The 72,089-nt window shown below is 25.7% G+C and overlaps 1 protein-coding gene across 1 annotated transcript; it reads left to right on the top strand.

Annotated features, from left to right (window-relative positions):
- Positions 1–19,810: 19,810 nt before the first annotated feature.
- On the top strand, positions 19,811–62,285 carry LOC112593268 (piggyBac transposable element-derived protein 4-like). Its single transcript, XM_025337631.1, has 5 exons — positions 19,811–19,856; positions 60,976–61,026; positions 61,090–61,257; positions 61,465–61,548; positions 61,606–62,285. Exons 1-5 carry the CDS (start codon positions 19,811–19,813, stop codon positions 62,283–62,285), a joined length of 1,029 nt encoding a protein of 342 aa, XP_025193416.1.
- The last annotated feature ends 9,804 nt before the right edge of the window (positions 62,286–72,089 follow it).

Below are 72,089 nucleotides of genomic sequence, written 5' to 3'. Positions count from 1 at the left end.
GGCGAGAGTGTGTGTTTACACATATTATACGCATATATATATATATTATACATAATATCATGTGCACGCGTAATATACCTGCATTTATAAATAATATATATATATATATATATAAATAAGCGCGTCGTGTGCAAAAACAAACACACACTCGGCACTTCACGTTTCAGTTCTAATTGCGATTTCCAGTTGTGCGGCGAAAGTACAATGCCAACAACAGCGGTAATTATTATCGTAGTCATCGTCGTTATAGTCGTAACAGTCGTCGCTTTTCTAGAGGTTCACGAAGATTATAAAATTTTGCTGCGAATGCAAATATAGCGCGGAACGCGAGTGCTGCTTACGTCGAGATTTCGGCACTCGTATATTCGTAATCGGTCGTACACGCCAATTTACCGCCGTCCGTTGTCATTTGACAGCTATGAATATAATATCATATTGATAATATCATTTAAGGAATTCATTTTCCGGGGACACTCGATCCCTGTATAACCGTGGCGGAAAAAAGAAAGAAAAAACTTCCTCATACGATTTTCCCGTCTGTGTAGGTGTACACTGTACGTCGACGACCGCAGAATAAAGTAGTTCACCGTAATATTTTCACCGAGTGTCATATTTTTATTTGTAAAACGTTTGGGTTGTTTGTTTATACTTTTTGGAGTTTAAATTCAACGCGCGTGCAGCGTTTATTATTATTATTATTATTATTTAAAATGCGTTTAGTCAGAGTATAAAATTACGTGTCTTTGTATCTGATATCGATTTTAAAAAGTAATTCAAAAATTTCAAACGCTGTTTCGCATTAATAAGTTTGTCGGAAAAGTTCGTACTATTTTCTATTTACACCGAAAAAGTAAAAATAAATTGGTACCTACGTTCAACATGGCAGTAAACAGATCAGAATAACTAAAGAGTGTTAAATATTAGCATATATCTAGTTACGTGTTTTAAAAACATGAGTTATATTAAGTTTGTGGGCGTTCGTGTGCAAAGGTGGCTAAACCTCAAATGTCAGAAATGGCTTTAACATGTTCGATGTAGTGATATTTTATGGTTATTATCAAAATATAAATATTGTTCAAAAGTTCGGTATTATAAACGTATCGTTTTGAAAGTTATTGAATTATTTATTGCTTAATGGTAAAAAAAAAAAAATTAGATAAAATAAATTCTAAGTATAAATTGTGGGTAGATATATGAAATATAAAATTATAAACTTCCAGCATTATAAATAAAAAATAATCATTTTACAAATATGAAATTCATAATAATATAATACGTCATGGTCATTGTTAAAAATTAAAGAATATTATATCACATTTAAAACAACCGAATTTGAATACATAATATTATGTATTATTAAAAAAAAAAATTAAAAAACTGGAAAGACACTATGCTATGTAATATATGTCGGTGACCTTAGGGTCACTATAATGGATGTTGTGTTAAATTTCAATTCAATGTTAAATTATTGTAGAATGTTGAATTTTAAATGCTTATGCAATTAAATTTTGTTATGATTATACTACCTACAAATCTTAACTATGAAATTTGAACATGTATTATTGTTTAACTATAGTAATATAATTTGTATAACTTCGTGATTCTGACGATTTTTTTTTCTAAATTTGAACTTCGATTGCGGTTAAAAGAAATTAAGAATATATTATATTTTAAATATTTTAAATTACTGTTACATAAATTTATAAGCGATCTTATTATACATTTTAAGATTTTTACAAATGTATAAATGCATCATACATGAGTCATGAATATATGAATCAAAAATAACCAAATATCGTTTATTTAAAGATGTCCGTGAATTAATAATAATAATAATAGAATAAACAAATTAAAAAAAAATATATTTTAAATACGTTAATGTTATTTGATAAATAATAATAAATTATTAGTGTAGTTTAAGTTTGTATGTTTAAATAATAAAGTTTTTGCCTGAGAACCGAATTTAAGAGAATTACATTTTAATGAAAACGAGGAATAATGTATTTGGAAGTTTAAAAGTAATGCATTTTACCACAATCATAAATTTTAAACAATTTTTTAATTAATTTATAATTTAATGATTTATTTATGATTGATGTTTATTTTATTAAATATTCTAAATAATCTAGTTTTTGTACTTACATACCTTTTTAGTCAATTAATGTCTAAATTATTGTTGAAAGTATTGCAATAAACATAAGGACAGAAAACTTAAAAGTATTTTAAGTTTTATCAAGAGCTTTATTTGTATTTGACTAGTTATTACATTATAAGTTTAACGTAACTTACGCGTAAAATATATGTTCAAAATTTAAATAGTTATTAATTATTTATTTTCGTTTATGTTGATCGTAATTAATTACATATTTATATATCTTCTATCTGTATGTATCTAACTGGCTTTAAATGTCATTAAAATCTCGAAGGAAATAGTTATTACATTTTTGGTAGATAATATGTGACTTGAAACATAGCATTATGAACATATAATACAATTAAAACCATAATTTTATTAAATGAAAAACTTAAAAACTATTTTAAATGGCGGAACTTAATATATAATATTAATTAATAGTTAAATTTATATTTTATAAATATGCACGTCGTTAATAACTATAAAATAATCATACTAACATCCAATTTTTTTTTTTTTTTTTTTAATCACCCTTGGGTTATTCGTGTAGTTAACACATTTTTTAATTAGTTTTTCCATATCTTGCATTTTAATTTTCTCTGAAAATCCAGTTAATAATTTCTTTATTTAATGAAGTTATTAATCTGATTAATATTCAATTTAGCTACAATTTTCAACTCTCGATAAAGTGCCTACATACTCTGAGGTATATAAACCATAGACTTTCAATTTGACCTCAAGACTTAACAGCTTATAGTAATATATTCTTAATGCATTGTATGCAAATATATTATTAAAACGACATTTTTAGACGTTCTACTAAAATATATCGTTTGATGCATATTATTATTATTTGTACTACTATTTGTTAAGTTTTCAACATTGATTGTTGTTTGACTACTTTTAGTTAAAATCAAATACAAGTTTTAAGTTCATACATACTAAATCTAATGACTTTTTATAGTTTCTACAATATTTCCAGCTTATATTTATTTTTTACATAAAGTATAAACTTTATTTATAATAAATATAAATTTATTTTTACTGTTTTTATTTATTAATTGTTGTATTGAAGGCGGATTATCGAACATTGTATGTGCTTCTTTTTTTATGCACATCATTATGTAAAATTATGAGGTTCTCTGTGTATGTTACATACTGGTAATGGTTATTTGCTGATAAGATAAGAATAATAAGTGATATATGTGTACCCTATATTCACTCAGGTGGTTGTTACTTCCATTCGTCTTTTAAAGTCATATTTTATTATTTATTGAAACTATATTATAAATAATTATTAAACTATTATTGCATGTAATTATTTATACAATTGATTATTTTGTTTTTTTAATTAGTTTACTATTACATTTATTTAATCAATTATTTTATTTTTAATACGTTTAAAATATATTTATGATTACTTAGTTAATTAACTAACTATTTACTTTTTTTTAGTTAAGAAAAAAAATACTACAACTATTATGTTATTAATTTTATATTTTTGAACAACTACATTATATATATATATATATATAAAATATGATTATTTTTTTTTTGATTGAATTTTGTTCGAGAGGTCTGTTTTTATTCCTACTGTATAGATTATATCCCGTGGCTGTAAACAAACCAGATATTTTATTCATTCAAAAACTGAAGTACTTTGGTCCCCATTGGTGCCATTGAGGGGTAGCCAATTTAATTTAGGCCCCCCTAGACTTCTGTTTACACTGTAGGTATACCATCAAATGATCAAACAACTTTCGACTAAAATGAACTTGGGTCAACTTACTGCTGCGTGAATAGTGTACAGTGTACACTATATACAAACTTTAATTTTATAATGTAATTAGAGCTAGTTGTCTTCAAACGAATAATGCTCCCATATTATATTAATAATTGTATTATATAATACTCAATTTGTTTTCTAATAAGTAACTTTATGTATAAAATATAATGGAAAATAATAATAGTATATAATATTATTAAATATATTATAATATAATATATTGTGTTTTACTTACTATACAAAAGTTTTTATGGATTTCATTTACCTAATTGATTCAATTTTGAATTATGTTTTGTTTAATACTATTTAATATTAATGTTATATTAATAATAGTTCATACTTTTTTACATTTATTTTTCTATAACTCATGGTTTTCAAGTCTATTTTTTATTTGGTTGATATTTCTAAATATTATTTACATTTTACTGCTTTTACATTTTTTTTTTTTTAACTGGTGTAGATTCTACAATATTATAGCGTACCTTTACATATTGAACAACGTTCTCGCTTTCTGATACGATTCATCCTTATGCCATACTCTAATCCTCGCATTAATATTAACCCTTCATTAAAGTATTCATACAACACAATGACGCATATCTTAAGTTGTTTATAATTGATTGACGTTTAGAACTTACGGTGTAATCTTATTCCCATTTGCTAGCCATAATTTTCAACGATTATTCAGGTAAATTAATTATTTTTATTTTACATAATTAATTTATTAACGGGATTTTCTTCAATTTTCTTCAACTATTATAGATACTAAAAGAGTAGATAGTTATTACTTATTTTACATTACCATAATATTAGAATTTAAAATCGAGGTACTTATAATCTATATATATATAACATTTTTAATCTAGATTTGTTTAATTTTAATAACAATTATTATTACACATTGTGGTGTAATTTTTCTTCTGATTTCAAATGAGTGATATTTATTTATATTTTTCATTTAATTATTAGTAAATTATAATACCTGTATGTATAGGTATAAATAACTAATTAATTTTAATTAGTATAAAATACACTTTATTTTTTTTAATTCTACTCATTTTATTGGGAAGTGTTCAAAATGCTTCATTATGATTCGATAGAATAAACATTATTTTTCTTTGATAAACATCAATTTTGAATTAATTAATTTTCATTTATAATATAAAAATATATGAATAAATTAAATTATTACAGATATTTAGAAATAGCAAAAATGAATTAAAATATACACTACATTTATTACAGACACTAAGAACAAACCATAATAACAACAAGTGTTCTTCACACCAATAGAAAAAACGTAAGATCATCATATATAATATATACATATATTATGTACAATTATTAAAGCACTTTTATTATTATTTGTAGGTAACCTGCAGTCTACTTTTTGAGTATGTTTAATAAATCCAGTGGTATATCGTTCATCTAAAAGTAAATCCTGCACGTTAATACAAAATACTCGGACGAGGATGTTTTCTCTAATACTATTGAAAGATCTAGGCAATGAGCCAATGTTTTGATGCCAGGCTATGAGTGTGAAAAATAATTGCATAATATATATTTTGTTTTTGCTGAGTACTTACGTATGTTTTTAAACAAATCCCGGCCAATGCATTTCGATTCAATTGTTGGCATAAAATTGCATAATTGGTCCGATAACAAGTAAATATTCTACGAAAGCGACTTATTATTTAACTATTTTTACTTACACGAAATGTGTTGTTGACTTACACACCAAAAATAAAATTATTATTAAAAATTAAAATTCATTTATCATATTAGCATACATTTTTTGTTTCTTTGCTAAATATTTAAATATTATGGATGAATTAACCGAATTTAATTTAAAATATAATTAGTTTATTTTTGATAACATTCAATATTACAAAATACATAATTTTAAAATAGATAATGTATAAAACCTACCTATATATTATATACTAATAGCACTATAGTTTTCAGATAAAAAAAAAACAAAAATTAAAAATTGATATCTGATGCTGTATGAATATTACTGTTATATTTTCATATATTGTTAGAATTCATAATTTTTTCTAATTGACTTAATCAAATCAAAATATTTTGATAACTTTTCAGCTCAAAAAGTGTTAATAGTTTCTGAAAATATTATCATATTTTAAAAATGATAATAATGCGAGTATACACATTTTGTGAAAGTGTCAAGTATCTAGTTTTATAATATTTTAAGTACAACAAAATATTTTAAGTTATTTGAGGAGAAATAATAATTTTACGAGTGAATATTATACAAAGTAGGAAAAATTTTAAATTTAAATCGTCAGAAAAAATTAATTTAACTTTCAGTAGAATTACTTGCAAAAATTTTCAGATTTTAAGTACCTATATAAACAAAAGTTTTTATGAATTTCCATCTATAAAATAAATTGTACGTTTTTGAAATTCTAATATTCTGGTGAATATTTTAAGTATTTGTTTTTTGAGTAATACTAAAAAAAACAAAACTAATTGTGTCGAAAACTGGATTTGCGTAAGAATTTCTTTCTTAATTTGTATTTATTTTTTTCTGATTACAAAAAAAAATATTAGGAATTTTTAATTTTGACTTCTTTAAAGTACACGCTAGATATAATTTTGTATTTAAAATCACCTTAAAAGTTTAAAATCTATACATTTTATTAACTACTCATAATAAAAAATCACGCACACGCCTTTGTAGAATAAAATAAGTCGTAAACGTACGATTTTGATGTAACTGTATAATATTTTTATCACCAATTGTAGCTCTTAAGATAAATTATTATAAAATTTACCCAACGGAGTAATATGTAATGCAAGGGAACACAAAAATTTGTTTAGTTGCCGAAACGAATTAACAACAAAAACGTGAAACGAATAGTAGTTATACATATTATTATAATATTATTAATATTATCCATATCAGAACAATACAATGTCTCCAGATTGCGGTTTAGTTACGTCACAGAGACGTAATTTGTCTAAAAGTTGAGATTTTAAGATTTGAATTTTTTTTTTTTTATATCGATAACAACTATCAAATTGTATCAATATTTTATTCTATCGATATTATAATTTTAAATGTTTATACGCAAATAAGAATCTATTTCTTTAGCACATTCGTTTCGCTTTTAGTGACAACTGATGTAGTATAAATAGCAATAACATTCGATTTCAAAAAAATAAATCTACTACGACCAAACGTTACTCAGACTCGTGTCCATAGAAATAAACGAAAACTATCCGAATGGGAAACAGTTTATACATGTCGTAGTGTGTATTCGGTGTGTGTGCAAGGCGCGATTTGATTAAATATATTCCAAACGAAATACCACAACATAGTCCCGCGGTTCTCTGGTAGTGGCAGTGGAAGCGACCACCAAGCCACATTACGATAATGTATAATATATATATATATATATATGGGAACGTGTAACTGTTTGTCGTTAGTATTATACCTTTGGTATACCGTTGCTTTTCGGTTCTTTTTGAAAACTCTGTGGCCTAGGGTCGGCAAGCCCGCCGTCGTGATCGTTTATTCAAGCGAGGTCGGTTGCTGTGTACGTGGGACGAACCATATACGTTAAACTTTAGCGTACCTACCCGCAGCTACCTTCCTTTCAAACGAAATTTTTCCGTCCGCCTGTTGATTACTGTACAACACAATAATCTGTACAGTGTTACAGGACGTAGCTGTGGATCTAAGTCTCAGGAGCCAAATCAAACACTGGCACAAATATACTATTTAGGGACCTATAGACCGGTGCCGTAAATTTTTATATCGTATTGTTTGCAGGTTCACTCGCTGGCGGTATCGCCGTAGTCGTCATAAAACGAGTCTGATGTAAAGGCGCGACGGTTCTATATAATATTATAAAAGCCCTTTTATATTGCATTCTCCTCTCTCTCTCTCTCTCCTCTCTTCTTTAACCATCCCCGAACGCGTATAATATGCTTGTATGTATATATAATATATAAGTATAGAGAAGCATGCGGAAATACAACGCAACTGATGGAAAACAATTTTACATCAACCCGACTCGCTAAACCATAAATTTGATTGTTCGGCCCTCTTCGAATACACTGCTCCGTACGACATGCCTACGCCCTCCGCACCATCATTCCTACCGCGTCACAGGTAATTCGATTTCGGCTAGTATTATTGCTACGATACGAAAATAACGTCGTTATTCGCTCGCCATCGTAGACGTTAAATTTACGCGTAAGAAACAAATAATACTCCGTCGTGCTCACACCCACCCACGCGAATATAATATGTTGTAGATAGAAAGATACGTTATTATATACGGCCATATAGCGTGCACACATTTCGTTCGACTTCATCTTATTAGCCCACGACTACGCGTAAATGTGTTATAAATTTAGCAACATGGTATTTTTTTCTCTTTTAAATCATTTGTTCACGTTGAACGAATATCGGTCCCGTACTCGTATCTTCGTCCACGGCCGGCGTTGGCATTTTCGTGACCTATATTCAGCGAGGACGTCTTTTTGCTGCAAGTGGTGTACCTACTCGCCGTTGACGTCGAGAACTGTTCGCGGACCAAGTAGTATAACCGTTGACCTATTTCATATCACACACTGCAGTAATTTCTCTATATAAAAACAAGCACACATAAATACAATGATTTTCAACGGATCTCCGTTACAGGTGTTTAACCGTTAAGTATGACTTGAGATAAGAAACAAATTAACAATGGCTGGGCCATTTATCAAATGTTTCCAGATAATCTAACTTCTGACTTCTGTACAAAAAAAAAATATTGCGTAACCAACTGCAATACACTCCATTATAGAATCTCGGATTTCATATCGTAAGACTAGTTGTCTTGATACGTGCACACGGTAATTACTATGTATCATATTAACTAAGTTAATTACTTAAGTCCCAAAAAATGAGTATACCCTTAGATACATGTGTAAGTAAGCTATATTTGTTTTATTTTTAGTATTTAAAAATACTCTAAACCTAACCTATATTTGATGTTTTTAAAACTAATGCAATTTTTAAATATTTATGCGAAAAATTTGTTTTTAATTTTAAATTATTCAGTACAAAAGTTTTTAGTACATCACTGAGAAATATTAGCGTTTTAGAGTACTTATAACCTATACTTACTACCTATTACTACTAAACTGTGGGTAAAAAAAAAAAAATACTGACTTAATTATTTTTAGTTTATCAATTATTTTATATTTTAAAATGTTAATGAAGTATTTAATCGATAGATTCAAAAAGTTTATTAAGTTTCAACAGAAAAAATGCATATTTTTCATCACCTCATCGCGAAAATAGAGAATAATTAATTTACATACGCAAAATGTTTTTAATTTTGCACTTTAATTATTTACAAATTTTTTATTCAGAACTGTTCTTTTCACGAAACACTTTGTAACTTACATGATATCAATAAATCACAAAAGGTACTAAAAAAAAGTGGTTATTACAATAATGTTCGAGCCGTATATTTATTGAAACCATAATATATTATGCATTGCGCTTACCTTATTCGACAGATTCTAAAATCATAACTTAATCAATAAATGCATCTATATTTAACACTAGCAATTTTTCATGGTGACTTGTTTCTTTCATTTTCATCACATTTATCTGCCATTATGAACTCATTATAATCTAAAAACGTACTATTATTACAAATGAAAGAATAGTGTACGATAATGTTCTCAGGAGTTTATACATTAGACACGTGTTTTAATTAAAACTGTAAGAAAATGTTACTAAAACGTAAATGACATTTAAACGACATGTTTAAATAACTATCAATTGTATGTTTTTTCGTTTGCATTCGTTCGTATTTCAAAATGTAAAAGTAGCTTTAAATGAAGTTATTTATTTTTCTTAGAGCTTTATGTGTTTTTATAATAATTTACGGAATATTAGATTGAGGCAGAGTTTTAAAAATGTACGAATATATACACAATAAATATGTATATTTATTATTTTAAAAACGAATATATTCAGCTGCAATAGTATTTACTTTTTTTTTAAATCGATAGGACGTGGTTTTTAGTTTAAAAACTTAAATTACTTTTTTTTTTTAGTTAAATGAAACATTCAACCATAGCATTTATATTTGCACATATATACAATATATACATTACATAATATAATACATCTACGCTACATTTATTTAATGTAAAATTTCCTCTAACACTAAAAGATATGGTTTTTGGAACTTTAGGGGGAAAAAAAAACTTTAAACTGGAATATCCCTGCAGGTATATCACATAATGTTTTATGTGCGTTATACAAAATGATTCAAAATAAATCTTCTGTCAATATAATATACTTTATTCAATTAGGTACTTAAATATTTAGTAACGATTTTTTAGAAATAATTACTGATGATATGCTACAAAGATGCTGAAGTAAAGTTTCTAATAATTATTGTACATATTTTGAACGTTATTTTAAAGTGTTAATCTGATTCGATGAAAAAACATTTATTTATTTATTTATTTTTATGAGTGGAATAAAATTTGAATTTTATTAAAATATTAATAAAAAAGTTTATTCTATTGTGCTAGTTTAGTTAATATATTATTTTAGAATACATTTTAATATTGTGTATACACAATATTATGAAGTCTGATTTTCATAAAAAAATCAAATAATGTACATTATTTTATTTAAAAAAATATATTAATGTATACTTATAACTTTGATGGCAGCGAATATTTTTTATGTATATTATTTTTTATTTTTTCTAAAGAAAATTGATTTACAATGGATGTGAAGTAAAATTGTATTGAATACGTTAAATTATTTGTGATTCACAATAATAGTACTTAAATTATTGCACGTAAAAGTGACATTGAGACACATGGAACAAACTAGTGAGTTTTATAAGGGTATGCAATATTTTACTCGTAGAATGTATTCTTCGTGGTATGGTCAAAAATATAGCACAAAATGCGCCATGAATTGAATTATTATTTTTTTATACAAAATGTTGGAAAAAAAAATAATCTTTATATTTAACTTGTATAGGTTAGGTTTTTCATCAATAATATTTATGTTTTCTTGATATTCGTAGATTTAATATATTCTATTTATTCAAGTTATTTTATCTAGTTGCTGCGATCAATCCGAAATAATAACAATAAATTAATAATATACACAACGCCATTATTGCGTTTGGTTAAGATTAAAAACCTAAGTTTCATAGAATGTTATGAATATCATGTACGATACTCGTTAGATAGCCAACTATTCATTTTTTCGTTAATACAAGTATAAGGACAGCGCATAATATTTAATGTGTATGATAATGCTAAAGTAGTTTTTAAACCCCGAAATATAGTCGATATTTGAAAAATAATAAAAGTATTTATTTTAATGTTTAATCACAATGATGTACACGATACAATTTTATAAAAATGATAATTTTTTATTGTGTACAAAAATAATGTAACTTTAAACATCATGATAGTATTAATAGAAATTTAAAATTATTGTTCCCCGTCCAGTTATCAGAAATAATAAAATTATCGTTAAACATAGTCATGTCCAAAATTAAGCCAATGTGCAAAATACATTTTTAATCCCAGTGGATGTTATTCTAGAAATATATATTTCTATATCTATATCTATATCTATATTTCTATATTTCTATATAACTATATAAGATTGTAAGGGGTTTTCTACAACCTCGTTAACCGAGAAAACTACTAAACCGATTTGGCTGAAATTGTTTACTGTTATACCTGATAGTCTGTTGAAGGTTTTAGTACCACTTTTGTTAATAAAAAAATAAAATAAAGTAAGAAAAATGGGAATTTTTACGCATATCCAACAATATTATTAAAATTATTGTTTTGTAACCATGGTTACCATTAAAACACTTATGTTATAAGAGTTGTTATATTATACGGAATGAAATTTTAAAAATATTTAAATTAATTTAAAGATACTATATCTATATATTTATACCATGCATTTATTCACACTGTTTTATGATAAGATTTAATTAACTCAAAAGTTATTAATAAAGTTCTTTAAAATTAAAAAAAAAAAACTAATTTTTGGGGCTTTTCGGCTAAGTCTGCTAGAACAAGCCTTTTTATGTTCCTATTTTGTAATAACACCATTTATCTTTTTTTCATTTTTTCCATAGAGTTGTTCCAAATACCTTCCTAATAACGTCACCACATTACCGATCTTTAATTTTTTTTTGTCTGGAGAAAGTGTGGAGAGGGTGTATTGTATTTAAATGTTCTAATTTTCTGACGATACTATTTAACATTTTTCCAATACCTTAAACCAAGAACCCTAAGATAGTCGTCACCGATTTCATTTAGTAGTTAAAACTGAATTCAACACTTTTAGTTGTGTCTGTAAAATAGTTCAATAGGAATATTATATTTTTTGATGTTAAAAAATAACTTAAATTTCATGTTTATGTATTGATAGCATATTATAAAAAATGTATTCACTATGCAGCATATTATATAGACAGGTTAAAGTTTACAAAAATTAAAAAAAAAAAAAAAACGTTACGTCATATTATAACCCAGGAAATAAAGTGTTTGTAGTATAATAAATATTTGTGTTTGGTTTTTGCACAAAACATTCGTTGAACAAACTAAATAACTATCAACGGTGTGTTTAAAAACGGTAAAAATTAAAAACTTTATTCGCAACCACCCTTAAATATTTTATGTACATAAATCGTACTTCTGTTCAGTGAATATTAATTTAATTATAAATTCATAAAATGTATTTTTTCGCGATATTAATTAAAACGTTACGATAAAACTTATAAGTTATTAGTAAGTAACTGCATGCCAGTTGAACACTTGTATGCATAATACGGTTCAACTAACAACTTAATTTTTATATAGTAAAACATAATTTTTTTGTAAAAGTTTTTCCTATAATTTTTTTAAGTTTCGCATATTTCACAAAATACCACCAACATTTTTTTAAGATTACTTTTTTAGTGAAAAATACACACTAATACCAGATAAGATGAATATAATATGATAATAATGAATAATTATTATTTTTGACTCTCCTTGTCATCTTAGAATTGTTATTGACGCTCACAATTTGAATGTTTTTAAAGTAATATACTATACTTACTATACTTATTAAGAATAGATTAAAAAAATATTTAACATAAGACATATATTATTTTGTCACTTTACATTAAAACAGTTATAGTGTACATATTCAATTAATTTACTAAATTATTTTTTCTTTTTTACTATATTATACACAGTACACACACAATATTTCATCATTTTAATATATCAACTATTTTTAACAGAAATCATTCTCTTCGTTGTTGTCACATATAACACTTTCTTTTTTTAAAAACATTTATTTTCTATTCTTAAACCTAATATAAAATCTTAATAATATTTTTAAATTAAGATTTTAAAAATCTATAGTTGCTTACTTTGTTTTTAACTGCAGTTGCCAAGTTTATTATGAAAATAAAGGGTTAATAATGTGAAAATAATATAACGACATGATTGATTTTGTGAAGTATATTTTTTACAAAAATCAGTTAACCTTAATTTATAAAATTTCCATCAAACTGTTATGTAGACATCAATTATTTTGTATTTTTAGTAATATTCTTTCTAATAAAATATAATTCAAAATTAAATTACCTGTGAATATTCTTTTAGCTTTATGAATGGTATTTTGATTTTAACTATAATAACTTTTTTACATTAATGATAATAACTCAGATTATTTGTATACTTTTTCAGATGAACTTTACAAGCTTCTATGATTTTAATGGTGTGTATACGTCAAATTTTCAGTAAAGTTCATTTTTTATAGATGCATTAAATAAACTGAAAACTTTTTTATGTTATTATCGTATTTATCATAAAAAATGCGTATTCTACAAAAATTAGTTTTTTATTTATATGTATTTTGACGATAATGTTATGGTTTGTTGTATTTATTTAGTGAATAATTAATAAGAATCTGAAATTTTATTTATAGATAAATTATTATATTACAGACAATCAAGGCGTAGCACTTGAATTTAAACTTTTTTTTCACAAATCAACGTTTAACCAACGACACGTGTTGTTTCTCCAGACAAAAGTAATTTGATAGATGGATGAACCCATCTCCCTATGTTCATTTTTCATAGTAAAGGACATATTATTCTTTTTATAAAAAAATACTTGAAGTATTATTCATTTACATTTCTTTTTAAATCAATAAATTAAAAATATCTAATAATAAATGTTCAGACAATTTACTCTTATTGTTATACACATATTATATTTATTTAATATTAATAGTTCTCACTCATTAAAACTGTGTAGAGTTATGGAGTATTACATTTGTTATAAACATATAAATAAACATAAATGAATCTTACATCGTTTCAAAATAACGAAGTACTAAGAGAATTAATATACTATTAATAAGATATTTATTATTTTATGAACAAAGTAAGCCTTTTTACCTAAACTGTTTAAAACTGCTGTACTAAGATATATATGTATAATAATTTCTAAATTTGTAAACTTACACTCTAGTTCTCCGTTTTCGATATATTTATTCATAGTGAGAACAAATTTTACACTTTTATAATTATAAACTAATTTTGAAAAAATAAAACACTCATCTGAAAGTATGTTTTAATTTTCAACATCGTCAAGAAAATATTTTCATAACAATAACTAAGGGTAATACTACATATTTGTTTGAAATATGATTCAATGTTAGTATTTTACAGAGTAAAATCCCTTTTTTTCTTTCTTTCAATTTGCACATTTTCTACCTTGCGCACCAATGTTATGGCATTATTGGTCCATTATAATATATACGAAAATTGTATCATTTATTTTTTTTATATAATTTCAAGCATGATATAATGCATAAAACTTAACACTTGTTCGCCCGTATTATTGTATAAGATATTTATTAAAATTTATAATAATTGATGTATAAACTTTTTTTAGTGCGTGCGGCGCGTGTACAGAAATACAACATGTTTGACGACAATTGATGATTGCAGACTGACTCAAGTCACTCAACTACTCGAGTTTGTGACATTATACCCGCACAGTTATCGTGGTCTACGTCCATATGATGAGCAGTGTGCACGACTAGTTAAACCAAAAAAAAAAAATATTTCAACTTAAAAATAAAACACGTTTGTCAATAATCGAACATCGCTCTAAATAAAAAATCAATGCACTGTGATGCCGACTTCAATTCACTGTTTCGAATTTATATATTTGAATAAAAATAATATCAAAGACAGTACGCGGTATCTCCAAATCTGTAGTTGTATGAGTCGTAGCACACCTATGAACTGCAATTTTAAAAATATGCTAACGCAGTTGAGTTGTGTATGACTCGACTAGATACCATTAAATTGATTAGATTAAATTTGTAATATCAAATATCTTTTTCTTTTATATACATATATATATATATATTATATGTATATATTCTAAAATCTATCAAAATATTTCTTCTTTTTTTTTTTTTTAGCAAAAATAACTCATGCGTCACATAATTGACCAATACTTCTCCAATATCCAAAACCGTCATATCAATTTTGGATCATTGTATAATATTATATAAAAGAGTACGAGTATAATATAAACTGGGTATTAATAATATATTATTATTAAATGAACCATGAGATCGTCGGTGGCGGTGGTCGTATGGTTATTTTTCAAGTGTTTAGTGGCTGCGCGAGTTTTGGGTGTTGACATTTTGTGGGTGCTCGGATGTAGCTGCGGGGGTGGTTGGTAAATATGGGGAATCGGGGTCGGTGGGGTAGTTGGCATGGTGGTTGGAGGTGGCGGTGTTCGTGGAGATGGTGTTGGGGGTGGTGGTGGATCAATAGATAGGCGTTGTTGTGCGAGCATATACAGAGCGCGCGTACACGACGTGACTAAGATAGAGAGTGAAGAGAGAGAGAAGAGCGACGCGCGGCCGGCACAGAGTGTGTGCATAATCTCCGACAGCGCGAGTACAATACACCTCCTTATCCTCCTCATTCCCGGTGTAGCCCACGAGGCGGCCAAACACTCCACTCCTATCCCTCGGGTTAAAGGGACGTGCTGCAGCCACAAAACTTTTGCGATTAATTTTGAGATATATAAAGCATCGATATTACAACATTACATTGTAACATTGTTGTCGACGTTATATTATAATATTTTTTTTATTTTTTTTTTACTTATTTTGTATTATCATTGTTGAAATGTTGCATAATAATATGGCGTATGCGTTGTGCGGTAAAGGCTAGTTTAGTAATAATTATTTAGTAACAATGATGATAATTATTATTATTAGTGTTTAAAACTATTTAAGCTACCTATCAAGTAGCAAAATATGTCAATAATTTATACAAATATTTTAGTTTTTTGTAGGTACTAATAATTCAATACCATGTTTTCTGCGACCACCGTTATATCTAAAAATGTATACGTAACTGCATATTAAGTGATATAACGATTTAGCTTAATGATGCATAAGTTTAGTAAACACAACTTTGATCATACGTCTTGCATGGATCATTGGATTTATTGTTCCTAAGTAAATGTGTGTATTACAATAATATAATAAAAAGTAATGTCATATTATTTGGTATAGTTTATAACGTCATTTTGTTTCAAAACTGATCAGAATATAGTTTTAAAAAAAAATCGAGAAAATTTCTTATTATTTCTATATGTAAAGCTTAAAAAAAAACTTTATAATAAGATAAAAATTCTAAATTCACAAACAAAATGTACTTACTTACTTGAATTTGTCAAATTTGTCAATGTTCTTTAATATGATGTATACATATTTTATTAAATCATATTTTAAATTCTGAACGAAACGACAAGGAATATATTCAAACTTAAAATTATGCATATTTTATGTATAGAGATTTTTTTGTTTTTTTGTTTCAGCCATCATGTTTTGAATCTGCTACAGTCTTAGTTTTTGATCAAAAGTTTTGTTAAATTAATTAATTACATAATATCTGCTTGTAGGACTTAAATTGAATTAAAAACGAATATTTACAAAATATCAAATTTTCTTTTTGATTATACCTTTTCAGAAAAAAAAAATAAGTATTGTGTTGTAACTTTAAACTTTATAAAATAATTAAAATTTATTTAAACATTTCATAAATATGACGTACTTATAAAGCAATTTTAAATATTTTTCAAGTATATAAATGTCGAACTTTTTAAGAAAAAATTTAATTCAATATGTTGAAATAATTTTTTTTCTTCATTTTAAAAATTAGAAAAATTTTCAAAAATATTTTAATAGTTATTGTTAAGTTAATTGCATAGTAATTTAATAATACTGGAAATATATATGTAGGTTCATATTTTTAAATAATTTAAAATTTAAATTTTCAAAAAATTAATGATTTTTTTTCAAAAAATAATAGGTATGTTGTTGAAATTCAAAAAAATATAGATTATTTGTATGTCTTAAACAATATTTAACCATTATGTATACTATAATTTTCTTTACACGCAATACTTTCTTTATTTTTTTAAAAATAATAAATTAATAAAATGTATGATATTTTATATGTTTAAAACTAATTTATACTTTTATAAAATCAATTATTATTGTTTTTAAGTTATATTATACAATATATTCTCATAAAAATGCAATTCAGCCTACAATACTTTGGAAAATAAATAAAACATAAAATTATTTTTAGAAAATAAATAGAAGTCGATCCACCCACCTCCTTCACTCAAAAATTATTTTATTTATACATATAATGAATTATTATTGAATTTAAATTTAATATATCTATTGTAATGACTTAATCAATAATAGAACAAACAAAAAAGGATAGTGAATTATCATGATGTTTTCATTGGTATCTTTATAAATCTCTGATAGAACAATTTATCAAATTATTCATATTATTATCCTGCTTATATTATTATCTTATATTAGTGTTCTTACTATCTATAATTTTATCGATACATTACAAACATTGATTTTAATATTTCGATCCATGATGTTATATTATCACAAAAATAACTGTTTAGACGTATTAAAAAAAAAAAATCTAATGACTGTTTCGATTAAAAATAAAATATTATCTTTTTTTTTTTACAAATTTCAATTTTCTCGATGTTAAAATAATATTAGGAAAAACTAATTGTTAATGCAATAAAAATAATTTTAATATTTACGAGTAACTCAAATTATGTGTATACACTTTCCGGTTAACTGTACTATGATAATACACGAGGTTAGGTCCTAAGGGATGCAGTGCGTGTGTTAAATCATTAAAATTATTAGTCCAGTGCTTAATTTCGTAATTTTGCAAATATATTGGACTTTGATCAACGATAATCTGGGGTGGAAACTTGTTACTCTGCACTAAACATACTTACGACCCATCAGCTTGTACTCCCATAGGTATTATAACAGTAATTTATTTGTAATATAAATTTTATAATAAAACACATTTGGCGATGAACTTATTTGAAGCAACATAAATGTAATACTAACGTAACAATGAATCATTGGAATTCAAATAATTATTTAGCAATCATTACATGAACATAAATTGTATCTATTGGTAAACTAAATAGTTCAATTTTTAATTTAATTTTTTTTTCTAATTTATAAATACTATCATTCTACCTATACTTGAATTATGATATTTATTCAATTTGAACCCAACTTTTTCAAGCACTAGGATTAAAGATTTTATGTGAGTTGAAATACGAGTATTGCCACAGCCCACCAACTATCCATATATGATGTTTAATTTCAAATATATTTTTATATCTAAATTATTATTTATTACAAATATCAAATTTGAATACAGAATGAAATAACTCAACGTACTCAATCTTATATATTTTAACTATATCACGATGATTCACTACATGATAAAAATTATTAAACTATAAAAGCGCCTAAAAAAATAATTTCATTAAAACTGGGTTGATCTGATTATAATAATAAAATAACGTATATAATATTATAATGTGTTACACTGTAATAACGAAAAAATCATTGCCGTATATTATAATCAGTTAAAAGAAAGACGGACGCTTTTTCAACACACTGCCGCTTTAGGTGCTTCATACCATTTTACCAATGAATTAATTTCTACCGTACATGAAAACCAAAGTAAATAATAATCGCTTACAAAAATATTGTGTAACATAGTCTTGCTGAGATTAATATTTAACGAAATCGTATTTCATATCGTAATGTTGATGAGCAATAGTAGTTTGCATGGTCGTGGAAGAACTTTACTGTTCACAGAATCACTCAGAAATTCATTTAACGCGTGTCTACATTTTTATAGCTACGTATTATAATATGGCTGGTTATCACTTATTCTAACTATATGAACATTTAAACGTGCGGAAATAAAAAAAAGTGCACACATTTGTTAAAATTTCTCCTTTTGTTACAAAACGTATTTTTTTTCTTTTTACAAACTTTATGTTCAATGACGATACAAAAATAAACAGATAACAAGATTAATAACATCGTGGTATATCGTATACTTTCATAATTTTTTTTTTCTTTTTAAAGTTTGGATATTATGACCTTTTTCCTCGGTCCCTTGAATATAATATTTATACAATTTTTGACGTATATATATATATTATACTATATGATTTAGGTTATATATTATTAGGAATCTAATATGCAATAATATTACAGTAGATGGCCAGTCAATTATGTTCTACATCAAAGCTATTCACTCCCGAGTCTGAGATCTGCATTCAGTTTTTCCCAAACTATACTATCCCCTATGTTCATGTTTAAGTTTTCTATGTATCGTCCGGTAAGTTACGGTAATTTCATGGGACGTTGCTTTCAATTTTGTGTAGGAGCGTTTCACTAGATCGAAAACATGGAAATGGAAGATGAAATAACGACTAAGGGAGGAGTACAAAAACGTAAGAAATAATAATAACAATAAAGAGACGTATATTATATTTTTATTTATTTCATAAATGTTCCTTAAAACTAGTACAGTTAATGTACATTGGTGAGTATTCATTTATTTTTTAATCACAAGTGGGTACGTCACATATTATATTGAAAATCGCAATACAATATATTTGTATTACCTACGTTCACGTTCATTTTTTACACAGCCTTTTAAAGGTAATAACAATATTGAAGAAAAACATTATTCAATGCTCAAAGCAAGTAGATTAAAAACAAATGTTTGATGGATCTTTTATCGATTTTATTGAGAACCATTTCACACATCCGTAGAGGGCTCATATTAGTATATTTAAATATGTTTTACTTAACCACATGTTATATTGTTTAATATGATACTACTCGTAATCTATTTATTATTTTTATTATGAAACTAATGCTAATAAACGGTGTAGTTTCAATCGCAGTATTAGTATTCTAGTTTTCGTTAGTATTTTAATGTATAATGACAGCATAGGTTACTATAATATTATACGCCCCCGAGTCCGTTTACATCATCAACACTACACGTATACAAATTATGTGATTATTTATGTTATATAGGTATATATTGTAATGGCGGTGGTGGTTTTACTGATGTTGCAAGTGGCAAAAAGTGCTGTCAACACGCGTACTGTACACATTTTTATGGGGAAAGTGAAATTATTTATTTTAACACCATGTTAATAAATATTACAATTCAGTTATTCGTTTTATTTTTATAATATTTTATAAAACTGTTTGTTTATAGTTGTAAAACAAGATCACCTTATTCATATTTGTGATGTTTTATCATATTATAAAAACTATTTTAAAATTTGAGAACTATTTCTAAAAATCATTAGTTCTCTCGATATCACACGATTAAAATATTTTTTCTATTTATACATATGATTAACTTGTATAAATTAATAAATAAATTTATGAATATACTAATTTACATGTCTGCTTAGTAAATTGTTTCCGTATCCTGAATTAGACATGTTTTATGTATTTTTTTTTTTTTTTTGAACACGTAAAATTTAATTAGTAAAAACAATGAAATAATAACTGTACATTTACTACTGTTGTAAATTAATATTAAGTTCATGTTATTATTTGTTTTTGTATAAACACAAGTGCCCATCACAAAAGGTTTTAAGATGAGAAATGACAGGCAACTTATCTTCACCGTCCCACCTTAAAATGTTATGTTCGTTTCTGGAAAATATCCTGATAAAAAAACGACTGACAGTTTCAATACTCTGTTACATTTTTTAGTTTTGGAATTTAAATAATGTTTATAAAGTATCTATTTTATAATATTATTTTATACTTAATCATTTTAAGTTAGTTGTTTTTTTTTTTTTTATATAAAATTAATGGTTACGATGATTCGCATTATAATATCAAAAATATGAATTTGAAAAAACATGCCTTGCGCTATCTAATTAGTTCTCTTATGCTAAATACCCCACATAACATACATAGACTTAAACGATATTGTAAGTGCGTAAAATAGTAATATAAATCTATATATGATACGGGTATCACCTAAATTCTGTTCATATACGGTTAGAAATATTATCATCGTTAATTTTGTTTTTTCAAGTAACAGTTGAGTAACAGTGAGAAAGACAGATTGCCAAAGAAAAAAACAACGCCCAATATTATTAGTTTATACGAAAACACGATTCGAGTCTGCAGTTGTTTGTTTTCATTTTGTAAGTGCGACGTTTCAATTAATTACACGGTTTCTTTTTTGAAACAAAGCGCTTGTGATTACGTAAATTTATACAAAATATTTTCTTGACTTTTTGCGTAAATATTTCTTTCGTGAAAAAAAAGGGGAAAATCATGAGAATTATTAGCGTTTGCTTAGATCTTTTGATTAAAGCAAAACTAAGAAGCTCGGGGAGTTCTCTTTTGTTTTTTTTTTGTTTTTTTTTAAATATTTTTTGTATTTTGTAGTTTTTTTTCTTACATTCACTCTGCAAATATAATACGTAAATATACTTCAACACATTGTTTATATCGGATTTTTATCTTTATTAAATACGATTTAATACAAATGTGCACTCATATCTACTTAACTCTGTAATTAGTCAATCGTGAAAATATACTTATAAATTATATTATACCACTCGTTCATAAAACTACCATTCAAGCCACTGTACATAATCTGCACTTCATATATTGGATTTTTATCATTGGATTTTTACTTTATATGGAAATACATGCATAAATATTTTATATTACAATATAGCATATTAACAAACATTTTTATGACCTTTGAAACAAAATTAAAAATACTAAAATCAGAAATTAAAAATCATGCTACTTAGGTTTATAATTATTTAGTATGTGTATTCATCTAATACTGCAGTGTTATTTAACAATTTTAAATAAAGCATAGTTTTTTTTTTCAAGGTTGATATACCATATAATATTTATACTTGCAAGTTTATTTTTACTATAAATTCTGTTTATCAAAATGTACGTAGACGTAAATTTTGATTTTGGATAGTTTAAAATTTAAATGCACACAAATGTGTAAGCTGTTTTATAATACATAATTATATTTTAATGTGCTAAATGAGTGATTTCATGTATTAATATTTTTTATTCAACTATTGCCTAATTACAGTAGATTTATTTGAACCAGTGTTTTATACGAATTGTAAAATATTATAAAACCTAAAATTGAAATTATTTTTTTTTTTTTAATCAGAACTTTTTTGAAAGATTTAATCAATTGATACATATTATTAACTATGGTTGGGTAAGAAAGATTGCGATAGTAAAAATGTTTTATCCTAGCTTAAAACAAACGTGTTCAAAATAGTCGTCAATTAATTATTATTATTTGCTTTATTGCGTTTCCTTTTTATGTCTGTTCGCATGTTTGCACATGTGTAGAATAATATTAAGAAATAGTTTTTTTCTTGTCTGCTGAGTATTGAAATAAAATACAAACAAATAAAAAAAAAAAAATCATTTATATTAAGGAATATGATTATTTCTTAACAGCCATAATTTAAAAAAAAAAATAGAACACGGCAAGAATGTTCGTAAATTGTACGTAATTTTTGTTGAAATTTTTAGTAGTTTAATGTATATTAAATTTGTTAATTCACTCGATATCTTTAAAAGCTTCTTTACTCAGGATCTGGTATTATCATTGCATACTTAACAGTTACTTTTCTTTAGGCCCCGTTTGACCTCCAACAAAAATGGACAATACAATTACGTTGTCGATACTAAATACATAACCATATTGTTAAAATCGAAAATATATACTATACAATTATTTTATTGGTAAATAGTCATAAAAATACGATATTTTTGAAGAAATGTTATATTTTTTTTTACTTATACTTTTTAGACACATTAGATAAATTCCATATTCCTAAACAGAAGATATTTGATTGATGATTTAAATGCAAAAAAATTAAATTTATAACTTATTTAGTTAATTAAAATAACTACTTAGCGAAGTAGTAGTATCATAAAAGTAATTTATGTTTAGATGAGTGGAATAGTGAACAAAAATGTTGTGAGGTACCCTTTGCCACACCCTTTAAGTATTACCTGCTGCGATGTTTCATTATATTTTACAATAGTGATAATGTTACAAAAAAAAAAAAAAATGTTTACGTATCTACCATAAATTTATGAGAGTAAAAATATAGGTTTAGAACAGCTTGTTAAAATTAAAAAGGTTAATTAAAAATAAGGGAAACTAAAAACCGATGTCTTATTTTTAATACGTATAGATAATAATATAGTGAAAAGAGCTTATGTACTGTTTGGTAACATAAAATATAGCAAAGCTCATTATTTTTAAGCTTACTACAAAAACAAAAGACCGGATATGTCGAATAAAATACAAAATCAAGGAGATAAAAAATAATTATGAAAACTGTAATAGAATATGTATTTTGTAATTGCAAAGAAAAATTAATAATAGTATTTACTAAAACAGCCCTACTTAGCGCTAACATTCGAGGAGCAATATAGACATTCGATGATACAGTTTAATGAAAGACGAATTAATCTGTGTTTTCTGATGGGAAAGTACTTTTTTCTGTCGTTATACAGCACAATAATATGTAAATCAAGGGTAGACAGTGATATTGGTAACAAAATAATAAGAGAGAAAATGTCAACTGTGTAAAAACAGAAACCCCATAAAGACGACGCCGCCGAATTAGTTTTTCTTGTCGAAACGCTTTCCGGCATGTCTCGACTCATTTTCCACTAATTTGGCGCTGATAGGTTTCCCGTATAATTAAGCGTCACGACGGTTTTGCCGTTTTCACTACGACGTAAAAAGGCAAATTTTATTCAATTAGTTCTGCTCGTTAGGAGTCATGGGGAATATTCAATTAGGGTGTTTAATTAACGGATGAGATTAATTTCCGGTTTTTCGTTGGCCCGAAAAGCTTTCCGGCGCCGGTTACAACTCCGAAGATAATAATATTTTGCTAGACACTACTGCAGCAGTATTCCTTGAGTTCATTAATAGCACAATATACGTGTATCATATTTTAGTAATATTATATTATATTGATATTCAGTTTTAATTGATTTAAAAATCAAAAATAAAATCATCATGGAAAATAACATAATGCAGTTTTGGTATTAGTAGTGTTGTAATATTGCACACGCAAATAAAATACATATACTTTAAGCGCTGTAAATTAAAACATAACATTATAAGAAGTGTTATACTACAAATAAATTATTTCACTCCATGGATTATTTTATTTCTTAGTATTTACCTACCTGACATTTTCCTTACAAATTAATGGTGTCTGAAATTTGAATAAAATATTTTATAGTACATTATGTATTGAGTATGTCTATTTATCTATATATTGTATATTGCTTAATAATTCATATCCCTGCCATTAGTATAATTGCAGACTGATAAGCCAATATAGCATAGTGTTTCAATTTACTTAGATACAAAATAAGTTTATATAATAAACAACAAATAAACATTTATTTTAATATGGACTTTATATTAAATGGAATTAAAACTTAAAAAAATAAAATAACTGCAGATACGTAAAAAAAGGTATAACTTTTGTCGATTTTCTATTCGATTTCTACATTTTATATTGGTTATAATTTGCCGAATAAATAATTCAAATTTCAAACAATTTATTTCAAAAACTTTTTTAGTATTTTCTCTTAATATTGTTCTTTCGTTTTATTACGCTACATTATTCAACAAACAAATAGCATTTGAATTCCAATAAAATATTTCAAACTACATTTTAATCCATTATACAAATATACAACCTTTGTTTTGATATTATTATAAGATAAATTTCATACAAATTACAATAGTCAATAAATATATTTTAATATACTTTCTATAATACTTAGTTATTAGTGAATTCGTATTTACTAACGAATAAGAGGCAATTTTTTTATATTATATTTATTGTGTAATATATTAAATTAAATGCAATGAAAATTAATATAAGGCACATATAATACGTTGAATTATAATTAGCTTTGCTCTTTTAAGTATTTTTATCTTGCGAATGCCAATCATTAAAAATGTATTTATATCAAAATATAAAAGTAAATAATCGATCATTTTTTTCCTACAAAACCATTAAAACTTGGCATCATTAATGTAGAAGTAAATAACATGTCTATATGTATACTTTTATTGATTTTACGTAAAATAACTTGTCACTATACAATTATTATGTACAACAGCTACAATAGCATGTGGAAGACGCATAAAACTTTTATAATGAATTATAAGATATTAACTTGACGTCGTGTTATTTAAATGTCGATCACCTGAATATTATATTATTGTATGTATTTAGTGTCATATTACTACTAGTACACTATATAACCACAGGTGACTGTTAGATTTTTATTCAGTTAGAAAAACTATTCCTATATATTATATCACCCTTATCGGTCATGAAAAAATGTTTGAACCATAATGGAACTCCCTACTTGGTGTATATTAAAATATTTTAAAAATAACGTCGTCATATCTCGGTTGGTGAGAGCATATGGCTTTATTAACATAAAGTTAAATATACAACAATATTATAATGCATGCTCTAATTTATAAGATAATGTTAAGTCTACCAACAGTTTTCACTTTGTAACTTTATTCAACCTCACCAAATCCAACCGTTCTGAGTTCAAATAACGTCAAAGCTTCCTATTTTATATAAATGGAGAAAGTTTAAGTTTATAACTACTTTAGCTATCAGTTTATTATACGTGTTCAATGGAAATTTTAATTTTAAACAGAGTATTAGAAGACACCATATATTAACTAGACATTTTAAGGTTTGGATTTAACATAGAAAAAAATATTTTAAGACCTTTTATTGCCAAAAGCGATGATATAACGTGATGAATCAAAGCGGTTTATCTGAATCATGGGTTGGCCATTTTTTTATAGAATTTTAAATTCTAAATTGGGCACAATTATTTATTTATAACAAAAAAAAAAAAAAAATGATGTTAAATTATTTTTTTTTAAATTTAAAAACATTATTTGTGGTAATTTAAAATTTTGACGTATTAATATACGTCAATATTATTAATTTTATTTTCATTAAATTCAATTTATTGTTTAAAGTGTAAATATACTTTTTTTTTTTTAAATTTTTATATTCGAAATTTTTTATTAAATTCAGTGAAGCCTGTAAATATCAAACACTCTTAGTCGCAGAAACGTATTTGATATTTTGAGATATCTGCTAGTTAGAAGTGATGTAAAATAATTGAAATAAAAATGAAATATATACATATTTATATTTAATATTTATAAGTGTACTTTTATGTAAAATATTATTTTTAAAACAAAATCAGTTCTCGGATGAGATGGCCATTTCCTATGAAGGATAAGATAAACCATCATAGTATAAATAATGTGTTACATTATGATTGCAAAAAAAAATATTCTTAAATAATAATTATATTTTATATTTAAAAAGAATACTGATAATAACCAATGTCAATAATAACACTAATATCTGGAAAACAAGTTTTTGGAACGGGGCAAGAATCAATATCGATAATTTTTTTAACATTCCATCCCTACTCTGAATGCTATATTATAATTATCACGCGATTGTGGCAATATACGTATTTGTACGTATGATTTATTGCTTATTCTATAAATCGTCCTTATGTAAATCATATACGATACATTCGGGGTCACACTTGTGCGTCGACAGTCCGTAATATACGATTCTCACACACATCTAAGGAGCACCGCGCTCGAGTTTAATATATGCTCTTATATACACCATACATAGTATGAATTTCTCACAGTGACACTCTGTAATTAAACAGGGGTTATAATAGTTTCCAAGTAACGGCGACTGAATGGCAAACACGAGGATGCCGAATAGTCTTAGTCTTCTACCCCTTCTCACCAACGGCTGATTACTATGGGAGGGGAATTATATACCTCTCAAACTATAACAAAATGGGTGGGTGGAAAATGAGACATGTGTATGTGTGTGTATGTGTGTGCGTGTGTGTGTGTAACGGAGGGGTATAAGGAGTAAACGCTCTGGTTTTAGCCATATTTCCGTTATTGGAATCACGTCTATCTCGTATTCACCAACTTACTATATATATATATATATATACACCTAGGCTCGTATTTCTCACCCTTTCTCAATTCTCTCTCTCTCTCTATCTTTCTTAATATATATAAATATTTTACGCGACTAACTTTCTAGACCTACCATGTCGCTCCTATTAACACTCACCCCTACATCCTTCGTCAGTACACCTAACTTTTAACATATTATACCTAACTACCAACACATACAACAAACTCTTACACACACATGGATATAAACATTAAACATCGAATACTGTTATAATCGTTTACTATAATTACATATAGACTTCTACGTGTAATACTACGCCTCAAACAGTATTAAATATAACTACGTGGATGTTATATGCATGATAGCAATAAAAATTAATTCACAAAGTGTGCTCGAGAAAAGTAATTAAGACTCCGAATGTCAAACTACAAGTTTTACTGTAGAGAAACGCATGTATCATACAATGCGTCACATAACTTTTTCAAACGCTTCCAGTGAAATAGCTACAAGCGATCAATGCGCATCTGGTTATACTTCTCGAGAACTATTTCTCAAAATCGTCTGCTAGATTTTGGTTTAAATTATAAAAAAATAAATAAATATAATTTATACAATTTCAATAAACATTTAGGTAAAAATCAGAGAATAGTATTAGGGAATAATGTATAAATATATTTATTTTTTTTTATTAAAAAAATAACGCTTCAACAACAGAGATTATTAGCGCGTAGATTACATTTTAAATTTTTCACATTTTTTTTTTCACCAAAATATTACTATGATAAATTAAATTAAATTATATAATTCAGATATTTTTAGAAAATGTATTGCTTTTATGTTTGATTTCAAGTCAGATCCTATGATTTCTGATAATTGTTCGGGCAGATCGTTTTTTATCCTAAGCACTTTGTATTTTAAACACTCAGTTAATATGGGTTTCACTAAGAAATAAGAATATGTTTTATAGTTTAAATAATTTCAAATTTTTTTGTATTTCAGAATAATTTAAATTAAGTTAACATATCTAAATAATAATAATAATAACAGATTCTGTTCGTACTGAAGATGGGACAACGAGAATGGATTTTTGAGGTTTTATAATAATAACAAAACAATCATGATGAAAATTACTGTAATAATTATAATCTTCAACAATAAAATATATTCACTGTGAGCATATCGACTATGTAGCTAGGTGTCGGCTTGACACAGTATATCAGTAAACATAACCCGTTAACTTATCAATATCAATATTGCTAATGATATCCAGAAATTTTAGAATCAATTTTTTGTCATCATCTGACCAGTAAGGAGTTAATTATATCAAGCCCGTCCAGACTTATATCCTTTTCAACATTTAGCTCAACCAGAATATTATTGCAATTTACTTCAAAACTTGGTTATTTGCGAATCCGCTGAGACATGCAAAGATGTCAAAATGTAATAAGGAGTGCAAATGTTTACCAGGTATAATTATTCCATTTTCGTAAACCGTATAATATTCATGTAGTATAGAAATAACTAACTATTTCTAATTTTCGATGATCATTTATTTGATATAATCTCGGTTTTCACTTAGTAATGAATATTACTTAAATAAATACCAAAAATTATTGAACGTATAAAAATGTTTGATAATAGAGTAAATAAAGTGGTAATAATATAACTACGACACGTTATAAAATACTTCTTACGGTGTATGATCATATATATATATATATAATATATATATATATATATATATATATTATGCTGGTTTGAACAATTTGGAATAAAAATTATCATATAACTGGTTTTGATTAATAAATGAATTCCAACTGGCTGATTCATAATTAATATGACAATAAAATATAAAACATAAAACGTGAAATGAGTTTCTTAATAAATTGTCCATTATAAGTGCCATTCTCTTAGACACATTCGAGGAGTACGTTAATACTTTTGTACACAATACAAGTGAGTGTATGTGCGTGTGCGCAGGTATGGATGGTTGAGTAAGGGATAAAAAGTGGTCGGTGAGGGTGTAGTACTGTAGTAGCTCACACGCAAACAACCTCGTCGTACACAATAATATTGTGTTTAGTATTAAAAATCGTACTCCAAACATGGAATATTAATTTCAGTAAATTATTTACACGCGTACTTATAGTGCCAATGAGCATTGTAGCGTGGGGTTAAAACATCGACAAAAGCATAGTACGCTGAGTTTTATGACATCACGTTAATGGCCTGCAGGTGGTGGCTTTTTTTAGTACTCGTTTAATTGTGTTCAAAATAAATGCTTAAAATATAATCATATAATGTTTATATTTAAATTAGATAATTTTTGTAACCATATCGTTTTATATTAAATAATAATAATTCCAAGTTTCAAGTAACAGCCTAAGAATCAGCTACACCCATTTTACATTTAGTTTAAAATCAACTATCAACATAATGTACTTCATGTAGAATAGCCTTGATGGTAAAACACTTAAAGACGGAATGCAGATCCAGTAAAAAAAGAGAAAAAACATAACATACCAGAGAACCCCTACGAAATAATCGGGCCTGACTGTCCACTAGGAAATATCACATCATTCTTTGAAAGCAATCAAATAGAAACAAAATACATTTAACACAAACAAGAGTTTGGTATTTAGTCACAAGTCTCCATTTTATATTTACCGATTTTTCATTTAAATCGTGTAAGATACAATATTTCAACATATTATATGTTATATATTTAAATGAATAGCCCATGTTGTCAAAACTAGCGTTTAATAAATATAAAAATTAATAATCATAATTGTACAAAAAAACAATTATAATTCTTTGGATATTTTTTAAAAGAAATAACATAAGTTTGATTAATCTAATTCTTATTTAATGTTTATTTTACTATCTTCAACTTCACTTCTATTTGTGTATGTTTTAAATAAAACCCGGCATGCTGCTTGATATTTTCTCTAGCACGTAAAAAAAACATCAAATCAAAGAAATATTTTTTTAAATAACAGGTAAAAAATGTATAGCCAGGTTGCTATAGTAATTTAATTACATTATAACTTGCCATAGCATGCCCGTAATTACGTGGTTTTACGAAAAATCCGATTCGTAGGTATAGTAGTTATATTATGTTGTATCCAGATTTTACGGATCCATTTTATTTTTATTTTTGGTTGTTATATTAACGTAGTTGATTATTTTATGCATTGACTTCTTGGTACAACTTATGCAGTGTAACGCAAGATTTTAACATTATAAATAAATATCTATTATGATTTATATATACAAATATTATGAAGATTTAAATCGGCGTCAGAATATAAATGTTTATCTTTAAAATAGCTATAGAAAAATTTATATTTTATATTTATTTAGATTATCTTATGACTTCACTTAATTAGCTAAGAAAACTACGTTTTAAAGTATTTCCATAGCATTATAATGGACACTAAAATAACATTACAACGGTATTTTGATTATATTATTTTAAACACGAAGAAAATGAATTTGAACTTAAATTTATTATTTCAGATATGATTTGTTTGTATGTACCTACAATCTACATACTAAACGGCGATAACTAATAATTATTATTCAGCTGCAGCACATCTGAAATGTAATAGTCGAAAGTTATGTAAATAGTTTAAATTTTAACGTTGTAAATATTTCAATATATTATTAGTATTATGTTTATTATGTTTACGCAGAGAATAAGCGTTCCAAGAAAGTTTGAAAACACTACTTTTGTGACGGAGATCACATCATACGATTACATGTACAGTAACGATTAAATATAATATTAACCGATAACTTTGAACAGTATTATCATTAAATTACCCGTTAATTAAATTAAATTATAATCATCAACCGTTGTATATATATATATATATGCAATTCCTACTTTAAATTTAGGATTTCAAAACTTTCTTAATGCTTTATACAGTTTATTGCAATTCGGAAAATTATAAACATCATGAATATAATTTAATTTAAATTTTTGAAACAACATATTGTGTGAAAATTCATAGAAAAAGTGCAGTAAGCTTGGTGTAAATTTTTGAACTTTAAAAGATAAGAAAACATTAATGTTAAATATATAAAATATATAACAAAAAAAAAGTAGTTATTTATGTATAGTAAACATTTAATTTTTTGTTTTTTTTTTTTTATTTTAACAAAGGATACACATTTAATTTTAAATAAAAATAAATACATAAATACAAGTTAAATTACTTCAAAATTACATTGTTAATTTTACAACCAAACCGTAACATAGTTATATTTTATATCTATATTTTGGCGTGTGATTAAATTATGCTAATTATCGATGTAATCATAATACATGCTAATAACTATTCAAATACTGTATATTTTGTGTACAAATATAACAGTTTTTTAGAAATGTTTTTTAAAATTAAATAATGACTGTCCATCTATATTATTTTAATAATATAATTTTATTATTGTTTATTTATTGTGTATTTTTATGACGTCTAAATCGAAATGTTTGATGAACATTATTGGTTGGTACAATATAACGTATCAACAAGAGCCTTTCCATGTTTGACCCGACCAATTAAAATTAAAAATTATTACTATATCAAGACACTGTACTTCAAACGCTAAGTCATCAACATAAAAAAGGGTAAAGCATAATTCAAGCAAAGTACCTATGCTAGTCCTTGTACAGCATGATGTCAAACGTGGTTAACACTATTTTATCTGTATATCATTTGGTAGGTAACTGCACGTGGCCATTATGTATAGCGGTAATATTAGAATATTATTCATCCCTTGGTAGTACTTAAAGTGAAAAACATAAAAATAAAACCAAACATTGTTTTAATGAATAATGAATAGTGTACGCGTATACCGCCGCCAATCAGACGTAAGCGCTTGGGCGCTTGGCGCGTATAGACGAATTGAATTTATATTGACGGCTTTTCGACGAAAAGCGTTACATAGGCAGCTTTCCATCAATCTTTATTACGTTGTAAATTTTATAATAATACCATTATATCGCTGACATACGATGGCTACTGACAGACCGAACGATCGGAAAAACGTTTTAAGGTACGTGGCAGAATTTACACAGCTGTAGTAGTTGGCAATTAATACAACCTTAACCTCATTGGTAAAGGACGTAAATAATTAAAAACAAAAATATTATTCGTTTCAACCAATTATTTGGACCCAAAATGTATTAAATATTCATCTAAGGAATATATTTAAAGTACTTAATTTATTAATTATGTGCAAGCTAGGTACCTACTTTTTAATGTACTTGCATATTTTTTTGTCTTAAATTCCTAAATTTTATTAGAAATACGATTATTTTAAAGAATCGCATAGGCATATTAAAAAATTAATTGTATACTGCAAGCGAACTTTATTATTGAGTAAGAAAGATAGAATACAAGTCAATAACCATTAATAGTGAAAGAGAGAAAGAAGTTTAATGATAAAAATAACAAACACTCTATATGCCCTTTCATAATATGTACATAGTCATAAATGTAGGCATTAACACTTGAAAACCTATAAAATATGAAATGAGAGACGTACAGTTCAAATTTATTATAGTTATTATAATTATTATTTTTTTTTTTTATTAAATTAAATTTAAATATATACATAAATACATTTAAATATGCTACTCCTATAAGTATAACTTGTGATAAAGCAAAGAGTTATATATTCTTATTTTATTTTATTTTTTTTATTATTATTTATACAATTTAATTTAAAATTACGACATAATCATAGGTATTATACTTAGCGTATACAAAACAAAAATTAAAAAACATAAATTATGACTAAAAAAACATCATAAGACAAATTTACAAAGATTACACGTGCCATGTCACGTAATCACATGAAATAAGATGAATCACGTAATTTTGAGTTAATTAATTAATTAATTTTGAATAAAGTCACTTATAAACTTTTCTTACTATTATATTTCTCAGTTATGGTATTTTTATTATCGACAATCAGCATTCGGTTAAAATAGATTGGATCTAACGAAAATGTTTGAAAAGTTTTTTTGGTATACTTGTCAGGTACATCAGATACTCTAACTTCTCTTATATGATTAAAGTTACTTTGATTGTTATTTGTTAGAAAAAATTCTTTTGTTGAGACCATTATAACTATTTTTTTGTAAAGTTAATCTGGCCGGTAGAATACCCAAACATGTATAATTATTAAATTATTTGTTGAACCTCCAAAGGTTTTTTTTTTTTTTTTTTATTTAAGAAGATCCTTTAAGATAAATATAAATAATATTTATAGTTTGACATGAATTTCATGGATGCCTATGCGTAAATTTTTTATAAAATGATAAAAAAAAAAAAAAATCACTTTATGTGAGTTACATCCTTTTGGCTAAATAATCTGACGATAGACATATAATATGTACTATTGTGTTATATGATAGTTGCTTGGTTTACACACAAAATTCATACACCCATATAACTATGTATACTCTAGTTTTCGAACGCTATTTTCCCCAAATGTCAACAGCTCACGATCGAGTGCCTTTTAATGAGGAAAAACTCAAGAAAAAATATAATATACATCACACGAACAAAACGATTGCATATATTTGTGTAAAATATGTATAAATATACGCGTATAATTCGATAGGACCCTTGTACGCGTCAACTGCCATGGTTGTATTTTATTTTATATTCTACACTCTTTCACCGGCGTACCTATATATAGTGCTCGTGCAGGTCGCCAGTTGATGTATGACTCGAAAATGTCGAAAAAATAATATAACCGCGGGAATGTCGTTATTATACGTTTTGTATACCAAATTTGTACCTTTTGGTCTGACGTGAACAGATTGCGTCGGCTTTATTTAATTTTTTTTTTTTTTTTTGCGCGCGCGATCCCAGAAGAAAAAAAATCACCAGACTTTACGCCCCTCATGCGGTGTGCGCATAATATTCTTTCGTTACACGTCGCTTCGTTTTTATAACGAACACACTATATTATTATCATAAAATAATAAATATATGTGAACGTACCTATATATATTATATATATATATATATATATAATAATAATACACGATGCACCAGTGATAGCGTCACAGTTGAGGGTTGTTAGAAACATGTAGTCTCATTGTAGAAAATCTATATTTCTATTGGTGACCGAATAAAATAATAGTATACTAAGTGAATTATTATCTTTCAATATCGATAAAAATCATTATAATAGAGAACTGTATGCTCCGACTCAGTTTTACAGTATTCTATTAAATGCAAAGCTTTCAATTCTCAAAAAATTAATGTTTTACAATATTGATAGCAATTGATTTTATTGATCACATTAATAACTCAAATATATAATTAATATAACATTCAACTTTTAAATAAACACTAAAAAAAAAAAAAAATAAATAATGAAGTGTAATAGGGTATGTTTTATAATACCTCAACGTTTCTTCCCATTTTGTTGTGTCCCAAAATATAATTTATAACATGTACCTACAGTGTCGGATTAAAATCGGCTGTAGCCCTAGGCAAACATATTCTTATAGTCCATTGTCAAAAAAAAAAAAAAAATAATAATAATAATAAAATTATAAAAATGTTTAGATTTATTTAGTTATTTTAATTCACAACTTTTTTCTTGCCTTTTTAGAACTGAAGTCATTTGTTACATCATTTAATAGCACTTAATAATTTAGTTTCAATATTCAATAGAGCTACAGTGTTTAACCTTTTCTTAGACATAAAAGATGGTAAATAATTTTTTACTCGTTTTAAGACTGAAAATGCCCGTTCCCGGTACAATTTTTTACGGCTATACAAAGGAACATTCTTAAAACTATATTAAGAATTGGAAAAACATCATCAAGCTCATTACTTTTAATTTAAGATGACATTGTAAATGTAACTGAATTTTTAACCGATATAAATAATTTTTCTTCTAATTTCATTAATTCTTTAAAATGAATAGGCACTCATCTAATAACACATCTGAGCTTTGAATATCTGCCACAAATTTTTTTACAATAGATTGACAAATATTTTTGATAGTTTGAACTGAATCTGTTTTGTTTATTGTAGGGATAAATCCAAAAATATTTAGAATATCTGAGTAAGCTTCAAATCTATTTTTTAGGCGAGTATATAAGCGCGTGCGCAGATCGAACATCTCATTACGAGACTCGTCGCTTATATTATGTGCTTCAAAATATCGGGACATTGTATATGATCTAAGGTTGCAGGTGTAATCAAAAAACCATATTTAAGATTAATAAGATTTAAGACATTCGCCGTGAACACTCGGTTAAACTGACACAGTGCTACTATTAAAAAAAAAAATAGTCCCCTCTGACAGCCACTTTTATCTAGCTCTAGGCACGTGCCTACCCTGCCTATACGTTAATACGGCACTGTGTACCTAATAACATTTTTATCACGAAAACATAAATATTAAATGTCAAATAAAATTACAAATGTAACAACATTGAACACAATATATAATACATTTATAATAAATAATGTACTTGAGTTATTGTATAGTTTGAATTCCACTTATCTGCAGTGAAAAATCGAATTAAGTTGTAACAAACGGATCCGTAACAACAAAATAGCACACCAAAGAAAAAATATAAAGTCTTAAAAATGTTGATAAGATTATCAACGGTTTCATTGAGACAAATCATTATTTTTTCTGACGAAATTAAACGATATGCAACGTTGCGTAAAAAAAAAATGCAGTGATCATGTAGTGCTCCGTTTCCTTATTTCACCCTTGGTTCCGCTTTATATACTATAATATCATTGACGTATAAAGTACATACTCTATCAATAATTATTATTAAGTATTATTGTAAATACCTGCATAATTAACGTTCCGATTGATAGATTTGGCAATTGAAATTTTTTGGAGAACTTTAACATATAATAAAATAATAATAAATTAAAATGATAAAAAACAAATACATTTCATTGTAAATGCAGATAAAATAAATCGTAAGTGAACATCAGTTTTTGACAATTTGTTTACTGTTATCCGGTGTATGAATCTCAGCAATTAAACCAAAAAACTGTGTATATACTTTCATTAAGAGTTGTAATTAATTATTTAAAATCTTGCTATCGTTTTTCCACCCCCATTACCTTTGAATAATTACGGTAGTGATATATTTTACTAGAATTACTTTTTTTTTTTTTTTTTTTGAAGTAGAAACTTTAAAATCCATCGCTCTCTCCGAAAATAATGATAATAATAATTTTAACCTACCGTATAATATAGACATGAGCCAGTGATAATAATAAAACGTGGCATAATACGCGCGTTCATCGGTCGCTTTGTTATTCGTTTTTTAAAACGATGCAAACCATTGTTATTCAGCCGTTCGATTTTTATACAACAATATATTATGGGCCCGCGAAGCTTCATCACACCGTTTTCCCCTAAAACATGCTCTAACAACAATTGCAATTACCGAAGCGACCTTTGAATTCGATATTATTATTATTATTATAATTACTATTTCCGCGAACGCCATAATGAATCTATTGTGTTTAGCGGCGTGATTCGTCGGTACATTCAGACCAGTGGCCGGTGGTAAACGTTGATTGACGTTGCTTCCCCCCCCCCCACCCCGAACGAAATAATTTCGATGCGTTTTACCGAAATAAAACCGTAGTTTCGATACATCGTCCTGCTGTGAAACGTTTTGCACACCGCGTAATTTATTTATTCGGGAAATCGGTCGTCGTGAACAAACCCTGCAGCGTAATAATATACTGTATACAGCAGTTGTTATTTTATAATATGGTGTGTGTTTACGTTTTTCTTGAATATTACCTAGTCGTGCCATAAGTCCTGTCCCTCATAGTTTGGTGTATATTTAATAAATGAAACAAAACAAATATAAAAAAATCTGATGTTATTTATTTGTTCTTCATTAATTAAGTAAATAAAAAAAAAAAAAAAAAAATAAATAAATATCTATTCAAAATTTTCATCATTTACACAATTTCTTCAAATAATCCGACGACTTTTCTGCACGCACTACCATTTAAACGGTATTGAGGCAACTGATTTCACCAAATCAGCTTAAAAAATTAACTTTTAGACTTTCCGAGGACCAATGTTCAGCTGCGATAAATTCGGGTAAACTGATTTCCAACCAACGTTGTGTCATTTTTTATACTTTTGAAATTATTTACGTGAAAAATAATCGAACTATCTAGAAATAGTAGATAGGCATTAGTGATGTAAAATATTTATAAAACACTGATAAATAAGGGCAGAACTTATGGCACGATTTGTTATATTAGTACCTGCATAATGTAATATCTATTTGTGTTTAGGTCAATTTAACTAGGTGTCGTTTAGTATTGTGAATGGGATAGTAATATATTCGCGGCTCGTGCCAATCGAAAGGAGAATGGTATTATTATTATTATTATTATTATTTGTATGCATAAACATATGTGAAATTGTTTACAGATTTTCAGCAAACACTCCAACGATCAATATATCGTTAAACGTATATTATGTTTATCAACATCAAACAAAAACGTTTAAATATTATGAATTTTTAAAATTATATGGAAAAAAACATTTATATAAATTATAAATGCATATTATTTTTATCATAAAAAGTTAAATGAATACAAAATATGGTTTTATTATAATAAATAAAACATTCGATTTCAAATTTCTCCATTTTTTTAAAATATTTAAAAAAAAAAATGTATATACATTGCTTTACAATCTAAAAATTATTATGAGTACCGATGCGTTAAAAAAACATAATTATAATGAAAAAAATTTAAATTATAATCATAACAACCCCTTAACATTTCTTACTTATACGTTTAAAATTACAGTTAAGTATTCTGTACGGACGTTTAAATATTTAATACAATTTGTTATTTAAATAAAATATGCAAACACGTGTATTCATCATCAACGCTGACTGTACACAAAACAAAATTATAAGACATAAATATTCATTTTTCTACAGACAATTTAATTAATTACTCCTTTTCGCAAATAAATTCAAGTAAGCGATTAACTTAATTGCTAAATAAATCACTCTTTCTGTACCGTAAGTTACTATCATAAAGTTTAGTAGGCCTCATAATAACGAGATAATATAAATAATATTTGCATAGATATGTTTACCAATGTGGCAAAAATTACAATATCATAAATATAATATTATTGTTATCTCGGACTGATTATTTCTTTAACACAGAAACAGCTATGCACGTTGATAAGTAAATGTTTATTGCTCTCAAGAATTAGCGCGATGATAAACATATTGTACAATATAGTTTTTTGTAAGTAATAGTTAGATAAATTGAATTGAACGTATATGAATATTTTTTAATGATATAAATAACTAGATGTTAATGGTTTATCTTCCGGTACATTAAAAATGATCAATAAAAATCAGATTGAATTTTAATACAAAAATATGCTTTTTAGATTTCAATCAAAGTTAAATGATATTGAAACCTATTGATTTTACTCGTAGCTCGTATGTACAATATTGTAACATACTGTATAGATGTATAATTAAATAGTTGTATCTAGTTCAAACGTAAAAGTTATATTTTTCATAAATATTTTATTTTTTTTTATTAATTTTTCCGTTTTGGAAAATTTAATCTTCTAAGTCATTCAATTAACATTGTATTAAAAAATTCTAATTCAAAAAAAAAATAATAATAAACTATAGTCATTTAAATTGTGTTTAATAATACTATATTATAGTGTTATTTATAATAGAACTTAAGTTAATTCAGAGTTGGTTATTATTTATTAATTATACAATAGATAAGAGCAGGAAACGCAATTTTTAATAGAACCCTTTGTGTTTCAGGTAATAAACAGTTATTAGAAAAAAAAAAATACTTCAACAAAAATGTAAATGTATTATTTTTGTCTGTTGATTAAAAAGAATATTATAACCATTACCTTTTTGTCAGTTAATGTTTAATGATACTCCCTGTCAGTGTGAAACAGCACTTAAACAAAAATAATTCCTTTAGTTAAAGATAAAAAAAAAAAACTCAATTTGTTTTAAGGAATTGAAAGGTTTTTGATTGTTTAAAGTGATCCAAAAAAAATGTTCGAAACTGGTGACTGAGAAAAAAAATTATTCTCGTTAATTTTGTTTTCTTGCTCTAAGATTGTACTTCAGGAACGTAAAAACTTTGTCTAACGACATTTATCACTGCTGTTTTCGCTCCATCATTTCCTTTTTATTACTATACCAAAACCATTTATCGTACTCATGTTTATAGGTTTCTAGCAACAGTTTTTGTATTTTTTTATGTTTTCATGTATGTTCGTTCCCTTAAAATAAATAATCATAATGTATGCTTAAATTACATGAAATAATAATTACCAATCTTTGATGTGTTTTTAAAAAAATGAATAAATTCTTGATCAGCTTAAAAAATTAAGAAAATTATTTTTTAGTCTTAATTATATATTTTTTTTTTTTTTTAAACATACATCAATGTAAAAAAAAAAGCATCGGAGAATTTACTCTGCTGCGTAATAAATTTCTAGTATACACCTTGTCATTGAGTAGGTTATAAATTATAATAAATGTGTTTAATTTCACAAACAAAAACGTTTTTGACTAGAAATAATATAATATAATAACTAATACATTTATCACTTCGTTATAACTTAAAATGATAAGTATAGGTATACTCGTATATATTTAGTAAATAATAACTGCAAGCAAAATAAAAATGTTTTAAGTCTTGAGACTTTTACTGCAACAAGCAGTGATGATTAAAAATGGTCATGTATATTCATTATTCCATAGAGAAATGAAAATTTTCGCCTCGTATGTAGATAACATTTATCATTAATACATTATCATTGATTCGTATACGATGTAAAATAATAATTCTCTTAGAAGTCTAAAAAGTAAAAATGAATTTTTAATTTTAAATATTACACGATAAGTACACGCTTCGTACATTATAATACATCTACTCATCTCTTCATCACTTACTACTTACTCTCTCTTACACTCCCTCACTGTCACGTAAAAAAAATAAAAAATAATATTAATCATAATATATATGTATGGCATTCGTCACGTACATTAGTGCTCAAGTCGGTGTGCGTGAGTGTAAAATATCATAAAAAATTTCTTAACAATCTTGGTAATACAAAATTGCTGAGTACATACATAAAGTATTATATACATTTTGTATATTTGATGTTCTATTATTATTGTTATTACTATTATGTGTAATCATTATCATTTTATAAACATATGTAAATGCAGGATGTTTCTAACAAGTCATGTTTTCTGATATAAATGTACGTGGACCAGTTCTGCGCTTTGAACTCTGTATTATAGCATTGTAATTTCGTAAAATTTAAAATATTTATTTGTTTCAGCGGGAAACAAACAAATATATAAATAATATATTATTATATAGCAATTATAATATTGAATTCGAACTGGTTCTATAATACTCATGTTATTACAACGATTCTGTACACGTGTATGCGGATGATAATAATTGATAGGCGCACAATGCCTACTTCTATAATGACTTTAATACAATATTATACTATACAAACGATCTAGTATAGTCCGTCCGTGTACGGTTTTAAAAATGTGATGGTCCGCGGAGCGCATCAAATTGAATTATTAAAAGAAAAGGGTCCGTCGTCGACCTTTTACGGTTGTGGTAAAATAACGAACGACATTAAAAGCAGACGCGTTTATTACGCTTTGGTGTGAAAAAAAAAAAAATTCTCGCACAAAAGACATATCTCTATATTCCGACCTACCTACCTGCATGCCTTTCTCTATTCTAACCCACCAATCCCAAAGCACTTACGTTGGCTCACAACTTTTCAGCCGCACTGACCTTATATTTTTTTTTTCGATGGGTTTATTTTTTAGGTCACCGGCAAAATGCTGACGAATCCCTCGATCCGTAAAGTCCCGATACCGTCTATGCAGCAGCCTAGTGTTCTTGTCTGACGATAAAACAAACAACTCTCTTCGCGTGGACCCCCTAGGAACATATTATCATTATTATTATTATTATTATACATTGGTGTAAATAGGTGGTCGGCCGAGTTGGTAAAACTTTACACGTCGTGCGACGTTGATGTTGAGTAATGAACGGTGGTCATATCACAGGGACGAAAGTTTTGGCGAAACATAATGTTATTATACCTATACACTTTCTACGTATAACAATAATAATATCACGGTCATGCCCTTAAATTCCCTAGCCTTATTATTTTGTGCGTGGATGGATAAAGTTTTTATTTAATTTCATGCATGGTCTTATTGTTGTACGTGTTCACCGATGATATGTACATTTTTTTGAATGCGAATAATAATATCGTAACCGAATCTAAATCCGTGACCCCTACTTTAACTTAAAAAGCAAAAACTATGACTAGTTCGATTATTTTTTCATCTACCTCATATTTTATAATCATTGTTAAAAATCGTTTCAGAATAGGTTTAACAATTCAATATATTACGAATTTTAATGATTTAATATAACATGATTGTGTGTTATACTATAGAACAGCAATAATGAATACATCCTTGGATGTTGATCGTGTATAGTTAGACACAATTTTTAATTATATATTTAAATAATAAGTAATGTTTGTTTTGATGTCAAAGTTAGTATCTAATTACTATGGTTATTAATGTATTTTGTCAATGTTGTGTTTTTACTGAATTCGATGAAATACGGCAACGTTTGTATTTCGTAGTTCTAATGTGTTTAATTTGGATGCAAATAATTATTAATAAACTTAAATTACGTCTGACAGTTAAAGTTTTTAGCAAACACGTTTGCAGGTTTAAGTTAGTTTTGAAATACAACGAGAAAATTAGACATAAAGGTAATAAATATTAAACTTTCGAGAAATAAACATTGATATTATTAGTAAGCAAAAAGAGTTTCAAATTTAAGAGCAATTAACTCGTATTCATGGGTTAGTAAAAGACAAATTACGCATATTATTTATTTTATGATTTATAAATCAATTATGATTAATAATTTTAAATAAGCTATAAAGTATAATTTATTCGTTTTATAGCATTCAAAATGCGAGTAAGCTGATTACTTGTAATCAAATTTAAAACATTCATAACTAATTTTCCAGTTTTTTTTTTTTTTTCTAACAAAAATCGCATTTAATTGTCAAAGAGCCCAAAGCTTTGCAGTGAATTATAACGTACTGAAAATCGTATAATAAAATGCTATGGTTGGTAAAAAATATTATTTAATTTATTATCATTCAGTTATATAAAAAAAAAAAAAAAAACAAATAAAAACACCAAACGCTTCAATTATTTAAGTATACATCACCTATAAAATAGCAGCGTTAAAGCTGTAGTACCTACCAATTATTATCTCTGACTAGTCTGTAATAGGCACTAATATGGTTAGACTTTACAAGAAGATATGATTTACCGATATACGTGCTATACATATTAGATATGTATTTGGTGGTAAATTTTTAGCGATTTTTCATCCAAGGTAAATTATAATATGTGTTTGAGGTGTTTTAGTCTTATAATATTTGTTCTGTGAACGTATTCAACTTTGAAAGGATTTGATCATTCTCGAACTTAAGTCCATGAAAATTGAAGTTTGATCCGGCCTTGAGTATATACAATTTTATATAATATTAGTCTCGCGGATAATTGAGTATTGTAACGATTTAATAATATCATTAAACACAGTATATTATAATCGACTGCAATTCCGGATCGGCGAATGCGTAAAAGTGAGATTACCAAGTTTTACCTATTTCGGGAAACAGATAACGGTCATAATTACAGTGTCGTCAAGCCAGTGCCCGAGAATTTGAATCACTCATATTTGAAGTTTTGATTGACGTGTATTGAGCACAGTGACTCTCTAGTATTGCGCACGGGATTTATGTTGCTACGTGACACAGTGTCAAAATGTTAATGAGACTACCACCTCAAAACGTAAATATAAAAAGCTGTACAATATCGTTTTTTTATTATTTATAATAATCACGTTTTCACTAAGAATATATAAGACTGTCATATAATACCACGAGCAAGAATCATCAAAATACAAAAGTGTTTGAAATAGTTTAGATATCCGGATATTGATTTGGTGAATATTCGATGATCCGAAATATATTATTAGTTATTACATTAAAATATGTAATTTATAATAATATGTAGGTATCGTAATAAATATAGAATTGTTAAGAATTTAATAAATTGAGTAAAAATGATCGATCATTATTATATTTTTTGACTTAAATATGATTAACAACTAATAAAAATACCAATTACGAATTTATATTGAACATTATACGCCGTAATACCGTAACCAATTATTTTTTTAATTATTATCATTAATAGCTGTATCATTCAATTTCGCTCGGATTACAATAAAATCTATCAATTTCTGTTTTGCTTCAGTCGAAATATGCACTGCAAATATAATAATAATAAACAAATATTTTACTTAAAACTTATTAATTAAGAATATACTTTTGATGTAAACACAATTCATGGAAACAGGTTCAACTAATGTTTAATAGCCGATGTAAGTTCAATATTTTTATAAATGGTTTTTGTTTTTGTGTGTTTATATCAAAAATATATCCAAAATATTAAGAAAGTAAATCTTAATAGTATACGTTGTGGGCAATATTATATTCATAAATAATAAAACCTATGAACATGCCACCATTTAAATGAATAATAAAATAATTAATTTTTGTGACTATAAACTAAATAATATATATACTCGTATACACAAATCAACTAATAAAAATCTGTAGGTGTTTCAACTCTTCATCGCTTTTAAGGAATCTATTGATATAATTTTTATTGAAAGCGGTGCAATATTATATTTTGAGTCTAAAGTAAATAAACAAAGAAATATTAATTTATATATATATGTGTAGACTATTATTTGAAATATTGAATTTGTTGTCCAAAACTGTTGACGTAGCCCGTGATGACTTCAGTAGTTATTTGTTACTGTTGGATACAGATGGTTGAATGTTGTAATGTAAATATAAAATAAAAATTATATAGTTAACGAAAAATTGAGTACATAATAGATATAGGATTTTATTAGATCGTAATATTAATATTTTTTACACTCTGTCACCCGTAATGAACGGCGGTTGTCATCACAAACCTAGATAGTAGTTAAACGTTACTAATGCAGCTTGGGGCTTTTGCCATCGATTCGTGCATACGCATACAACTGACCCGGTCCTGCACTCTATCACTTCAGTAATCGGATAAATAAAGTGGAAGAATTGGAAAAGTCGTGCTGCTGTTTATATATCGAAGTAAAGGTCAATATGAACGAGAGTTGACGATACACGGGAATGTTTGTATCTTGTACTTGTGACTGATGTCACACTAAGTGTTTCAATATCCAAGTGTTTCATGATGTGTACATTTTATCAAATGGCAAAAATATAATTATAATAACAAAATATAACGGAGCTATTACAAAAATTAATACTGGATAATATCGCGGTGCCAACTAAAAATAAATGATCAATGATCATCACTTATTTTTAATGATAGTAATTAATTTTTGTTGAAAGATATTTGAATACCATCTACTTCAAATTTTTTGAAATAAACTGATTTAATAATAATATTTAACATCATTGGAATGAACCATTTTCACAAATATACAAGAGAAAAGAACTTAGGTAATATAAGTTCTTCGCTTAGATACCATTTCAAAGACACATTTTTAATGTAGATGATTATGTTACATCATTACTATAATACTTAGTTAAATGTACGTCCTATAATATTGTTAATGTTTATGCTTTATATTTTATAAAACTGTTAAAGTTGAAAGTTTATAATTTATATTTATATTACTTACTTTGTAACTTATTTTAATTTCAAAACCGTACATTTTACACAAATCGTAATAAAATCTAAAATAATTAAACGAAAAAGACACTTAGGACTTAGAAGGTATGCTACATTAAACGTATAATTTATATTAATATACTAAATATACTGATATGATTAAAAAAACTACAAGATTAATTTCATCCATTGGATTGATCGTATATGTTATTATATGCTATGTTTTTGTATCGAATTTAAAAAAAATCTCATTTATTATTATTAAAGGACAATTTTTTATATAATATTTAAATTTGCACTAATAAAAATGTAAAATAAATTTTTAGCGGAGTTTGGTTGTGGTTATTTTTCTTGAATTGTTTGTATTCGAATTATCCATTTTAATTTACTGCTATAACTATTACCCTATGAAGTTTCATAAATTACAAATAGTTATAATTGATAAAATTGGAATACAGTTTATAGACTAAAATTATATTATTATTATTTTGTTGAATTAAATATTTATTTTTAAAATATCTTCTTACAAACTTTATCGAAAATTTAAAGAAATACAGATACAGTGAAGAATATATCTTTAACTTTTTTTGTGTAACTTTAAAAATCATTTTTAGTTTTTATTTTTAACTTAAACATAAATAAGTATGTGTAATAAAAAAATAATTGATCATTACATTTTTTTTCAATTTTACCTTTAATTACTTAAATATTTTAAATATGATTGAATGTTTAAAATACTTCATTAGGCGGATGAGTTAATAATATATTTTAAATAACATTGAACATTCTTAATTAACAAAATTTATTGATGCATATTTTATTATTTACGATTTATTTTTTTCAAATTATGAATTTTTAATTATTACACAGAGAATACTTAAATCATACATATTCAATGGCCAGTAAATACTGATCATTGCAGTGCTAATAGTGAATAACTCACAAAATTACAATAAACATCGATTGATTTTCTTCTTGATGTACTTTAAAACCTACATTAAATTTGTCTATTAAGGATAACATTTACATATTAAAATTAAAAAATAATATTCCACGAGTGCTATACATTTAAATAATAAATTAATTTGTAAAATATTTGTCAGGAGTTTTGAAACTCCGGTTGTAAATTTATTTTATCCCCAATAAGTAAATAGCACAATACAATACTTATAAATGTATCATCGAAATTTTCGAAAAAAAAAAACTGTTGCGTACGTGAGATATTTTGTACCTATATAATTAAAAAATTTGATAAAGATTAGTTATATTTAATGTACCTAACATAATATTATGTCCGATATAGCAGTCTTCGGTGACAGGTGGTCAAACCTTACCCAGTTGTTGTAAAGCCATATATAATATATAAGCCGTGTATATTTAAGCACGATACATAGCCGCTCGAAATGAGAATAAAAGTAAAATGAATAATAACTAAATCGTATTTAATTTACTTTAAATTATAATCTGAGCTATCGTATTTTAAAATCATTTACCATTATTCACTAAAAACTTTTAAAGAAAAGTTGTTTTACTATTAATATAAACGAATATTTAAAAATTAAAAAATTATCATAGTTATTTACACAGTATAAATAAAAAAAATATATTTCTTTTTTTAAATATTTTATAATATTATTACTATTATTATTATTATTATTATTAATATAAAACCTAAAAAGACTACAAATGTTTTTTAGTCAACTTTATAATGAAATAGAAAAATCAGATAATTTTTAAAGTTATTGAAGATTTAATAAAACATAAAATCTTTCATTAAATGTATCCAAAGGTTGATATTTCCCTTTTCACTATTTTTTGGAATTATCTCTGTGGTGATATAAACATTTTATTTAGGTAAACACGTTTAGTTAACAATATAAGAGATCAACAAGTTTCAGCCATTATCACTTAAAATAAGAAAACAATGTTTTTCTTCTCCAAAAATCAATTTTAAAGTGTCTCCAAGTAGAATTAATAATCTGATAAAGTAAACTGAAATATCCAGTGAGATAAGTTTTTGAAATATATTTAAAAATAGGATAAAATTATGCAAGTATACGACTTTACCATTTAATAATGATAACGTTAAAAAATAGCCCAACGTGTTGGGTATTGGCCCACCTAACTATCAAAAAATATTTATAATATTATATGAAAAACATAACATAATATTATAAATTATAATATGATTGAACGGTCGTGTTTAAGGAAGGTATATTTTAAAAAGGGAATAGAATCGATATATTATTATAATAACATGTCTCTCTATAGAAAAATATTAAAAATATAAATTTAGATTTAAAATTCAGTAAATATTAAATACATTTAATATATTTACAAATAGGGATATTTTAAATCAAATTAAAAACAATTTAAGCATTTTCTAATTTAATGAAAAAATATATACAACATAGGTATATATGTATAGCGCTATAATAAAATGTAAGTACACGACAGAGTTAGGTTATAAAATTAGCATTCATATTAAACCAAGTGATATGTATTATATTTTATATGTAATAAAAAATTTAATATAAAAATTAAATTGTTTCAAACAAAAAAATTATACATTTTTGTAAAGACCAATGTAAAATGATTTTCTTTATTTTACCAAGTTAATTTACATAAATGTACTTTCCTTATATTTATAAATTATATAAATGAATGTACATTATTAAATATTAGTCATTTTTTTTTTCTTCATCCCTGTTAAAATACGCTTACACCAATACACTTAAAGTATATCAAATTGTTATTTATGATACTTTTGTAATACCTATAAGAATGTAATCATAATACACTTACATTAATAATTTTAAAGTATACCATCAAAGTTATTAACAGTAACCAGGTATCATAATAATACTGATAAACCAAATAAAATATTAAAATGTAAACAATAAAATAATATTTCTGTTATGGATTTCAAATAACTATTCAAGATAACACCAGAGATAAACATATTTATTTACTGTGATGATAAAAAGTTTCTAAAAACGTATAACTATTTCTAATTATTTATTATTCATTATTTATATAATTATATTTTAAGATATTCTGCAATGAAATCGAACAGTTTTATAATACATGTTGACGATAATATCATATTTTTTTTTTTCATATATATATATAAATCATTGTCTAATATATTAATATCATACAATTACTATGGAAACAAATATATATGTATGAATTAGGCAGGTACATAGGATTTTCTCTGTTCATATAAATCTAATTTTAGAGTATTGTATGAATATTGAATAGTGGTTGCTATTCCATATTTGCATTAAGGATATTAAGTAAATTTAAACAATTTAATAGTGGTATTACGTTTTAAAACATAATGCAGGTTTTCATTGATAATATTATATTTTATACAATATACATGTATATTGTATATGTACACTTGGACATAAAAAAAAAAAAAAAAATAATAAAGTTATTTACGAGTGGTTAGTATTTCACATTTATTATACCAAAATTTAATTATCTATGGATTAATTAAAAAAATAATAATAATAATAATAATTCTAGAATCTAATGAAATTTTTTATTTTTTCATTATCCTTAAGCGCGTCATTTTAATATTATATTTTATTATAAACGACACATTACTATTTCATTTTTAATAAAATAGGGTTTTAATTAAAATATCATTTGATATATTAGTTGATAGTATGTTAATAATGACTATATTTTAATTTTAAATAACTTCACTAAAAAATCTAAACAAAAGTAATATAATTTAAATGTGTAAAAATTAAGGGGAGGCGTAGCGTGATAATATTGTAGTAACACAACAGTGACAAGTTATAAAGTTATAGTTATTTTATTTTTAACGTCGAAAAATATTATACATATGTATTGCACTAAAAACCTACGCTTAAAGTGGTGAAAATTGTAAACACTTACTCTGTATTAATCAAAATCTGTTTTGTTAAATAAAATTCTAAATTTCAAATAATTGGTTTGAAATTATATCACTAGAGCTCGCACTGATTTCAAATACAAGAAAAATAATCTAATACATAATAATATGATATTATTAAAATGGTGAGTATTTTTTTTTTTTTTGCATGATAACTAAGGTTATGCTATTTATGACCTTAATGACTCTAAAAATACAAGCAAATATTATAAAAAATATATCAAGGTATGTAATTTTATGGTATTATATAAAGCGTTAAAAAAAGTGTTACCCGTAATTCGTTCAAAATGGACTGCATAATACACATTTCAAAATATTATTAATATGTGACATAATATTCTCGATCCTGTACAATTTACAAGCACAGCTCCTATATGATATACAGATATATTTAATAAACATAATAACACTAAAATATTTTTTTAAATGTTTTTCAAAATCTTAAATTTAAGAAATATGAAATATAACTTATAAAATTATAGTGTAGAAAAAATATTAAAAATAAAGTAACTCATTTTGTAGTTTAGAGTTCTTTAAAATATGAAAAAATAAATAAAATACGATTGCTCGGCAATTAATAATAAAAAAAAACATATCTAAAAGTTAAAACATTTTAATAGCCATTAATAAGACAATTTAAAAATAAATAAAATATTAAATTACTATTAAATCAAGTTTTATACATGGAACATAAAAATGTTCATATGGCAAAAAAGTCATGCGTTACAATTTTAAAAAATCGGGAAAGTCGTTCTGCTGTATAGTACCTAGTTGTTGAGTGTAACTCGTTATTAAATACACTGTTATGGATACGTTGAATTCAATTAAAATGATAAATCATTGTATAAGATGAAATACGGTGTTTTAAGTTGAGATGGTTTGGGTTTGTTATCTAACTAATATTACTATAAAGATATTTTATAAAGTATATTATATTTATATTGCTAAAAGTTATTTATTTTTATATTAGATAAAGAGTAAATTAATTTATTTCTTATAACAAAAAAAAAATAATAATAATAATATACACATAAATATAATTTGTATCATTATATTTTATTTTATTACTTATATGAGTAGTTAATATTTAATAGTTTACATAAACTTATAAGTATACACCAACGTACCATTGAATGGTATGATGTGTTTACACTATATAACTTAAAATTAGTCAGAATATTTTGAAAATGTTATTATGTTAAATAAAACGATTTTTGTCAATTTACATTATTTAAAGTGTACAATATACTTAAATAACAACTATTATTATTTCATTATACAATATTTTTTCATGTATTTTAGTTCAAATCAGTTAAATACAGTATAAAATTTAAAATACTGCAGTTAACTATTTATTTTTTTAAATTACCCCAACTACAGTGTGAATGATATGAACGAAAAATTATCATTTACCGCCGAACGATCGATATATACAATTATAATGCCTTACTAAATTTGAATAATTTAACTCTAACTAGGGTATTTTATCAAATTATTATTTTTTATTATAATCTTCAAACAAAAACACTGTTATATTAAAGATGTATAGTTGGAAATCAGGAAAATTCTCCAAACCAATGTAATTTGTTAAGTGTGCAATTTTGATGATATATATATATTATATATAATAATATTATACATTATACTAAATTTATTATGCGCATATTTACTTTAGACTGTTGAATACTTAGCGCATATATCTATACTCGACGTTGTGAACTATAATTTTATTTTATCATCGTGATTATTATTCTGCGTATCGTATGATCATTTCAAAGTAGTATATCTGTGTCCGGTGTGGTTCGATAATTCAGTTGATTAAATACTATACTGACAATATTATTTGAGTCACCACACACTTATTATTCTCGAACAGCCACTATTGCAATAAACATATTATATTATATTATAATAGTCTGTCGTCATCATGCACATAAATAGTTACCACGCAGTCACCACGGTATTATAATATACCTGTTACAGCAGACCGGTATACTATTACGGCTGAAAACGTCGTGTACGCACAGGAGTCGGAAGGAGAGCATCTGTTATGTGTACCTATGAGTAAAAGTTTGAATATAAATTAGGGTGAACGCGTTACCGGACGGCATTAAAATAACGTCTTTGTGGGTACAGTGCCGCGTCCGCCTCTCATCCTTTCCCATGAGCATATAATCCGCACACGTACCTCCCAAAGGGCACGACGGCAAAAGTCCTTTCCTCCACACCAAAACTGTATAATATTTATACACGCATATCTCCCGTCTCTCCGCCCGTCATCGTCGTCCGGTCACGGTTCAACTCACCGACTATTCCGGAGCCGTCCGCGGTCGTCCGCCGTTTATACGTGTTTAGGTCCACAATCCACACAGGCCAAAGGTCCTCTTATACTTTTCCTCCGTCCGCGCGCGCCACCTTTTAATTTGACACGTACTACACTGATGCCACTACTACTATCGCAGCCGGTAATTCCACCGAGACGCACAACACATTCGTGGACAGACGTTCCTCTATACAGAAATTTGCATAAATCATAATACCGGTCCAATCCCACCGCGCCTATACTCAGCAGTCGTGGACGTGCAAAAACCAACGCATCGCTGCACCATTGAATTCGCCAAAGTACAACACGCGTGTATTGCGGTTCAAATAACCATACTTACCGAACTTTCATCATAGCCACTGTCCTTTACTGCGAGTGAGCGAGTTTTTCTCCTACGGTCGTGGACGGGTGGCAAGCGTCACCGCAGCTGGAATTCCAGAATTCACGGTCGGTGGTTTCCGCGCCTGGACCGAGATGTAATGATATCATCTCGCATTTCTATTGTGGGGCTTAGATTTTCGAACCCTGCGACTTAGACCCACCACTTTGCATCGCATTATATGGACTCGTGTTTAGTATCACCTGCCTATATTTTAATAGCTAGGACTACAATATCTATGCAAAATTAAATGTTAAAATATGTATATGGTTTGATAAAAAATTAAAAATTATAAAAATATACAACGATAAATGTGAAGAAAATATTACATTTAGTATAAAAAATTTTGACGTTTTAAGTTTCTAAAATCTACAACATTTATTAATGTATTATATATTTATATGTAACAATGATTATAGTGTACATATTGTTGTGTAATAAAATGTCAATTTAATGAAATAGATACAAGATATTTTTCATAAAATAGAAATCCATTAACTGAAATAATGTTTTCACTAAGTATATTTGACATTTATTATAAAGATGAATATGAAAAAAAAAATATGTTTTCTCAAAATATGAGATTTATTTTTGTAGCTCTAATGTATTTAAACTGATATTATTTTACACGCACACATTGTACGAGATTAAAAAAAATAATAATTCTGTTTACTGTTGCAGTAAAAAAAAAAAAAATTGTTTTCATTTTCAGCATTTGATAGTACTACGCTGAAGCTATAATAATATTTTGTAAACTATTAGCCTTTGATACCAATTACCTAAGTAGGTACCTATAAAATAATGCAATTTCGTAGAGACATAATATGAAAATATAAACAATTTATTAATATGAAATTAAAGCCCAATTATTATGCGTAATCTTATATCAGATAGCTCTAGTATAACAATATTATTATAAGCAGGAGTTCTTCGGTAATAATAATAATAATAATAATAATAAATATTACATCGTAAATGATAAATCCTTTGTAGTTTTAACTAGTTCAACCTAAACAAATATTTTAATACCAGATTATGGCCCACTAGTTTTGTATTAAAACTACTCATAGACAATGCAAATGTATGTCATGTATGTGTGTGTTTGTGAAGAATGATTGGCATATACATTTGACGATCAAAAATATGCTCAAGTTTGTATTTTGTAATCATAGTAAATTGGGTTTGTTTTTTTTATCTTGTTTTAATATAATATTATTATTTAAAATATATTCTACGTTATAATAACAAGTGGAGTCGAGTTAACTCTTATGGTTTCTACGTATTAATCTTGCATGCCATGACTTCGTGTGGACTAAAAATATGCGACAATATTGTTTTCTGTACATACTTAGTTTAAATTTCATCAACAACTTCAGTTTTATATTATTTAAAGTATTAAATTAAAGCTTTGATTTTAAAAAGAGTAGCTCAGTCTAGTTGGTTTATAATCATAATGGCAATGTATGGAAAGGAAAATAGTGGTAGTTTTTCACAGAAATTTCTCATTCTGCTTTTCTATTTTAAATTATGCCTAGTAATTGTCTATATGTTATTTTGATTTGATAAATATTATCTATACTAATCGAAAACTATTTATTTTTACTTACCCATACTATAGCTATTTTCAGTTACAAAATTTATCGTAACTAACAAACATTTAAAAATCTATCGTGTTTATATTGTTTTTCTTATTGAAAAATCCAATTAATATAATGTATTAATATATTAATACAATTAATTATAATTCACATTTTCGTAAACTCTCTCGTGTATATATATATATAAGCTATATTTAAATTTGTCAATACATGAGTTTATGGTATGTATTAAGTTATGACAATGTAGATAAGTGATCGAAAAAACTTCTAATTTTAGACGCACGTATAACGCTATATGCTACACTAGAAATAAAATATAAAGTTACCACAGTTTAAGTAAACCGTATAATTTCACGGAAAAAATAAACAAAATTCACCTCAATAACCAACTCAACAGATATATTATAATAAAAACATCAAGATTATAATTTTATTACGTGTATATAATTATTGTTCTTCAAATATCTTACATGGCCATACGATGCTAACAGTTTAACTACATTTTATAATTTACATTTTTTACGCAAAATATATTCTTAATCAGTAAAATGTGTCGCAGTTATTTAGTAGGTATCAGTATTTATCAAATTTTGATATGCAATTAAGTTTTTAGTTGTTATAAAATTTAATTTTAGATAAAAGTTTTAAAGCATTTTAGATTATTATTATTATTATTATTATTATTTTTTTTTTTTTATAGAAAGAAGAGAAAAATTAATATATACTAATAAATTATGTTGCTATTACTTAACATTAATCAAACCTTCTTTAAAATCATTAAATGACAGTATCTTGCGTAAACCGTTTATCCGAAATATGATTGTAATAAACCAAAAACATAAAAAATACACTTAACTATAATGTGCAGTCATAAATAAGATTTTCATTCTAAAAGTTTGTATTGCTATTATAATGCGAGTTTTTTAGGAACAACGACTAGACATATTTTAGTAGGCACTTTAAAATATGGAATCTTGTATATTATAAGCTATAATCTTTCACGCAAGCATATTTGTATAATACTCCGTAACTCGATAAAATTAAAATACAATACAAATTATCATTTATTATCTATATTTTTAATTTAAAGACTTAATAATATGAATAAATATATTTTAAACAAACTCATTCATAGTGAACAAAACATTAATGGTTGTGAAATAATTAACAATCTACAATCATAATATCATTTTGTATTCAATATATTTAATAATATATAGAATACATATAAATTGTATACATTTAATCTTTAATCGTATAATGGACATTGTTTAGATATATCCAATCATTGAAGTATAATACATTTTTCAATTAGCATACTTTATTTGTATTGAATTATTTGGAGTAATGAAATACATGAAATACAATCTAAAGCATAAAACTGTATGTCATTTAATTGATAGAATTTTCAAAAATTTTTCAGCTTACACATTAAATAAATATTGTAGATGACTTTTCAAGCGTGTGCTAAAAGAATATAAAGTATGTCATTTTGATAACCTTTGATCATATACAATTGTATAGGAGTAAGAAGGTATATTTAGTCTTTGATTGATAAATTATTAACGGTGGTTATTAATACTTTTTACAAAGGCAATAATATATTGAATAAGATATATCACAATAAGATTTAGCAACATAACTGTCAGTTATTAATATTTTACTGAGTTAATGATCAACTCATAAATAGATATGCATTCTTATGGCTACGAAATAATCTATTTTTAGATTTGAAAAACAATCTTAAAACAGTTATTGCATCTTCCAAAAACATTTAATACCTAATCATCATTAAATTTGGCATATTTCAATTATATAATTATGTATAATAATTTTAAATATTATGCTGTGTATTTATTATAGTTATATTATAAGTGAAAAAAAAATGTAAGTGGTTTTTTATTTTTTTTTTTTAGTATATCAATTATTTTTATTGTGTCGATTGTGTATTTATTAATAAATAAACAAAAATATATCAAGTAGGTATTCATAGTAAAAATAAAACACAATGTAACAAAAATTATAAAATCCAAGTTATTAAATAATATTAATAACGAAATGAAAACATTACATAATGAATGATTAATAATCAGCATAATTTTAACACATAATAAATACACAGACAATAAAAAAAAAAAAAAAAAATATATGGTTTAGATAAAGGCAATGTGCATTTGTACATAAAGTAAATGTATCAGATTTTTACATGTATTATAACTATTTATTATAAAATAACTTAAGTTAACTATTAAATTTAAATTAAATAACGTAAAATCAACAGACCTTGATATTGTGAATTTGTGCCACGTATGAAAATATACACCAAATATTTTCACTGTGAACATTTTATTTAGATATGTATTTAATTATTTAAAATATCTATACTTTAAATAACTATCATGTTGGTAAAATACTAGTAATAGCTTAAAAATGTATTTTTAAAATCAAAACTCTTGTTGGTAGACGGTAGTGAATAGTGATGTACCTAAATACGCCCCTGGTGATGTTTAAAAATATATTCTTTTGTTAAATTTTTTATAATCGCAATAATATTTTTGTGAATAAACAAGATGAGTGTTCAAAAATAAGCGGACGATTCAAAAGTTAAGCACTTATTTTGTATTGAATAATATTGTAAAATATCTAGAAAATATTTCGTATAGTTATTTTTCATCGGAAACAAATAATACTGAACAAATTGATCAGACAAAAATAAAAAAAATAAATACTATAAACCACTTCACTCGGAATTTAAATAAAAATATAGCTGCATAAATTGTATTGTTTCAAATGATTTTTCATAAAAATGTACTATATTTCCATGAAACAATTACCTGAAATATGGCCGGCCTATGTTATAACCTCGTTTAAAAACTCACTATTTTCGCTCCACTTACACTTATTTTAATATAAAACAGTTTCACAAAATTTAATAATAAAATCTAGAAGGGGCTCGGTTTTATCGGTCATTGAGTGCACTTGTCCGTCGCTCGAGTTATTTGGGGAATCGTAAGTTCCTACACGAGAGTAGCAGGTAAAAAATTACATACGTTAGTTTTTACAAATGTGATGTGTTAATTCCTACTGGTGCTCTAACCGAGCTTGGCCACACGGTTAGACATGTAAAAAATATCAAACAGAACAAATCTTCATTGCTGTTATTTTTTTGTATACCAAAAGTAATAATTCGGATATTTTCAATATTACTAAGCTATTGTATATCTCCGTCGTGGTTGAAAAACCATAAAAGTTTCACATCGATCCGCCTTAATGCCATAACTGTCAGGTTTACGATCACACTAAAACATTATGTTCGTAAAAATTTCGCTTTATCAAATGTGGTGATGAACACCTATCGGAAAAGTGTTCCAGAGACAGTAGTCTTCCTGTTAAATGCGCACTCTGCGCAGTTGCTCATACATCTTCTTACAAAAGCTACCCAGTAAAATCATGTCACCTTATTTAAAAAATACAAGTTGAAAATAAAATCCGTTCCCTTTCTAGACCAGCCAAGTCCGCACATTCCGAGAACCACTGCAGTTCCAAACAACACAGTACCTACGCCACCATCATAGCAAATCAACCACCAAATGATCCATCTGAAAAATTATCCAAACTTATCAGTGAAATTTCAAACACCTCACGTCCATTAGTTAAGCTACTTAAAACGATTTTAGATAAACTAAACTCTACCTTATCTACTCTCCAATAATCTAAAACACCATTATATCAGCTTAAAAAATCTACTTATCTTTATCTTATATGATTTATGAACCTATAATACTATTTTATTAATACTATCTATATCTTTGTGCTTATATAATATTTTGACTGTTGCAATATGTTCAATTTTCAATTATATTAATCTTATTAAATTTTTAGTTGTTAAACATTCATTGTTTTAACTAATAGCTATCAAATACTAATAATAAAAAAAAAAAATCTAGAGTGAATATTCTAATAATTAATTGTATATATTTGCCAACCAGTTTATTATTATATATATACATACTTTTGTTTATTTAAACGTTGATAAAATATTTTATTAAGTTGCATAATAAGCATAAAAATTCAATACTGTAAAGATTTTAGGTTGTATTAGTGGAAATATTGAAGGAATAATTAATTTAAACTATAATTTATGAACTACCTATTTGGTTTTTGTACAAGTATATAAGTAAAACTTGATAATATCTTAAAATAGTTAGTTTTTATTCGAAATAAGCAAAAAAAAAAAAATATAAATATAAAAAAATAAAAATATTTTACATAGAATGCGTTTAAAATTTAAATCAATTTATTACATGTTTCGAGTACTTGATATAAAATACTCGGTTTCTATTTTTTAACTTACCAAGACAATTTTTTTTTGGATATACTGTTCACAAAATTTACAATTATATTACATTTTTTAGATTCCTAAATCATATTAGAATATACATCAATGTTATTACACAATAAATGATATTATAACAATAAAAAACGTTTCATGAAATTACTATCTATGTAACTTTTAGATTTCCATATATAATATAAAGCTAAAAAAATGACAACAATTCAAAATCAATTCATAATTGGTGAATTTAAATACTGATAAAGTAGTTATCACAATTATACTATTATTAAATTAACCAAAATTGAATGTTAACCTTTTTCAGTGTTTAACTCCATGGAACTATTAGAATTAAATTTAAAATATTTCAAAGTTGATATATTTGGTTAGACATTTAATGGATTTGATGGTTATAATAGTTAGAAATAAATGATGAACAAAATAAATAAATTGTTATCTTGACATAAAAAAAAAAAACCCATGAATATAAATAAATTGTTTTTTCCTAATGAAAAATGATAGATATTAATTTACCGTACCATTATGATTCACTAAATCGTATCATGTGTTCCGTATTAAAATATTTAAAATACTAACCACTGAAAATGCTTGAAAAAATAATTTAGGATTTTTGTTTTATAAACAATACGTTTATTATGAAATGATAAAAATAGATCTGTGTTATTGTAATTTGAAAGCTATACTTAATTTAAAAGACTCTATATTTAGTTTAAACATTATGGTGTTTTAATATAATTAGTTACTTTGATTAATGTTCTTCGTTAAGTTGTTGACGTCTATAACGAAAAGTAGGAATTTTTTGTCGCATATTTATCATATAACCAGCATAATGGATATAACAAAATCAAAGGCGTGTAAGGAAATGTATCTTTTTTTTTTTTTTACTAACACTACAACTAGTACAACAGCCATTACGATATTACTGTTGTCTATATGTCACTTGTAAATACAGCGTTCGAAAATAATAATAAGCAGTACATATGTCAGATTCCTGTAAAACCGAATTGAATTTGTATTTACTGTCGAAACCAACGATACAATATGGCGTTTGGGGCGTGTGCATTAAACTTAAACTTTAGATAAATCATTGAAATTTCAGAAACAGATGTTATACGTCCGTGTATAATATATATATTTTATGGTGGGTACCGCATATTATTTTGTTTGGAAACGCCAAAGTGGCAGTATGGCAGTGTTTGCATGGCAGAAGATGGAAATCCAGTATGCACAGTATATTATAATCAACTCGTAAGCTTTTGGGGTTATTTTGCCATTTCAGTTTGAAGTCAGGTAAAAGGGTTTAAGTTAATGAAGAAGACATCGACCCGGGTGACCCATGAATTCATTATTAACCTTACTAATATCGGTGGCTAGTCACCGGAGCAGTTCGATATCGGCGGCGGTGGCGACGGCGTGGCGCGGCGATGCAAAGCTAAAGTAATGCATTAAAGTGGAGAAGGGTGGGAGGCAAAGTTCCGAGTCCTGTATACAACAAGCTCACCCGCTGTACGATGGACGATAGGCAATGAAAAGGTCACTACTACTATACATAGAGGACGGGTCTATATTGCTGGGGACGGTCGAGAGCACTTGAGCTGTTTGAGAAATTGATTCGGCAATAAATAGAACTCGGCCAAATGAACTAAACTCGAGTTGTTTTCACTCGCCTGTTCTACCCGTCTAAGGTAACTTAACAGCGATCGGTCACGTTATAGTGGAATCCCACGTTGTAAACAAATAAGACTTCAACATTGAATATTTGTCTTTAACTGAGGGCAAAATGTTTGGACAACTGATCAATAGCAATACTATATCGTTTCGATCATCGAATCCGAAAAAAAACAACGATATTAATTTATTCGTTCTCAGTGTAATATGAATACAATAATATTAATTTAATTATAAATAACGCAACCATTATTTAAACACTATAAAAAACTGATTTTTTTTCCTATATGGCTGATCAATTATACATTTATTATACTAGGTAAACATTACGTAACAGTAAATTATTTTTCAAAAGATAATGATTAACTAATGCTTTTATTATTTTTTATCTCTGTGATTTATTTGATTCAATTCAAAATAGATATATTTTTAGTAACATATCAAATTTAATATGATTTTATAGTTTAATTCTACTATGCACAGAAATAAAAAAAATAAATTATCAATATTATAATAATCATTTATTCAAATTTTAATTGTAATGAAAAACATAGACTTACTCGTAAGGATATTAATGTTTTGGAATTAAAACTATTTATACTAATCAAAAATCATTAAATTCGCTTTTCTTGTACGTGTTTCAATGAATATATTATAACAGAAATAGCCTCTAAGATTGCGTTACTAAGAGGAAATCGTTTTCACGATTCTGTTTACCTGGAAACTTTGATACAATAATGCTTGTTGACATTTGCATGTCACCTTAAAATGTGTTTATTAATGTTTAAGTTTCTGCTCAAGAGTCATTCGAGAGGATTCTTCATTAAGTCTGTTGAAAAGAAAATGTGATAAACATAATCAAAATAGTTAAAATATTCCAGATATTTTATAACATCATTATTTATTTGTTATTTATAGTATACTATGCCTAAATAAAAATATAATTTTTATTTAGCCTTGATTAATTATTAATTCATTATGAATAAATGCATAATAATTCTATTAAATAGAACAATTTACAGAGTTATTTTATAAATAGGTAAGCCTACTGTAATATATTTTAATTTTTATAATATATATTTTACAAAATACGGATTATATTATTAAACAGCTGTAGATATTTATAATTTAAATAGTGTATATGTAAATGAACAAAATGCACATAATGTTCTAGCCTGTCACATATCACATTGGTATCTATTGAAAATATAAATTTATTTAAGTTTCATATTATTTTTAATATAACAATAATAACAGTAATATTAATTATAGAATTTTATAGTATTTGGTTGTAGAATTGTATATTATAATTGGTACTTGTACAACAATTTAATTTGATTATTTTTTTTTAATTAGTTCAAGATCAAATATTTGACGATATTGCGCAGGATAATTACATTAATCATGGTGAGTTATTTTTATGTTATAATATAGATTATATATCATAATAATTATTTATTGTATTCATAGATATTTCTCATATAAGTGACTCTGATCCTGATGAAGAACCTACACAAACTGTGCGAAATACTGGACGTCCTAGAAAAACACCTCAACAAGATGATAATCCTAGACAGTGGAGAGATGACGACTCAGTAATTAATTCATATATATTTAATCCTGACAATGGAGATTACAGTATTAACCCTGATTTGTACGACACATTATATGATGGTTCTCCTATTGATTTTTATCACTTAATAATAGATCAAAATATTATAAATAATATTGTCATTGAAACCAATAAGTATGCTGCACAGCAAATAGCCAGCAAAGTTATTTCTCCACATTCACGTCTTAATAAGTGGTATGATACTAAGGAAAGTGAAATTAAATGTTTTTTAGGCCTTTTAATGTGGACTGGTTTAGTTTCTCTACCTTCCTATGATTTATATTGGAGTACTTCAGCCATTTTTAAAACTGAATTTAGTATGTTTATGAGTAGGAATAGGTTTGAAATTTTATTGCAAATGATTCATTTTGCAGATAACAGTCAGGCAGATCCAAATAACCGTTTGTATAAATTAGGAAGTGTAATAAATGATGTAATGACCAACTCAAATACTTGTATGCAGCCATATGATAGTTTTTGTATTGATGAGTCCTTGATTAAATTTATGGGTAGATTGTCATTCAAACAATACATAAAGAACAAAAAAAGTAGATTCGGTATTAAACTATTCAAACTTTGTATTTCTCCATGTTATACACTAGCAATCAAAGTTTATGCTGGTAAAGAGGCCAATGCAGAACTAAATGTAGGCTCAAAAATAGTACTTGAGTTATCTGAACCATACTTAGATTGTGGGAGAACTCTTTATGTTGATAACTGGTATACTAGTATTGAACTAGCCGAGTCACTAAATGATAGGCAAACACATTTGGTTGGAACCTTGAGGGCAAACAGGAAATCTAATCCAAAAGATGTCACACAAAAAAAATTAAAAAGGGGTGAAGTTATTTCAATGCGAAGCTCTTCAAATATTTTAGTTCTTAAATGGAAGGATAAACGTGATCTGTACATGTTATCTACAAAACATAATAGTGAAATGATATCAATTGATCACCATGGTAAATATATTAAGAAACCTAAAGTCGTAATAGATTATAACTTAGGTAAATCACCAATTGAGTTCTTATTCCAACCCATTGCGCCGCAGTATTAAATGGTATAAAAAGGTTGTCTTAGATACATTGCTAAATATTGGAGTTGTAAATTCACTTGTTTTATTTAATAAAGTAACTAATTCTAAGATGACAATTACTGCTTTTCGGACAATTTTAGTAGAAAACTTGGTAAAAACAAATGATATAATGCATCCAGAAGTAACTATGAACCATGATTTTGTTAAAGCTGGAAGAAGTAGATGTTTTAAGTGCTATAACAAAATGGTATCTGAAAAGGGTAGGACATATGCACAAAATCATTCAACAAAAGTGTATACTAAATGTTTAGCTTGTAACAAATATTACTGCCAAATGTGTTTCATGAGAGATCATAAAATTAAAAAATAATATTTTTAATATTATTAAGACTAGACAGTTTGTCCATAGTTAATTAATAGGTACTCAAAAAAAAGATAATTTTTGAGTTTTTTTTATTGCAAGTGATATTATTATTATAATAAATGTTGAAAAGTAATTCAATTTTCCAGACATGAATTTTCTTAAAAAAATGTTAAATATTTGTTATTTCCTAAGTCGTTTTTTCTCCTAAAAAGATATTGTAAATGGTGACTAGTCAGTTAACAGTCAATTTTTTATTTTAAACATAATATTATGTGATACATTAGAAAAAAAAGACTTATGTTTGTTATTACTTATTACCTATGTTATTTTATTATATGATGTTAATCATTTTTATATTAGTTTTAAGTTTTTTTATTATGTGATAATTAATTATTATTATAAAATGTGTGAAATATTTCAATATTCTTAGACATGTTACTAAGTTCTAATATTATATTTTGTTCAAAAGGTGATCAATTTATGTTGTTATTTTAAAATTTGTTTTTTTAAATAAATAAATATTCTATTATAAATATTCCAATTTGTAAGTGTTTCAAAAATTATATCATACTACACATTATTATTAATAGATAAGTACTATAAAGATTTGATGAATTGAGGGGTCAATTTGGATCTCACTTTGTATGGATATAAAACTAATTAAAAACTGAAAGTGCCACCCACGCCATGAGATCCTATTTTGGATCTCATCCATAAACAATAAAATAACACTTGGAAAACATTTAAAATAAATTTGAAAAGATATCTACAAATTTTGAAATAGACAGGTGAATTTTTTTTCCAAATTTTTTTTTTGAACAATTTAACAAAAAAACCTTGGCAGCGTGGATACGGAGAGGTGAGATCCAGTATGGGATCTCATGGCAGTCAACCTGTTAATCTTAAATTTTATATATACTATAACTAACGAAAACGTATATCTGTATAAAATGTAATAAAAACAATTAAAAGAATGTTTACAATTATAGCTAATAACATAATAGTGTTTTATTTTATGATGAGTAATTAGGTTGTGTTTTACTAAATTTAATACGTGGGGTATTTATATTATTCTTTAAACTATTTATTTGATATTAAATCTGAATAACCTATTTTATGTAATTTTATTTATATTTTATATCCATACATTTTTAAGTATTGTCTATTTAGATTTGATATTCATCATGAAGATAAAAATATTTTTAGGTACCGTAAAAATTGTTTTGAATGTGAATAATTCACATATAATCATTATATATTATATTTATTAGTCGTTCTAAGATAAACTTAAAAAAGCAAATCGTAATAATTAGTTTTATAATTATTATTTAAATCTTTATTTTTTTATAACTTATGTAAATTTTTATCAAAGAATATTAAACTAAATTAATAATAACACTAAAAAAATATGTAAATTATAAAAAACCATCGTTATGTATCAATAATAAGAATGATAAAAAGTATAAACGTAGTTTAGTAGAATATAAACAAATATATTGTCAATTTCTTGGTGTATAACGGAATTCTTAAAATTTACGTAAACTTAACATTATTTTTATATATTTGCTGTGGTATCATTTCATTACTTATAATTTATAAAATATGTTTTAATTAATAAACAAATATTTATATTATTATTTTGATGATATATTTTAAGAAGTTCATCAAAAATTGAACATACAATCAGCCTTACTATCAATTAAATAATATTTGTTTTATTTAAACTGTTTTCAATTTAAACTATAAGTGTAATTTAGTTTATTAAAAATGCATTAGTGGCTAATTTAAAAATAGTTTCATGATATGAACATAAAGTAAAATAAATAAACTTATGTTGCATAATATAACTATTTTATAAATTGTAATTTATGTATTTCATAAGCATATAGTATAATTGATTATATATCGAATTAAACAAATATTTCATATTTTAATATTGTTACAAAATCTTTTTACACTTAATTAATAGACCAATGCAGATTCTTTTTATTTTTGTTTTTTTTTTCTTACACACACCACAATACTCAATTAAATACCAGTGATTCTAAATTGTCTTGTGTATATCATGAAATACTAATCAAGGGATTTGTCAAATATTATATTAATTATTTTCTATTATACACCTAATGTGAGTTGAAATTAATACTTGTCAATAGAAATTATTATTCTAATGCAATATTATAGATGCATATCTACATTGATGATATTATATTAGGTAATAAAATAGTAATTAATAAAATTAAAATTCCATCAAAGGGGCTTTTATTATTAAAATTCTGTACTGGCCCATGCAAAAAATATACCATAAAAGAGCACTATTATTATACCATACATCAGTATTTAGTTAGTAAAAATATAACCTGTTTGTGATACTCACATAAATAGGTACGAAATTTAATACCGTGGATCTGGTAACGCAATAAAAAAAATCCAATTGAATAATAAAAATAAACTTAAAAATGAAATTTGTTGCGAGGTATTCGTTATTAATTTTTAGACCTATTGTAAATTTGGATATTGCATCATAATATTATTATATACCAATGTAAAATAACCGTATTTATAAAAGTGGCTGTTAAAAATTATTTTATATTATTAGAATTATTATTATTAAAAAATTATGCTTATAATACCTATATTATATTCTTTAATTTTATAATAAGAAGTGTTTATATTGTAAAAATAATTAATATCAAATCTTTGATACCGAACTGACATAAAATATGTTTTATACTTCAAAGAGTACTTATTTTAGTAACTTGCCAAATATAGATAATACGCGTATTAAGGTTATTAGTTTCATTAAGAAACTTATTTTAAAAAGAATAAATTATTTTTTACCAAAATCTTTATAGAATAAAAAAATGCTTCTATTGGAGATGACTAAATTCATAGACTTAAGTTTAATAAATACACTTAATTTTATCATTAGTTACTAGACTAAACATTAACTCATTTTAAATACCTATACTTTTAAAAATCTTGTTTGCGAGTTATTTCACGTGAAACGGTAATAGTTAAGACAACAGACCACAGTAGTAAAACTCGTAGTGACGCACATGATATTATAATTTAAAAAAATTGTCAAAAACATTGAATTAAAATATCGATTTAGATACTATCATATAAATAAATAGATGATACATATTATTACGTATATATTACACTTTGATTTTTAATAATATTCCATTTAAGCTGTAAAAATAACTTTGGGTGATAGTATTGTTATGAATTGCCATTTTTACAGAGTTTTTAATGTACTTATCTTAAACTCAAATATTTTAGCTTGAGGCTGTTTTGACATAAATGTTTCAGATTATATTAAAATGAATGTGTTAATAGCTGTTAACCAGGTGATAGTCAGATACGTATTTTATCGGTATCTTAGCTCGGTAATCTATATTTTTAACTTAATATTTAGTAACATTTTTTTTTTTTTTCTATCGTGCGATAAGTTTATTGTTTGTTGTTCTTGAGTATCACTCTTTAGATGCGGAATGTCGTAGTAATTATTTAAATCGTTTATATAAACAGTAAGTTTTACATTTATTTAAAGTGTCAAAGTAAATTAAATCCATACAAGAACAAGATGTCTTAGTGAATAATGATTATATGTATTTGATGTTTTAAGTACTATAGTGGATAACGGCGTTTTTTCTGTTGCCGAAATAAAAACTGAAGTAGAATATTATAACTGACATTTTTTTAAATCAAACGATTTTTAAAAAGTCATTTGCACCAAAATTAATTCACGTCAAAATGGTTTCACGCCAAAATTTTCTAAATCCTAAACGTGTTGTTTAATATATTATGAGTAAAATATATCTTATTCATATACAAGTATATGCAGTGAACTCAAATTAATTAATTTACAATAATTATAATATATTCATTATTTATTATGATAATAATTAATGATTTGTATATGCAATATTTACTAAATACTAATTAATATTTACAGTTATTTTTAATTTAATATTTTTAAAATTAAAATTTAATTTTATTTGATAGCTGAATATGATATCATAATCTGGCGAACACAGTTTACTTATTCTCTAAAAAATCAGCCACAGTATTAAAAAGTTTTTTGTTGTAATTTATAACCCTAAAATTAATTATATTTTTAAAAGTATACTTAATTCTCAATAAGCTAGTGATAATTCCTTAGCGACTTTAAGTTTAATTAATAAAGTTACTAATCTTCATGGAATGTGTTTACTGTTTATTCTAACTGAACGAATATATTTTAATAAATTTAGCCAAAGTTGTAACAATATTCTCGTTAGAAATTATAATCGTGGAAGAAAACTAAGTATGTCCTTAACTTTCAACTTTTGTACAAACCATTAATGGATCCTACTTTTCATTTATTATATTATAATAGAATTTTTTTTTTTTTTAATTAAAATGCACATAATAGTTATAAACTACTATTGTCTTAAGGATGGTTGATAAAATACAGTTGTACATAATATATACATATTTTAGTATTATTTTTGAATAATGTATAATTAAACTTATTTCGTCGAAGAAAGTAGTAACCTACTTAAATATTATTAGTTTTAATGAAAATAAAAAATAATAATTTTGTTTGTGTAAACTATTCATCTAAAAACCAATTACGATAGATATCTAAGCCCTTAATAACAATTCCTATATTTTGGTAATAATATAAATATATCATATTATTTTTAGCTTAGTTATTGAGTCATTATTTAAATAAACGGAAAATAATAAAATGTTATTTTTTTTAAATTCTTAATCGTTTGATAGTTTAACTGGTTACTCTAATAAGATTGCACACGTCCAATAATACCAATTAGGAGTTTAATTTGATTATTTTGGGTATTCTTTGGACAATAAATAAATTATAATTACATTTTAGTTAAGTATTTAGTTATAACTTAAAAATATTTAAAATATCTTAATAAATTATTCAGTTTTTTTTAATCAATAGCTAAATGAATGATATTTATTAAATTACTATTATTAAGAAATACATTTTTAAAATAATTTTATGGATAACAAGAGCGTTTTAATTTTTAGCTTGAAAAATGTTCATTGTTTTTATTACTTAATAATATGTAAATATTCATGTTTTAATGAATTATAATAAACAAAGACTTCTTGGTAGCAGATTATTTTATTTTCAATTAACAAATTGGATTAATCTTTAATTAGCCTTGTTAATAAACATAATATTCATATTTTTATCGAAAATTTACTTTGGTTATTTTTGGTGGTAAAGACCAATTGTGAATTTTCGATGTAATATTAAATGAATAATTACTGTAAAAAAAAAAAAAAATAAAAATAACAATGAAATATACAATGAAATATACAAAAATATGTAAAGTTAAACTTAGTATTTATTTAAAAACATAACTATTACTTATATAAATGTATATTATCTTATTTAGAACATTCAACAACTTACACAAAAAAAAAAAAAAAAATTTTAACTTTCAAACTTAATTTATTAAAAACGCGAATTAGCAAAATAGTTAAATTGAATTATAAGCTAGAAGCTGCAGGTGGTTGAGATTTATACTGGAATAGTGGCCGTACTGATCACATATAATATTCAGCTAAGTGTATCTATAAATATGTTTTTAATATCAATATTTTATAATAAAATTATTATTTTTGTAAATTATTTAATTTGATTACACACAAAAGCAAAGTATTTTTATTTTTTATTTGTTTATAATTAATCAATGAATTGAAAACGACTGGACTTTACGGAGTTGTCTGTTAAACCTGCGTTTTTACGATGAATACAAAAAGGTGGTAAAATGAGAATATTTCGTTATATTCTACTCACTTACTTTTCCTAGACTCAGTCCATATTCATCGGACACTTAGTGTTAATGGTGCTTTTGAGATAAACCAAACGGCTATGTTCCGATTACGCGCAAAGAATGCCGGAAGGCATAGAAGGATTATTCTGGCGCTAACAAAAGCACCATTGGTATGAGCGATTGTGGGTGGTGAGTGGAAAGAATGAGCAAGCAGCAGCAAGAAGGTCAGAACGACGAAAAAAAAGATTTTTTCAATAGGGTAGAAAATATCATTGGATTGTGAGAATATTATGATGGCGGGGACGGGAAACCCGTTAAATGGTAGGCTGGTGAGGCAGAGTGGAAAATCCGAATGCAAGTATTTGGTCCTGGAACAATAGCATGACCTAAGTCCTTATGGGTGGTGATGCAAAGAAAAAGAAGGACGAAAAATACAAGAAAGAAAAAAAAAGAATTACAACCTTTTTATACCTGAGGAGGACATTTTAGAAAGAAAAACTGGACGCTGGAAAAGATACACCGAAACATCACGATCCAGTTATTATTAAGATATTGAAAAAGTTGTATTTTCATGAAGACAATTTTTTTTTCTTATGAGTTTTTTTAACGAAAATCAATATTTTAATGAGTCTAAATACTACTAAAATTATATATTATTATTTTATTGCAGTTTGGCTGCTTTCAGGCAATTATGTAATAATAATTATTTATTAAATTAAATTTATTGTTTTACTCCTAAGATTATTAATTTTATCATTACAGTGGTATTGCATGATAAAATATAAAAATATGTTTAAACCGACGAAACCTAAAAGCACAAATCGTCGAATTTTTTTGACAGACCAAACGCGTAAATTCATTTTGCACTTTTGTACCATAGTTGTGGAATAAAAGTACAAAAATAAATATTGCACCTGTTACACTATAAGTTTCATTTTAAAATTATTAATTATTAAACAAAACAATTCATTTTAATAATTAAATATATTATAGAATTTTTATAATTAAAAAAACATCAAGAGTGATCTAGTTCTGTTGAAGTTTAGTATTATCTAAGTACCGTATTTTATCATAACGAATTACGGTGAAGGTTTATAATCATTTCAGATAACTATACAATATATACAGTATAAATTTATATGTAACTTATAATATACACTTTATTTTTGTAAAATTTATTTGCACTTATATAATATTATTTTTGTGCCTTTGGGTTACGTTTGGGTCATATTTTGCGTTTATGGGCCATAGCCTATGTTTACACATGGATACTAACAATCAATTACTTATGGTAAGATATACACATAATATTAGGCATTTAAAAATGACTACATTTTTACCTGAACAGTTTTTAATATATTTCTTTTTTTCTAAAGAAAAAATTAATATAAAATAGCGTTTTTTTTTTAATTATAGTGCACTAGAATAGGTAAGTTTAATCAGTGAAAAATAAATATATATATTATATATAAATGTTTTAATTTTTTATAATTTAAAAGAAAATATAAAATGTATTATTATTTTTTAAGAAAAAATGTTCTTTTTAATGACAATAAAATATACATTTCCATAATAGACACTATAATATGGAGGAATATAAAAATATTTATTTAACAAAAAAATATTTGATATTATTGAGTATAAAAACCATTCTGAATCACATGATTTTCTTTTATTATTCTATTAACAAGTCACATTTATAGCGTCGTCTTCAGCAAAATAATATTTAACTACTTTTTTAAAACCATATATTTTTTTGTCATTTAGATTACATACATAAAATTTAACATTTAAGAAACCTATAAAGTATACAAAAATATGCTTTACAACCTTGGTGTTTAGCAAATATAATTTTTAATATTTCTATCAAACGAGATTTTTAACATTTAATTTATTTAAAAATGTAAACATATTTGCCAATGTCGAAACATAACAGTTATGATAAAAATAGTTGTTGTTTTCGTATACACATTTGCGATAAAAATATTTATTTTTAAATTTACAAATATAATAAATTCATTTGTTGGGTTATTTTTGTTCTCCGAAAGAGTAATATTCATTCTACCAACATTTTATTATATTTATATTGCAGCGCGTATCTGTCCAGATTTATTGTATAGTTCGGTGTTCGGTTGTGTTTGATTTGTTTACATATTGCAACTGTAATTTCAACGTTCTGTGAGAAACTTTCTAATTCTAACATAAAATAGCAAATACAATTGCCTTAATAGTCAACAAGGCCTGGTGATAAAATTGGGTTGGTTAGATTTGATTATGATAAAAGTTCATTAAAATTTCTTACCGTGAATAATGTTATATTTTTTTTTGTCCTACAATAGTACAACAATTAATATTAGTTGTGTGTTTAAATTTAAATTTGTAACTTGACTTTGTTTGTATACAATTATTCGACGATAATCTTAAAGTATTTAAAAACAATTTTATTTTTTATTATCATTTCGAAAATAATTTTCTAAGTACACAATTGATGTGTATTTTTGTATTACATTTAAAATGTATAGATAATATAAGGTAATATAATGATATACTTATTAATGTGTAATATCCAAAAAATATGTGAATTTCTACTACATAATATAAAAGTTTAAAATCGAAATTTGTTTTTGACAAAAATATTTGATTTGTTTAATTTTTTCTGTTTTTTTTTTTTTTTTTTTTTTTGATTTTTATATTTTTTATAAACCAAAAATCTTCTGTTGTTATTGTCGTTTAGGTACATTGCTCGAAAACCGAAGGGAGTGTTTCATATACGACTGCAAGTACGTTTGTTTAACACTACTTAGCATTGTTGTGTTTGGTTTGCGTTTTATTTTTACACGGAGAGGACTATGGTCGTCCGGGTGTGGTGGAAAGTAGGAGTGGGGAGAATGAATTGAAAATGGTTGGAAAAAAAAACGTGGGAGACAAACACGGCATGATGACGGTAGAGGGAAAGAGAAAAACAATACATTACTACGGAGGAAAAGAGGCTGAAGTGGTATTTTTATTAGCAGTCTGAACGCGCGACCCCGGGAGCTCTGTAAACGTATACAACTGTAAGGGCGATGGTTGTGTGGATGGCGGTGAGATCGATGGTAGAGAGAACGGAGGTAGGAATAGCGTATTACGAGTGCCAAAGGTGGGCGTGAAAGGGACACATGTTCGGATAAATATTTATAACCCGGGCTCGTTTTACGGAATTAGTCGGTTATTTATCGGTCACCGGGCTATTGGTTTCCGTTCGGATGTTTAAACGAGGGGAGACTACCGGCGGCGCGTGAGCGTCCACCGCGGTGGTCCTTATTGCAATATTCTCTAATGTCTGGCTATGTAAAAAAAAAAAAAAAGAAAAAACAGCTACAAAAAATAATTTATATATATATATTTATGTCCATAGTTGTATAATAAATGTTATGTATATCTGCTTATTCGCGATTTTTTTTTTTTTTTTTTACCATTTACCATACCTAACAAAAACCAAATTATAAATTAATTTGGGGTAATTTCGTCGAGCAAGGGATGAAAATGAATCACGATTTAATCCGTTGCAATTATTAATGGTAAATGGGAGGGTAACGCGGTAACGCAAAAAAAGGAGCATCTGCGAAACCGATAATAATTCACAAGCAGACGTTTTTCGGCCGAAGGCGTGAATTAATA

The sequence above is a fragment of the Melanaphis sacchari genome, unplaced genomic scaffold (assembly GCF_002803265.2).
Source record: "Melanaphis sacchari strain LSU unplaced genomic scaffold, SCAv2.0 Contig1_pilon_pilon, whole genome shotgun sequence".
Lineage (NCBI taxonomy): Eukaryota > Metazoa > Arthropoda > Insecta > Hemiptera > Aphididae > Melanaphis > Melanaphis sacchari.
Note: the sequence above shows the minus strand (reverse complement) of the source record. Positions and strands in the feature narration are given on the sequence as shown.

Excerpts from the sequence above, each read along its gene's own strand:
- LOC112593268 (XM_025337631.1), top strand. The coding sequence starts at position 19,811 with ATGGAAATGGAAGATGAAATAACGACTAAGGGAGGAGTACAAAAAC. Across the intron at positions 19,857-60,975 it reads TAAGGGAGGAGTACAAAAAC|TTCAAGATCAAATATTTGAC; the intron begins GTAAGAAATAAT and ends TTTTTTAATTAG. Across the intron at positions 61,549-61,605 it reads CATTTTTAAAACTGAATTTA|ATAACAGTCAGGCAGATCCA; the intron begins GTATGTTTATGA and ends TTCATTTTGCAG.